The 72,089-nt window shown below is 31.2% G+C and overlaps 6 protein-coding genes across 11 annotated transcripts; 1 reads left to right on the plus strand and 5 right to left on the minus strand.

Annotated features, from left to right (window-relative positions):
* Positions 1-17,908: 17,908 nt before the first annotated feature.
* Positions 17,909-27,209, minus strand: LOC107953162 (transcription factor E2FB). 4 transcript variants are annotated; one of them, XR_001699104.2, is made up of 17 exons: positions 26,581-27,063; positions 22,272-22,461; positions 22,026-22,082; positions 21,773-21,858; positions 21,611-21,699; positions 21,468-21,522; positions 20,809-20,861; positions 20,673-20,723; positions 20,535-20,583; positions 20,341-20,406; positions 20,140-20,216; positions 19,760-19,985; positions 19,459-19,525; positions 19,249-19,375; positions 19,080-19,165; positions 18,514-18,659; positions 17,909-18,404 (listed from the first exon to the last, which is right to left on the minus strand). XR_001699104.2 is itself a non-coding variant. In XM_016888402.2 (15 exons), exons 1-15 carry the CDS (start codon positions 26,782-26,784, stop codon positions 19,156-19,158), a joined length of 1,407 nt encoding a protein of 468 aa, XP_016743891.1. In that variant the 5' UTR covers positions 26,785-27,209; the 3' UTR covers positions 18,803-19,155. The 4 variants fall into 4 exon arrangements, 2 of the variants coding, with proteins under 2 accessions (XP_016743891.1, XP_040973685.1); XR_001699103.2 differs by having other exon boundaries at positions 17,909-18,659; XM_016888402.2 differs by lacking the exons at positions 17,909-18,404; positions 18,514-18,659 and having other exon boundaries at positions 18,803-19,165; positions 26,581-27,209.
* Positions 27,210-28,187: 978 nt separating this feature from the next.
* LOC107953161 (uncharacterized) lies at positions 28,188-30,252 on the minus strand. 2 transcript variants are annotated; one of them, XM_016888399.2, is made up of 2 exons: positions 29,953-30,252; positions 28,188-28,615 (listed from the first exon to the last, which is right to left on the minus strand). In XM_016888399.2, exons 1-2 carry the CDS (start codon positions 30,083-30,085, stop codon positions 28,368-28,370), a joined length of 381 nt encoding a protein of 126 aa, XP_016743888.1. In that variant the 5' UTR covers positions 30,086-30,252; the 3' UTR covers positions 28,188-28,367. The 2 variants fall into 2 exon arrangements, with proteins under 2 accessions (XP_016743888.1, XP_016743889.2); XM_016888400.2 differs by having other exon boundaries at positions 28,188-28,623; positions 29,953-30,067.
* A 6,969-nt stretch (positions 30,253-37,221) lies between these two features.
* Positions 37,222-40,013, plus strand: LOC107953160 (nuclear speckle splicing regulatory protein 1). The gene is made up of 4 exons (XM_016888398.2): positions 37,222-37,497; positions 37,610-37,732; positions 37,909-38,127; positions 39,475-40,013. Exons 1-4 carry the CDS (start codon positions 37,336-37,338, stop codon positions 39,877-39,879), a joined length of 909 nt encoding a protein of 302 aa, XP_016743887.1. The 5' UTR covers positions 37,222-37,335; the 3' UTR covers positions 39,880-40,013.
* A 5,433-nt stretch (positions 40,014-45,446) lies between these two features.
* On the minus strand, positions 45,447-47,905 carry LOC121203672 (protein trichome birefringence-like 13). Its single transcript, XM_041074107.1, has 3 exons — positions 47,616-47,905; positions 45,960-46,384; positions 45,447-45,882 (listed from the first exon to the last, which is right to left on the minus strand). Exons 1-3 carry the CDS (start codon positions 47,903-47,905, stop codon positions 45,662-45,664), a joined length of 936 nt encoding a protein of 311 aa, XP_040930041.1. The 3' UTR covers positions 45,447-45,661.
* Positions 47,906-54,137: 6,232 nt separating this feature from the next.
* Positions 54,138-55,151, minus strand: LOC107956511 (NDR1/HIN1-like protein 1). Its single transcript, XM_016892144.2, has one exon. The coding sequence runs from the start codon at positions 55,063-55,065 to the stop codon at positions 54,433-54,435; it is 633 nt and encodes a 210-aa protein (XP_016747633.1). The 5' UTR covers positions 55,066-55,151; the 3' UTR covers positions 54,138-54,432.
* Positions 55,152-58,911: 3,760 nt separating this feature from the next.
* LOC107953159 (NDR1/HIN1-like protein 10) lies at positions 58,912-61,396 on the minus strand. Of its 2 annotated transcripts, none has more exons than XM_016888396.2 (2): positions 60,542-61,396; positions 58,912-59,147 (listed from the first exon to the last, which is right to left on the minus strand). In XM_016888396.2, exon 1 carries the CDS (start codon positions 61,253-61,255, stop codon positions 60,548-60,550), a length of 708 nt encoding a protein of 235 aa, XP_016743885.1. In that variant the 5' UTR covers positions 61,256-61,396; the 3' UTR covers positions 58,912-59,147; positions 60,542-60,547. The 2 variants fall into 2 exon arrangements, with proteins under 2 accessions (XP_016743885.1, XP_016743886.1); XM_016888397.2 differs by having other exon boundaries at positions 58,912-59,317.
* Between the last annotated feature and the right edge of the window lie 10,693 nt (positions 61,397-72,089).

The raw sequence follows: 72,089 nt of genomic DNA on the forward strand, positions 1-72,089 counted from the left end.
AAAACTGTTAATCCAATGACATTGCCATAAGTGTATTAAGCTCATAGAATATCCTTAATCTCTTTGGGATAAATTCGTTCCCCCAATATAATTCTACTTTATCTCATGGTAACTATTACATATTTCTTCATTAAAAGTCAATTACTATCAAATAATAATTAAATCATTTATCACAAAAACAAATTACTCATGACTTTGTTTACTTTTCATCTATCATGTAATGTCGTCAAGAGGTATCATTTACCATTTATTGGGTTATTAATTCCGCTATTGTGAAATGATGCTACATATTCCAGAAATCGTATACCCAACATACTAGTTTTTGGTTCCTTATCTATTTAAACTTAAACTTTCATTTACAACAAAATATATGAGTCACACTATGAACGTCACAAGTGAATAAATCCATAAATATATTTAGGATTTATTCTACTTGAGTCCTATCCACCATATATCAGTTAAGTTAGTCACATTTATGTCTCTATCTTCTGGAAGTCATCCACTCCAATATTCGAGACAAAATATCTCTCTAATTTGACTTGATAGACGGTATATTATTCTTTGAATCAATTTGCTCAATTTCAACTAGAGTAAGGACGTGTTTAGATTATTCTACTCATATAAGATGTCTATTGAGTTATGCTAAAAATGTTACTTTTATAACAATTTTGCTATAATTTTTTATAATTTTAATTAAATTTGCCTTTAAATCATAACAAATAAAATGTTTTAATAAAAATTGAAAAACATATTCTTCTTCTTTTCCATCTCATTGATCAAAGAGAAAACCTAATAATTTATTACTTTTCCCCAATTTCAATTTATTTATTTATTTAAAAAAAAGATATGAAATTGATTTGCTACAAAAATGAATAAATTATTATAAATTTCAACTTCTGTATAGTAAAAAAAGCAGCAAGATAATTTAATAAAATATGTTTTTTTTATGGTTTTACTATCATTCAAATAATAAAATAGTATATTCTAACTAAATAAATTAAAGAATATAATATAAGATACCAAATAATATGCTAAATAATCAGAATTTTTTATAATAATTTTAAACCCCCATGATGAGCATTCATACAAGTTGGTCCCGCATGTACCAATATAAATGAAAAATCAATAGATCAAACTTTTTTTTTTATGCCAAGAGTACAATATATTAATTTCACATGTTACATTTTTTTGGCAATAATTTCACATGTTTCTTAATCATGTTTTATAACTTGTCAGCCATGGCATACTGAAAAGGTGTTTTCACTAATAGGATAGGAAAAAGAATAGTAACTAACATCTTTCTTCATTTATTCAAATCTTAATCGGTTTTTATTGCAATGTAGTTAGAGACCAGCTGATGAACTTTATTATGTTTGAGATTTTATTTATTCATTTAGTTTGATTTTTGACAGTCAATAATTGGAAAAAGAAATGGAGTCATAACTTTTTTCAAGTAGGGTTAAGTTTTTAGGATGGTTAGTGATTTAACTTAGGGTGAGTTTGGATGGGCGGTGTGTTTAGTTGCGGTTAGTGTAAAAACAGCGGTGGCGGTGAGATTAGATACTGTAGCGATACTGTAGCATGAGACAAAAAGTAAGCTAAACGCACCTCACCGCAGTCAATCGCCCATCCAAACGAAGTTTAATTTTCCTTTTTTACAAATTTAATATAAAGAACGGTCACACTACTAATATTTGAACTCTAATTCACTGCTATATTATGAAGTTGAAGTTCTAATAATAATTGTTTGACATAATAATAATAAATACCCTAAACCTTGTTTGGGTATAGACCTGTCCATGGATTGGGTCACTTAAAAAGTGAGAGGATTTAGGAAAAAATATAGGCTTGAAAAATAGATTTGGGTAAAAAATATTTGGGTCAGGCCTTAGGTAAGGCTTTTTTTTTTTTTGCCTGAGCCTGAATCTGCCCAAATTTGTAAAAAGAAAAAAAAATATGTTTTTTTGTTGTTTTCTCATTCATTTTATTATTATGTTGCTACTATTTTATTGTTATTGTTTGGATATTGTATAACTCTTATTTTATTATTAATTTTGCTATTATTTTATAGACATTTACTTGTTAAGTTGCACCTATGTTAGAGTTATTTAAGTATAAATTTTTTAAAAAAATTATTTTCAATTTGTTGGGAAAAACATTTATTTTAATGTTTTTAGTATTTTTGATGTATTATATTTTTAAAAAATTATATAAAAAAGTTAATACGAGCAGGCCAAGCTATCAAATGGGCCTAAAATTTTGTCAATGCCAAACCTTAACCCGACCCATGGACAGATCTAGTTGGGTAGAGTGGAAAGAAAATTGGAAGGAAGAAAAATTGGAGGGGTAGAAAACTAGAAGGATGGAAAACATAAAATTGTCTCCCATAAGTGTGCTTGGTAGGAGAGATGGAAAAATGAGAAGAAAATCATTTTTTCTTTCTATCAATTGCTTGGTAGGGGTGAAAAATGGAATGAAAGAAAATAAAGCATTCACAAAATGTATAATTATGAACTAACATGCACATCTCTTTCATTTTCTCTCCTACCATCGTTTCAATTTGGAATGATTAATTTTTATACATTAGAATGGAAAATTATCATCTTTCCTTTCACTTTTCTTTCCAACCAAGTACACTCAAAATTTATTTTCTTTCTACTTTTCCTTTACTTCCTTTCATCCTTCCACTTTTCCACCCAACTAAATACACCCTAAATGTTTACATAAACTAATCTTATTCTTTTTTCTAGGAGTAGTTTCTTTTGCCCTCAACCTTCAAATTTTGAGTCATAACTTGATCTTTAATGGAAAAATGAACGGTGCTAATATGGTATAATCATACGTAAATTTTTAACATTTGAATAAAAAAAAACAAGAACAACTTTCAGCCCTAATAACAATTTATCCTAACAAATTTTCCAATATCATTAATACATACCTATTTCTCTTTTTAACACACACATATAATGCTAGTCCCACTATCATATGCAAAACAAATATAGATACAAGAAAATGCAGAAATTACGAAAAGATGAGAGAAGTGAATTTAGTTCTTTATTCTATCTGTGGAGAGGGTATAAGAAATATTGGTTTACTAACTACGACATTTTGTGGGAAGTAAATAAAAACAAATTTGCATATTCTTAGATGGGCTTCATATTCATACAAAGTCTCAGGTGTTTATTTTCTAGTTTTTCCAACTTCAATTAAGGTAAACAATAAATTTGTTACCGAGGCTAAAGGCTTTCGTTATTTATTTTTTAATTTCATGTCAGATTTTATGTTGTAAAATTTTTAATATCCAAGTTGTTTGTTCTGATGGAATGCTCGTCGTTTGATGTTTATAGAGAGGTTCTTTGTTGTAAGTGGGTGGTGAAAGCTTCCATGTTTGGTTAGCCTTTCCTTGAGGATTTGAGATGTTTCTAGATGACTTCTTCAAGTTTTATGAGGGTAACAAAATCTAGTCATGCTTGATGGGGAATCACTTTGGGGATTTTTTTAACTATAATCTCAATTTTTTTTATAGAAGTAGACAATTACATTACAATAAAGAAAGGAAAATAGTTTACAAACATAGAGATCGAACTCTAGACCTCATGCCAATAAACTTAAAACCCATACAAATTTATTGAACCAGTGACGTTATTAGCATAATTATTTTTAGCCCAGCCCTATACCAATATCCTAATTCATTATTCATTTACCATTAAGAAAAGGTCTACCCTCTCTGGTACGTCTTTGGTTTGCTATTTCAAGCATGTTCTTTTATTTTTAGGGTTTTGTAATTTCTTGGTTTGGCGGCTTTGGTATGGTGTTTTGCTTAGTCTTTTTAGTTGATCGTGGTTTTGACTGGTGAGAATGGAAAAGGATTTGGTTGATTTGTCTTTAGATGATGAAGAGGATGAGATTCTGTAGGTGCAAGGACAAATGGGTCCTACGGATGTGGATACTAAGTTTTGTTTGGTGGGGTGTTTTGTGACAACTAGTGTTATTTACCTTTTGGCAATGAGAAGTACTATGGAAAATCTGTGGCATCCGGTTATAGGGGATCAGATATCAGATCTGGGAGAAAAAAGGTTTTTGTTCAAGTTTTATCATAGAATGGACATGGAACGTGTTGTTAATGGGAATCCTTGGATTTTTAATAATCATCTCTTGATGATTCGCTATCTAGAGAGGGGGAAAATCCATTGAAAGTTCCTTTGATTTTTGCATATTTTTGGATTCAAATTCATGAGGTCCCATCAAGATTTCGTAATGAAGCTTTGGCAAGGCAACTTGGTGATTTTTTTAGAAATTTTGTGGAGTACAACAATGCTAGTTTGGGAAGAGGATTTCGAAATTACTTACGGGTTAAGGTTTGTTTTGATGTTCGTTATCCATTGAAGAGGAAAAAGAGGGTTATGTTTTCCCCAAGAAATTATGGTTACGTTACTTTTAAGTATGAAAGATTGATGCTATTTTCTTTCTTTTGCGGTCGTCTAGGGCATGGAGATTCTTTTTGCCAAGCAAGAATGTCTTTAGGGGTTAAGGTTGCTGAGATTTGGTGGGATTTGTTGTTACAAGCCCATTCTAAAATGCCAATGGAAATGAATAGTGTATGGCTTAAAGAGGAATGAGTGGAGAAGAAAAAGGAAGATTCTGTTGGGAGGTTTAATTCTGGAAGGTAGAATTAAGGTAAGGGGGTGAAGGAATGTCTACTACTAGTATCGATCCTATATTGAGTGTGAATTTGGAAGGCAACCTCGCTCTACAGTGGCTACCATAGGGAAATTTACAAAGTCTCGGGGTCAAACAACTGTAGATCATAACTTAGAAGAATCAGCTAGTAAAGGGGTGAGGGAAAAAAGAGGGCTAGAAGAGAAGGTGGTGTTTGAACAAATGAGACGAATATGGGATCTTTGATGGTCAGAGTAGGGAGGGTGATGGGATGAACTACCTTGTATCGGCAGTTACCAAGGGGCAAGCCAACTGATTGTAATGAAAACATTAAATTGGAACGTCCGTGGTTTGAAGAGTCAACGGACCGTTAGAAGACTTTGGCATATGCTGAAGATGTATAATCCCCAAGTTATCTTCTTTATGGAGACTAAACTGAGTATAACAAAGATGGAGAGGGTTAGGAGGAGATGGTTTCTTGTATGGTATTGATGTGTAGGTGATGGGTTTGAAAAGAGGGCTTTGTCTAGCATGGAGGGAGGATGTTTCAATCAGTCTTAACAGTTATTCTAGTAATCACATTGATTTTGAGGTAATAAAAGATGATGAGAGTTTAAGGTGGAGGTTAACCAGGTTTTATGGGTCCCCATATGTGAGGAATAGAGATGAGTCATGGAATCTATTGTATAATCTAGAGCATAATCAGGAGCTTCCCTAGTTGTTGTATGGGGATTTTAACGAGATTTTGTATGCGTTTGAAAAAGTTGGAATGGCCAGAGGGAGGAGGAGAGAATAGAAGCTTTTTGAGGAGCTTTAGAGGATTGTCAGTTGATGGATGTTGGTTATTCTAAGGTGTGGTTTACATGGGAAAGGGGAAATGACAAATATCAGAAAGCGACTAGATAGGGGTGTGGCCAATGCTTAATGGTTCAAGATGTTTCCTAATGCGATGATTCAACATCTTCCACATTCTTTCTCTAATCATCGTCCACTCCTTATTCGCACTAAATAGGAATAGAATAAATTGGTTAGGCGAAAGTTTCAGTTTGAGGCTTAGTGGGTTTTGAAAGACTTGTTTGAAGAAGAAATGAAATGTTTACGGGAGTCAACTTCTGGTGAGCTGTTAAGTAGGCTTGAACAACTAAAATTTGGGCTGATCAAATGGGCTAGCTTGATAAATTCTAAAATGAAATGCCTCAAAAAGGAACTGATAGAAAAACTTGAGGAGTTGGTACAATAGGGGTTAGATGATGAGAATTTTGCTCAAATTATTGATACGAAGATCCAATTAAATGTGGAAATTGATAAAGACGAAATGTATTGAGAACAAATAGCAATGGCAAATTGGTTAAAAGTGAGGGACAAAAACACAACTTTCTTTCACAATTATGCTTCTGGTCGTAGACAAAAGAATTTAATTCAATTTTTGGAGATGAGAAATGGAAAGGAAACTAAAGATGAAAAAGAAATTAAGGAAATTGCTTGAAGTTTTTTTCAAAATCTTTTTTCTTTGGGTGGGGTCAGAAATTCTACTCATATTCTTTCAGGGGTTGAACTGTTAATCTCAAATGAAATGAATCAAAGGTTTTTTCCTTGTTATTTGGAGGATGAGGTTGTCACCGCTTTAAAAGAGATGGGGCCAACCAAGGCTCTAGAGGAAGATGGGTTTTCGACTTTGTTTTTTCAAAAATGCTGGCATATTATGGGGAAAGACATTTCACACTATTGCTTAAGAATCCTTAATGAAGGTATGAATCTTGAACCGTTGAATGTTACTAATATTGTGTTGATCCCTAAATTTCCCAATCCAACAAATCTTAGAAAATTTAGGCCCATTAGCCTATGTAATGTTCTTTACAAGTTGATAACAAAGATTATTATGAATCAGATCAAAGATGTGTTAAAGTTGTGTATCGATAAGGCTCAAAGTGCTATGTTCCAATGAGGCTAATTTTAGATAATGTTCTTTTAGCTTATGAGATTTTGCATATTTTTTGTCAAAAGCAAGTAGGGAAAAAATGGTTTATGGCTTTGAAATTAAATATGAGTAAAGCTTATGATAGGGTTGAATGGCAATTTATGAATGAGATGATGATTTGTATAGGTTTTGATGGGAGATGGATTGATACTATTATGAGATGTATTTATATGGTTTCCTACTCGATCATTTTGAATGGAAAAACTGGTGATAGATTTAGACCTAGTCGAGGGCTTCGATAGGGAGATCCATTAAGCCCCTTTCTTTTCTTGATTTGTAGTGAGGGTCTATCAACGCTTATGAGGTTAGCCATGAAGGATGGGCTGATAAGAGAAGCAAAGGCAAGTAGGAGTGGGCCTCAAATTTTGCATTTGTTATTTCTAGATGACAGCATTTTATTCTGAGAAACTACTGCTAATAGGGCACATATATTAAAGGAAGTGCTGAGGGAGTACGAAAAATGTTCGAGGCAATGTGTAAATTTTGATAACTCTACTATTTTTTTTACAGTTTAGATACAAATGAGGGGATCAAAAAATTGTATCAAGTATTTTGGGGATGCGATCGTCTAATAACCCTGAAAGATATTTAGGGTTACCAAACATGGTGGGTAGATGCAAAAAGGCTTTTTTTCAATTCCTTAAAGATCAATTTAAAATGAAGATTGAAAACTGGAGTACTCGATTTCTATCCCAAAGTGGTAAGAAAGTGTTCATTAAATTGGTTTTGCAAGCTATTCCCACTTATGTGATGTGATGTTTTTTACTTCCTAAGTCGTTTTGTGTAGAGTTGGAGAATATCATGCCTAAATACTGGTGGCAAAAAGGTCTAGGGAAAAAGGGTATTCATTGGTGTGGTTGGGAGAATTTGTACAATTCAAAGGATTTTTTTGGGATGGGATTTCGTAGTCTTACTAGATTTAATATCGCATTATTGGAAAAACAGGGGTGACGTCTTATTAATTATCCCGATTTGCTATTAGCTAGTTTATTAAAGGCTAAATATTTTCCAAATTCAAACTTTTTGCATGTAAGGTTAGGTAATTTACCTTCGCTTACTTGGAAGAGCGTGTGGGCTACTAGAGTACTCTTGTAAAGTAGGTTGTGTTAGAGAGTTGGTTCAGGGGAAAGAATTTCCATTCGAAGTGATGTGTGGATTCCTGGATCTACCTATTACAGAATTAACGAATCAGTTGGCAATGAAGAGTTAGTGTGGGTTTCGGATTTAATTGACAATGTTGATAGAAAATGGAAAGCATATCTAATCAATAGTACCTTTTCAAAAGAAGTTGCAACGAGGATCCTCTGAATTCCTTTAGCACAAAAAGCTCACACTAAATTACTAGTACTGGGGGGTGAGTTGTTAGGGGAATTCTCTATTTAAAGCGCCTATAAACTATTACATGGAAATGATTTTTTCTCAAATACAAATTTGACACAAGATGACAACAATGATTTCTACAAAAAATTATGGAAATTACAGATCCCATCTAAAATTAAAATTATGCTGTGGAAAACTTTTTGGTATTTTTTTCCTACTTTGGTAATTTATTTTCTAGAAGGTTGGTGGAGAATGCTTTCTGTCTTAAATGCGAAAACGCAATGGAAAATCTTGGCCATATTTTTCGAGACTATCCTACATCAATAGAGGTATGGAGTCATTTAAATCTCAACTGGATATTATCAAACTTAGTTATGGAATATTAGGGGTGGATTACCTGGGTTTTTAGAGGAAGCATAGATAAATAGTGTAGGATGTTCTCCTATTCCTTTTGGGCTATATGGAAAAATATAAACCAATTAGTGTATGAAATGAAACAGTTCAATGGGAGGGAATTAGGTGAATGGGTAGTTCATTATCCGAAAACTAGAAGGGATTGAAGAAAGAAAGAGTATCAGATTGAGAGGAAATGAGGAATGGATCCCTCCAAATAATTCATTGATTAAAATCAACTTTGATGCTCTATTCAATCTAACACAGGCCAAATCGGGTTTGGGGGTTGTTGCCAAAAATGCATTGGGTTAGATTATTACCTCTAAATCGGTTCTCTATATGAGGGTTGTGTCCCAGTCATGCCTTTAGGCCTTGTTATTGGAGATGCAACTAAGGCTTCGAGCAATGGAAGTAGAGGGAGATGCAAGGACAATAATTAAAAAATGTCAGTCAGATATTCAAGACAAATCAAAAATAGGAGCCATCATGTGAAATATTTAACAAATAAAAAAAGGGATTTCAAATGATCTAGTTTAAGCATGTGCCTAGATCTGCGAACACTCTTGCGCATGTTCTAGCCACTGGACGTTTGAAGAAGGATAGGGAAGATTAACTGAAACAAGGAGTTCCAGGCTTCGTTGTTGAGGCCTTAGGAAGAAGAAGACCAAGAGAACCCGACTAAGAGGGATGTGGCGAAATGCTTTGGAAGGGACAATAGCAACTGATAGGGTTTGGTTTTTGGAAAGTTGCTAGGTTTTGGAAACTAGACCGACTGAGGCGTTAAGATTGAAACCTTCTCGGGAATGGGTGCTAGTTGGTGTATCTAACTGGATATTGCTTTGTTTTTTATTTTGGGTTTTGTTTTGAAATGGTAGGCCAAGCTACGTCTGTTTGCGTTTAGGCCAGGATTTGGATCTATTTTCGTTTTTGAACTGGTTATGTTTGTTTCTATTTTTATTTTTATCAATTCCAGACGGGTATTTTTATCAAAAAAAATTAAAAATACTTTTTTTAATATTTATATATCTTATTAATTAAATTTTAATTAATAAATAATAATCTGGATTGTTCAAACTCGAGAATAAATTTATACTTAAAATTTGAACAAGTATACATGTGATGAAACTCGTTAAAAGGTTATTAACTTATATCTAATAAATTTTAATTATCTTCAAGTTTATATTCAAGTTAGATATCTATAATTATTAGGCCGAATGTTTAAATTGGGTCCAATTTTTTAGGGTTTGTCACATAAGGATTTAACCTTTTTAAGTGATTATATAAGAGCCTACTTTTTGCAAAAGTGTTTAAATGAAGGTTAAACCTTTCAAAATAGTCATAAAAAGGTATAAAAATTTCGAAATTGCTTAATAAGAGTCAAACTTTTTTGAAAATGCTCTAAAATGTCGTATATCAGGTTTCGAATTATGTTTTTATGACTTTATTTTTTTAAAGAAATATAGGATTCAGTTGTTATGTGTTTTATTCTAAACACGTTAGCATTCACTTAATTTTTCCGACAAACTGATCTGAAATGCATGAAAACCTCTTATTTGAGCACTTTTGTAATGTTTGGCTATTATATATCAGGCTTTTACTTACATCAAAGTGTATGAGTCATGCATACATAGTTTGTCATCCACTCAGGATTTAGTTATGTCATACTATGAACATTACAAGTGAATAAATCCATAAACGGGTTCAAGATCTATTCTTCTTGGGTTTAATTCGATGTACTATCAGTCCAACCAGTGACATCTATGTCTCTATCTTCTGGGAGTCATCCACTTCGATGCCCAAGATAAAGCACCTCCACAATTGGACTTGATAAACGGCATATTAATATTTCAATCGGTTTGTTCATTTCTGGTTACACTAAGGACATGTTTAGATTCACCTACTAATATAAGTTGTCTTTCTGTATTATGATCTGACCACGTAATACCGATTAATATTAGTTTAAGTATTAGACAACCAATGAGCAATATTTGCTTCTATTTTGTTTTGCATGCAAAAATCATATTAGGACAATCATACATAGTATATTAATGTAATCAATGATTTTTTTATTAACCAATCTATTCAAAAAAACTAAAAGTATACAAACGAATATACTACACTCAAGGCACCAGATACAACATGTCGTAACACCAAGCACAAAGTCGCGACACCAAGCCTCCAAAGTCATAATATCCTTGAAGATGTTGAAGTGAAAAAATTGTGGCCACTACCAGTGATGTCGAGACACCAACTAGAAGATGTCGTGACATTGAGAACCCCCACAACCATTAGTGCAACATTAGCAAAAAATTGTTGTAGGAGTATTTTTTTGTCCAACATCAGTCTAAGCCAAAACACAACTTTTATAGGCATGTTTTTCTAAAAATTAGAATTGTATCTTAGTTGATAAAAGCACTTTTGGCTGAAAACTTTAAAGGAGCCAACTTTCTTTCGTCTTTTAAGCTTAGTAGTTAGTTTTCTTCTTTATCTTTTAGGGTTTAGTTCATTAAATTTTTTGAGTTTAGTTGGTTTAAATGGTAGTTTAGTTAGTTTTTATATTAACTTTGTTAGTATTTGCACTTTGATACTCAAACTTTCCTTTATATTTTCATTTCCATCCAAATCCCTTAATATATTTCAGATTAATTTGCTTTCCAAAGTATAAAAATCTAAAATTTACTTGTATTTTCACTTCCATTGTTGCTGTCAACATCTTCTCCAGGCAACCATCAAAAAAATTCCTAAGCTTTATTTCACCTTACTCTTGTGCTTATTTTAATGAATGATTAGATTATATGTTGGGTTGTTGCTTGCATGAAAATGATGTTTGGTAACTAAATCTATGGTGGTTGGTTAATAGAAATGTTGTTTGGTTAGTTTTTGGTACAGGGACTAAATTATAAAAAAAATAAACTAAATTGAATAGACTTTAAAACTTAGAATTGACACCTCTAAGTGAACATTTAGATAGGTGAGGCTAAAAGTATATCCTATCGAGCATCAATTTGGTTATCCCCGGTTAGTTTGGTGAGTTTGAGAGATTAATCGGACTAAATTGTCTAATTTGGTAAAATGGTAACCGAGAGGAAAAATTGAGCCAAATAGGAGTTTAAGCCTTTTAAATCCCTAATCCAAAGACTAATCAACAATATGGAAGTCAACCAACAACTTGCATTTCTTGAATTTTTAATTGTGTAATCTTGACTATTTTACAGTTTAGTACTTCTTAGTGTTAGATGGTTAATTAGTGCAATTACCCCTTGATTATGATTTTTCGTAATATGATACTTAACGAGTAGTTAGCTAGACTTCCTGTTTTCATGCTTATGGCACATTGATCACTTTGTCCCCAAATTCTCTTGGGTTTGATCTTTGAAATACCCAAGGTTTTCCATTGTAACACCACAAATATTACAACTTGACTTGTCACACTTGCAATATATCACTGGATTATTATTTGTATTTGTGTTGATTCATAGTCTCGGTGTATATATGTCAAGGTACGGTCAGGTATTTAATGGTAAGTTTTTCATCAATTACAACTGAAGAAGCAATTTGTAGAGTAATATTCCTTTTTGTATTCACATTTACAAGAACCCAATCATCTCATAAACCCTCATCCTATTGATTTTTTTAGCCTTCTCTATACTCGTTACCTCGAAACATTGTGGGAGAAATCTCTTAACTTTGTGCTCCAACTCGGCATCCGAGTACTCTTCACCAAAAGCAAAAGCTTGGTTAAAGATATCACATAACTTAGCATACAAATGAAACAAAGTTTATTCTTCTAACATTCTCAGATTCTCGAACTTGGTTGTTAACATCTAAAACTTGCATTATTTCACAATAATAGTCCCCCCATATGTTGTTTCAAGAATCGCCCAAGCTTTATGAGCTGTAGTAACTTTGAGGTTCTCTTTAATTCATGGGGATCCACACCGTTGAATATGAAATTTAGGGCCTTAGAATTATAACTAGTTATTTTAGTCTCTTTTATAGTCCACATTGTCTCAAATTTTGGAAGCATTAATAACAACAATTGACGGTTCTCATATTGTAAGAACACTCTACATGTTTTCTCGTCTATCAACTTGATAAACACCTTCATACATGCTTTCTAATAGCCATTATTTGACCCATTGAGTATAGGTGCATAGGTGGCTTGGAAATTGAACTACTTTCCATGTCTCAACAAATCAATAGAAGGATCTTCACCAAATTTCTTTGGTGTCTAGCTATGATACCAAATGTAAGGGTCGAGTTGCTAGTTCAATTTTTATTTGAGTTGCAACTAAAAAACAACTAAATATTGGAAATATAAAATAGAGAACACGTCCATTTGGTTACACAGCTTAGATCCAATCTTAGTTTGTGGGGCCTTACCTAGAAAGTAATCTACTATAATCTGAACAGGAAAAGAAATGGTTTAAGTGTAACCTCACTCTCATTCCTCAGTCTTACAATTATAAAGATTTAACTTCCCACTAAGACTTTCACTAATGAAAGCTTAGCTCAAATTGTAATTGCCTGTTGCAACAATTGAGCTAGTTGCAATTTCCCTATTTTTTTTTATTATCATATTTTGATTTCATTTCAATGTCTACGTTTTAGAGTCTTTGTAAGGGAATTTCAATCAAGTAAGGACAAATCTAAGTGAACTAATTGTTGAACAAAACACGTTAGTGAAAATATAAATATAAATAAACAAATATATATAATAAAATAAATTGAATAATTTATATTTAAATTATTGGATATGAAAAATCGATAAATAACATAACAAAAAGCAGAAATCAAAAAGAAGAAACGAGTTTTACTAGATGTTGAGGTATGTTTTACATAGTTTCCTTAAGACAGATTCGGTCGCTCCTACGGTACTTGGAGAAATGTTGGTCGAATGTCTCCCAGGATACAACAACACGATAACAAAAGCAATAACACCTTTGCAGTGATCAACGAACAAACGATACCTTTTTCTATCACTGAACGTTGGAAAATATGGAGAGAAAAAGAGAAGAATTTTGGAGAGAAAATAATCTCGTTATGAGAGAGTGAGATTGAGCAAATAATTCCTGACGCAAAATTTATTCCCCCCGTTAATAAATTTAATTATTTAATCAACCTCAACGGGGTTTGGACTCACACCTTTTTGTGCACAAAGCAAGATTCCAAGCTTAGTTATTCAAATATCTTTTAAGTGGGTTCACATATATATACACATCTCACACTTGTTATTTAACTAATGTGGGATCTAAACTTTTCTTTTCCTCAACAAATATTTCCAAGTAGCTTACTTTAAGTATCAATTTCTCATTCATCACTCAACTATTTTGAGCATATGATATATAGTTATAAAGGTTTCATGGAGTAGAATATGAAACCATAATTTTATGATTCAACTCTTTACCTTTACCTATTGAGAATATGCCTCAAATTCATATAAATTACAATTTTTCCAACACAATGTAATGACTTTTCGTACTTGAGACAGGAGATCAAAAAGCTTAATTGAATAGGATCTCTATTTTATTCCATTCTTTAAATAAGATGGCATATTGGACCAAAATTGTGGAAGTTTAATTCTTTATCACACTAGCACTAAGAACGTCTATATATGAAGGCTTTGCTTACGGTTTTTGTATGACTTTCAGAGTGAATATAATTTATTTACTTTTGTGAAAATTAATATATATATATACTATTTAATATTTTGGGTCACGTGAATGAAAGTTAGAAAATTTTTATTTTTTAGGTGAAGTTTGGGTATTAAGATTTTCTAGAAATCAAGTTCAAGACGAATCAATAGGATGTATAAAAAGGGAATTAAGGTGGGCAAAAAACATCCTTCCTTATTCTATTGCCATCTTTATTACTTTATCAAAAACACTAAAAATATTCTTTAAAAAACTAGTTAATTCTATTATCAATAATTTTATAATAATATAAATTTAAACAAGTCAATTTTAAAACTAAAACTTTAAATAAAATATATTTTTTAAAAGGAATAAACTTCTAACTTTATCCTCAAGTCGTATTATCCATGAGTTATATTGAGCTGTGATCCAATTTTAAAAAATTCTATTTATAATTCAAATTTAACTTAATTTAGTCTCTTTTTAAGTATTCATACATTATAAACTATTAAAAATATAATTAAATAGTTTAAATTTAAATTTCTTTATCGAAATCTATAACCCGTAGACAAGGGTCTCACATTTAGTTTCATTTAGAAATTTTAGTAAAAAAAAAAGAAAAAGAAACAATAGTAATAGTGACGAATGTACCGTCACTGAATGGTGATGAAATGGCACCGAAAAGGATGTCTATGTCCTATCAACTGAAACTGCTACAGGGAAGCCAAACTAATTGGTCACTTCTCTACTTAACATGTACCAACAAATTGGACTTGGAAGCTATATTTCAACCAATCCTCAACCCAAACGTCTTGATTATCTCAAATAGCTGTATTTCATGTTCCTCAACATTAAAGCTGTCAATTTTTATTAGACCAAACAAGACATTGAAACTTTTATGATGAAGTTAAACCAATAATAATGTCGTTCACATGAAAGCTCCCAACGAACTATTGTCTGCTTTTCACCTTACTCTTTAATCTGCAGACACTATCAATGCTGCGTTTAACTCGCACTCTCGTATAAATAAATAAAAAAGAGACCAAAGCTAAGTACTGAGCAATGTGAGAAGTGATGAAGATGAAATTTCCTTCCATCTGCAACAAATCGAGAACCAAAGGGATGTCATGGAAACTGTCGCTTTTCTGTAACTTGAAAGCCATTCCATTCATAAACAAGCCTAAAAGGTTGAAGCATTCCACTTCTGTTTTATCAGACAGCACTGCCAAGTTTATTTCTGCCTTGGATTGCTCTTGGTCTCAGTCAAGACATTGTTTCACAGTGCCCAAAGATTCTGAAGAACTGTTGGATATGGCTATCGAGGCACTGCGGTCCAACAGGCTGTTCTTCGAACCGGGTGACACTGGTTCCATTCTAGAGGCAGCCAGGTTCCCATTCAAGGGTTGTGTGGCATTGGCCATGGAAACAGTGGATCCATACATGGATTTTCGAGTTTCAATGGAAGAGATAGTGGAGGCATGTGAACTCAAGGAACAGAAACATCTAGAGGAGTTATTGGCATGGTACTTGAAGATGAATAGAAAGAAGAACCATGGGTTTATAGTGGGAGCTTTCATCGACATGTTTGCTACTATAAATTCATGTTCCTCTTCTTGTTTTATCTCTGTTTCTTCAGCAGCTTCCAGGACAATTATCTGAAAGCATCCGATCCCTTGAGCTAAGATAGCAATATTATGTATTACCCTGTTTCCTTTTTTTCTTTCTATTTTTACCAATAGTTTGTTGGCATATATTACGAAGTTGATGAACTGGTATAATGAATTATGAGTTCAACTTATCTGTATTATTATCAATATAAGAAAAACTTAAATTTAAGTCCTCTAAAATATATTTATCCTAAGAGTTGTGAGTAATTATAGGTATTATATTGAAAAAATATATTTGAAATTTTTGCAAAAACTTAATCCATAAATTAATACTTAAATTATATTATTTTTTTCATCTTAGTACTTAAATTACCTTTTTTACTAAGTTGATTTTTATTATCACAAGTGGTATTTTTTCATTATCAAATTTACACCAAAATATTATATCTATTAAAAAATTTAGCCAATAATAAACTACCATATATATTTTATGGTAAAAAAAAAATTTCAAGATATGTCCTAATAATATATGTCTAAATTTCAACAAAAATTTGCTTGAAATGCAATGTATTAGTAACTATGGTTAAAAAGAAAGAAGCATAATTAATCACGTGGCCCGACATTACTTAAATAGATAGTGGTTGTAGGTCTTTATAATTTTTTTTAATGGAATATAGATATGTACTTATCCTATTTAGATACAGTATATGTATGTATTTTGTTTATTCTTCTCATATTAATTTACTAGTATTTGTTGTTGGACTCATGCCTCTTACTCTAAAATATTAAACAACTAGACTTGAATCAAAATAATTTTAGAGAATTTACACAAATTGTTTTAGCTTTACCAATAAGTAAAGGCTTATAATTGTATATTTTAAGAACAAATAAAATTTGTAAAATAAATTCTTTATTAACATATAAATTAATTCCAACTAATATAAAGTTTATTCTTTTTAATGTTAATGTAAATTTGAAATTACCGAGATTTGTAAACTGATATAAAGTTTATTATTTGTAGATGTCTATTATTTTTATTACAATATAAATATTTATTAATTTTATTAAAATTTAAAAAGAACTCCTGAATTCAAAAAAAAATTGATAGTTGCACAATTTTTTTATCATATTCACACTTGTGTTATCATTTTATATACCTGTTACTCCAATCCACATTAATTGTGTTATACATGAGAAATGTTTAATTGTATAGGATAATTTTTTTAACAGAAAACATAGATGATGTAACAAAATATACAAAATGACAGTATAAAATCCAAACTCATAAAGAACTTGTACGGATGCCAAAGTGATAATATAAATATAGTACAAAAAGTAAAAAAGTGAAGTCAAAATGAACTTAAATATTTAATGATTCAAATAAGAGTCACATTTATTTATATAATTAACTCTTTTTCTTTTTTTACTACACTTATATTATATTTGTGAAACCCTCAACTTGCTTGTAAAATTTTAAAAATTCTATTGACGATGTACTAAATAATTTTTCTTTTTTATAATAGATGTATATTGAACACTATTTGGATAGCAAATGATTATAACTAAATTAAAATTTTAAATGAATTTAAATGACACTGTTTGATGCACTTTTTAGTGAAATTTTTATATTTCATAAGTAAAATCAGGGTTTAACAAATGTCTTATATGAAATATAGTAAAATATTAAAAAAAATAAATATTTAAAAGAAAGATATAATTTTTTAAGTTAAATATTAACTTTAAATTTAATTTAAAAGAAGAAATATTAAAATTATGGATTGAATATATATATTTATACAGAATTGTAATTCTAATAATTGCATGTGTTCATCTACTTAGTTTTTCAAATTTAAGAGATTTATGATAAGGGTTATCATCTATTAACCCTTATATATGATTGTTTTTCCACTAGCCATACATAAAAGAAATAATAAGCCTTAATAAGGAAATTTGATATTACCTCATAAAAGTATCGTTAATGAATTCCATTTTAAACAGCATTTGCCTTAGAAATAAAGAACGGAGGTAGAGACAAGTAACTTCGTATCATATTGAGGCTTTTTTATAAAATTAATCCAAAAAATTCAATTAATTACGTAAATTACTTCTTCTTCTTTTTTTTCCTTTTTTTTTTTTTTGTCTCCTTACTACTTTAAATAAAAAAATTAAAAGTCCTAAAAGTAACACAACTTTTTTGTTTGGATGGAGAGATAATTTATGGTCAGGTAAACAACAATGGCTACAGCAATTCTACTTCTTTCTTCAATACACAAAAGCTTTCCTACTTTGCTTCCACTCAAACTTCCATCAAACCTAGGTTTAAAACCTTCACAATCAAAGCTATCAATTAAAATACACAAGAAACTGAAACACCTTCGATGTTACAAAGTTTGGTCTTGAAGCTGGGCTATGTAACGTACTTAATTCTCTTTCCTTAATTAGTTTATGATTCATCTTCTTTAAGCCTTTACATTGGTAGCATGGCCTGGTTAATGGTTACAAAACAATATTTGGAAGTTTATGGACTAAGGAATTAAAAGGAAACATATGGTATTTTGTAATGCATGCAGTTCGTGAGTTTCTCTACTACTTTTGACCCTTTGGAAATGATGAGAAGCTAACTCTGCGCCTATGATTTCATTTACGTTTTTGTGAAACATCCCAAGATATTCAGGTCCAAGGAAGAAGAAATAGAAGTCCAAGGAGCTGCTTGCCAAATATGGAGGAGCCTACCTGGCAACCTCTATTACTCTTTCTTTGATCTCCTCCCTTTGTTATGCACTAATTAGTGCAGGCATTGATGTTCAAGCTTTGCTTCAAAAGGTAAAAACCAAAAGAGACCAATAAAGAAAACCCAATATACACATGGGTCACAGATTTCCCTTGAGTTCATAACTTTTGATGAAGGGTTTTGGGGACTAACCATTCGACGGACTTTCAATTTCCAGGTGGGAATCTCAACCGATGTGAGCGGAGAGAAAGTGGGGACCTTTGCATTGGCATATGCTGCACACAAAGCTGCATCTCATATAAGGTTTCCTCCGACTGTGGCTCTCACTCCCGTTGTTGCTAGTTAGACAGGGAAGAAGGTTAAAAAAGACAAGCAAAATCTGCGGCTACTTGTATATTCAATGCCCTGTTTAATATCTAGTTTGCAAGTACATTTTTTGTGTTTCCTATAGAGATTACAGTTTTTCTTGTAGCTCCAAAACTTCTGAAAACTGCCATGCCGTACACTGAACATGGCATGCAAGTCACAAGCATCTTTATTTCATCAAAAAGAATTTCTCAATACAGTAAAAAACAAGGTACATCAGATCATTTGTTTGCCATCACATGATGTCTATATGACCCTATGCCAGTCAATCTAATAACACGTTCTAGTTGATGCAATGAAAGCAAATGAGATGGTAATATACAGCGATTAACTCGGATGAAAATATGACCTTATATGCTACAAGATCACTTTGGATCATTGGTATTACTTACTGTACATTGATTGAGCTACCAACTTCCTTTTCTTTAGTTCCTCAGAACTTCCGAGGAAACATCTGGTAGCCAACCTTTAAGGCAGCCTGCAAAGAATGAAAAATGTTCTAAACAAAAAAGAACAGGCCAAGTAATCTTCAGTTTCACACATGCAAATATGCCTTTTTACCTTCCTGTGGAATTAGAAGGCACTTCAGTTGCATTTGATGGAGGAGGCGTTTGGGGACCTGGTGCGCTAACAGTAGCCATGCCAAAGTCCTCATGAAGTGTATCAAACTCATTCCAGTCAACCCCAGCTACAGTCAAAAGAGTCATGGAATGCAAAATATTAAGCAAGATAAAATAAACGTTAATTTGAGCACATCTCAATAGAGGATACGTTCAGTCCGCCACATATCAGTGATGCTAACACCAGGATCCGATAAAAGCCAATAATCAGCATCACTCTGCAAAAGAAATCAGAAAATAAGTAGTAATTATTGATTTACTAAAGAGGCATAAGAATTAGAACATCATGCGAGTATTTTGAAATGGTTATTCCTAAAAGAAATGCAGGAATATGATACCCGAAAGCAAAAACCTCTTGAACATTTAATATCCACAGACAATATGTTTGTCATATGAAAGCTTTTTACTTTCTCAGAGCAGCACTATTGATATGGTAAAAGAGTTGAACTTACATCAACCTCTGAGGGAACTATCTTCATGATCCCACTCACAAAGTCCTGTGAAGCACTAAGATCTGAGCACATTCTATTAGCATCATGGCCCTGCATTTCAATCTCCTTCCCACTGCTCTCTTCTGTTACCATCGCTGTTGCTGAGTTCTCATTCAAGCCTGAAGTTGATGGAAAATTTGGAGGCGGATCTCCACCTTGTATCTCTTCAAATTTCTCCTCAAATTGACTAAAATATCAGAGAGACAGGAATCACCAGGAAGTTGACCACTTTGAATAACAGATAGATATGTGTCCTTAGCACAAGGTTTTGCCATGCCATAATAAAAAATTAAAATTACATGCAAGGATACCAACTTTTAACCAGCAAGAATCAGCGGTACCTGACAAGGTAGACATCTATAGGGCCCATTGAACTTCTGAGGACAATCCTATATCTCCTTTGTGAGTAGTCAACAGCCTGCTATAAAAAGACAAAGTTACAAATACGATGGAACATAAAAACATAAAATAAAATAAAATAAGTTGATTTTTCAAGCCTTTTGAGAGTTCTTGGTCAGAAAAGAAAAAGCCTTTGACAATACCTCATCGGGATCTGGGACTTCCAAAGTGGTTCCATGTGGAGCTTTTATAGCTATCAGTGTTTCATTCTAAACAAGGCAATAGAACATATAGTTAACAGCTGAAAGTAGAATGCGTCCCCTAGCATTACAATGCCAGGTGACCCGACAAACTAGCAGCTCAAACATATAGTATAATACTTTATCGATTAGCAAACCTGGAAACAGGGTAAGCTCTTGATATCGTCCTCAGTCACAAAAAGCCACCTGAGATGGGAAAAAGGTGAAATGTGTTAAGCTGCTCAACTAAAGTTGTGAAAAGTAATAATATCTTGAGTGGGTAAATAAAGATTTACTTTTGATTGTTTTCATCTTCACTGAGATCCCTCAATCTTTCTTGCATTTCTCTGTACAATATAGGAACCTCAGCAACAATCCAGAGAACAAAACCAATTAACAGAGATACAACAGCAGAGACCATAGCAGCTTAACCTTATTTTTTCATCTAATCTGCGCTCCTCAATAGAAAGATTCTCAACCTCTGCCTGAAATAAGGGTTGCCATGAAGAAGTTCCCATTATAAACTTAGATGATGATAAAAAGAAAAGTGTTTGATAGTGATAATAATTCATGAAGACAACCAACAAAAGCTTTATCATTTGCACTAGAACAGGCTAGTGCTAACTGTCAAGCTAAATTTAGAGGCCAAGAAAAACAAACAGAAAGGTAGAAAACTGCTAATGAGAAATGGCGATAAAGAACTCATGGCTTTTGACAGAAGTCAGTGTTTGAAATAAAAGCTGGAAACAACATTCCAAGAAGCCTAATCCAGCAGGTTGAGGCATTAATGGACCTACAGTTACATAGTGAATTGATTTCAAACGATTGATATTATCTTTTCAACCAAAAAGCACTTTGATAATTTGAGACAAATAGAAGACATGTGTCATTAGATAAAAGGAGCAACGAAGCAACCAAAGAGCAGTAAAAGAGAACTAGTTCATGCGCATGACTCCAGAGAAGAAAGACGCTAAGATTGAACTAATTTAAGTAAAAGCAAAGAAAATATAACAAACCTTACAGCTGAAACCTAAATCATCTAAGAATCTGCATGTCAAGTAAGAATTTGTCTACATTTTCATGAATAATACCTGTAAAGTAGCAACATTATCGTCGACCTCCCCTGGCCTTGAGACATCAAGCCCCCTGTAATAATTAAAAGATCGAGTGTTTTCTTAACTAGGAAAGAGATCCGTGCCAACAAAGTTCAGAGAAAATGAGATATAGGTCATACTTCCACTGAATTCTGTTCTTGAGTTTCTTTTCAATGAGACCAATTCCTTCAAGAACATTGGTTATGTCATATATCCTCCTCTTTTGCACCTGTAGGAACAGAAAACCATCAAGAAATGGAACTGTAAGACCTGATTATTTGAACAAATAATGAAACAGTTACCTCCAGAGTATCAGCAGCCTTATTTAGATCAAGAATACCATCTTCAGCTTGTTTAATCAAATTGATGAACTTCTTTGTCAAAAGCCCTGAATTAAATTTAAAGAACATTGAGTCAGTCTTACTGTTCACTCACTCAATTTCTTAGACAGTGTGAAACATTGGCAACAATAATTTAGCCAATTAACTTCTTTTAGCATCATTTGGAATGAAACACCAAACAGAATACATAAGAGACAAAAAGATGGAAAACTACCTAAGGAGCTATCATAGCGACATGGACCTGCAGGGGTGAGATTATTGCCAGGGGAACCTGCAAAATTTGAAAAGTTCTCATTATCTATATAAACTTTTATTCCTTTAGATCAAGTAGAACTAGCCAAAAAATACAAGGGTTTAGCAAGTAAAGCTTGTGGATCTACAACAACTGGTTATTGAAAAGGTACAAAGAAGAATCACAGACATTATCTTAGCTGTATACCTTGCAAGTAATACTACTCACCGAGATTTGAAGCAGGAGTTTGAGGACCAGATTTACTGTTTTTCGTTAGCCTTGATGTTTTCTGAGCCTTTCCTCCTTTTCCTGATACAGGTGTCTGGAGGGGACTGCTACCCAATTCAGTACATCCTGGAGGCAGTGCCCACTCACTAGACTCAACTTCTCGATCTGCTAGGTCACTCTTCCTCTTTAACTGATATACGATTTTTTTTTCAAATAGCAATTAGAATCATGGGGCAATTATAATTTTAGGCACAAAATGAACCAAGAGGAAAGAAGCAGTAGGCTCCATTCAAGAAAAAGTATCATATTGGATTATAAAGTTGGGTGGAAAATATAGACAATATGTATTTACAAGAAGCTGAACCATGCACCTACAAAGATATCCAGGGCATTTGCACTCGCTGACCTTTTTTTTTTTTCTTCCATGATTGATGTTATCAAATTAGAAAATTAAAAGGATTTCTCCATAAAAGAGAGGAAAAGTGAACAAGAGAAAAAGAATGTCTTTGAACCATGTAGAGTAGGCCTTTTTTTTATCCAATTGATAAGTTAAGATCAATGGGTCACAAAATCATAGCATTTTCATGTGAAACAGCAACCACCTAAATTCTACCTAATGCCATGATGACTAATTTGTTCATAACAAAAACAGCAGCAACAACTGAACCTATAGCAATCATCCAAACTGCAAGGGCATCACCAACTAGAAACAAAAATCAGTGCCTCTCAAGGAGCACCAAGGATGAAAATTAATTGCACAACCTTTGTTGTCTTTTCAATTTATCAACTAAAGGAAAAATAATTTATTTGACATTTTTTTCCATCGAATCTTGTTGATCTATACTTTCTTAAAGACAATCTCCATCAAACATCCTCAAAAAGACACTCATTTAATTAGCTTAAAACATCCTATCTTTTTTCTATCCAAGTTTCCTTCAAAATTTAACTGGAATTTCCAACCCTGGTCAAGTCTAAAGAATGGTTTTGACTGTCAACAAAATCTCAAAGACATTGGTGAAGCTCACGCTTTCATCAAAAATTTCTCAAGACCTTTTTATTTCTTGTAGCTTTCTACATAAAGTTTTACCATTCAGACAACAAATGGGTGATCTTGATTCTTAAAACTAAAGAAGCCTCAAAGTCTCTAACATTTAGCTTAGCCAATTGAGGACTATGTCTCTCCAGATTATTCTTTATGTGAAAAAAAATTTCCAAGCAACATATGATGGTTTCACTTCATGAAATTAATCCAAGTCTGCACACTTATAACTCTTTTCGGCATCTTCGCAGCCACTATTGAAAATTACAAAAAGAAATCAACAGACACTTGAGAGGCACTAAATTAAATATCGGTGAACATATAATTAAATATATGATGCATGTAGTAACAATAATTCCACCATGTCTGAACTTACCATTACTCTCAGTGTTTTGATTAAATATTAGACAAATTATTCAAGTAAAACACTCCTTGCAAATACAGTGAAACAGTTTACAAGAGAACAAGCAAAAGTTCATCCCTTTATAAGGATACGACATAATAATTCTTGAAAGCAAGCAAGATTGAAATGTTCATCCCTTCATAAAGTTATTAAGTAATAACTCTTGAAAGTAAGCATAATCAAAGCGCTCATCCCTTTTATAAGGTTATGATAAGTAATAATTCTAGAAAGTAAGCAAGATCAAAGTGTTAGAGGTAAGTGACTCATATAACTCGCTTCAACCATGATCTTTTGTCTGTAAACAAAGAGTACTCTCACTGAATCAATCTTGTAGCATGATCCATCTTTGCAGATCCCATCAAAAAAAAAACAGCTTCAATAGGTCTGCCAAACTTCAACTAAACAGAGAAGCACCATCCCTGAATTTGGATAGGTTTTTCTTACCATCAGCATGCTATGAGACAGTACAATATGACCAAACAAAATCCGCAGCAGAATGCATTTAAGGAAATAATGACTAAGCAGGTCTTACTTTTAATGGATAGATGTTTACAAACTGCTTTCTGATGTCAAGAAGCAAAACAAGTAAAAGACCTAAAGGAATGCATCAAAAGCTATCACACCACTAAGAAATACTAAAGCCTATTTTTTTTCTTATAAAGCTTTCCTACAAAACCAATGCAGGAAAATTCACTTAACAAGACTTAGCACCCCAAAATTGGTATCATTGATAACTATTTATCTTGCTACCTCAAGTGGAAATCACAAATGTTACTGAATCACCTCCAGAAAACATCCAAAAAACCCCACCCATCTATTAAATGGCCACATTCTTATTACCTGTAAATAACTTGAAATGAGTTTCAGCATTGTGATTATCATTGCGTGCTCCAGAAGAATTGAAGTTTATTTGTGTTCTAATTATATACCAGCTATTCATCATTCATAACCAATTAACCGTTCAGAACAAGCAATTAGCAAGGACTTGATTGCAATGAAAATGACAGACATCTTTGTCCAGCTTACTTCTCTACTTGGATAATTTTCATCCTGCCTATTATGGATCCTGTCCAAAGACATTCATAAATTGGAACTTTTTTCTTTCCTGAAAACCACAGCCAAAAAAGCCTCTATACTCCTATAACTTTCCTGCAAGGATGTAACCATCAAACAAGGAGGTTTTATTCCTAAAATCAACCTCAAACAAAGTACATGATTTGAGTGGCGAAAGTGGCACGCAAAAGATAAGCTTTTTCTGTTCACAATATTTACAATGTTTCTACTCCATACGTTTAGATAGAAGAGCTTATTTTCCGGAACCATCAAAATCATTCATCATGATAAGAGTACTCTGCTATTATTGATTTATCCCAATCCTGCCTTAAGTTCAGTTGTGGAAAGTTATTCTCCTTCTTGATACTTCCAATCAATATTGACATTTCAATATTGACATTTCAGCCATGCACCCTCGTTACTTTTCTCATAAGTGTCAAGAACTTTAATGTCAGCATCTCCCCCGAACATTTGAAACACTAATTGTAAAAACTACTGCTCAAAACATGTTAGTAAACTTAAAAGAAGATAAAGCACAACTATCAAAGTCAAACTTGAAAAGCTTAATATTGAATCAAAATTTCTATTATTTAAACAAATCACCCTGATTAGTATTGCAGATGCATTAATAAAAAAAGACAAATGAAATAATCAAAAGTTAAAGTGGGCTGCCACTTGCCAAAGGGGCAAGCCTTCTCCAGCTTCTACTTAAACTGGGTTGCATAACATACTGCACAAATTAGACATTTAGAACAGTTAGCTTGACACATGTTGCGATTAATTCTACTATGGCAAACATCATGACCATAAGCAGAAGCCTGAAGATAATCAATCATAATTCTAATAACAAAACCCTCTGAATAAGCCAGGGCTTTGACTTGAACATCCGCTTTAAATAGGGATGGCAAAACTCAAACCGTCTAAAGGATTCAAAACGGATTTTCTGTTTTCTTTTGAAAAGTAAATGTAGGGCAGGGCAGGGCAGAGTGGAGTTGATTTTTTTTGGACAATGAGTATAGAGTGGTTATGATAATTGCTTGCCCCATCCCGCTCCACTAGATGAAAATTTACTCTTGTATGTATAAAACTATTAAAAGGACAATAATGTAAAAATGTGTCATACAAAAACACATGTTTTATGTTTAAATGTTTACTTGACTTTAGAAAGATTGAAAATATTAGAAATAATGGGAAGGAATGAATGCATCCAATATACATGGAAATGGTAATGATTTTCAAGGTTACAATGAAACAGGGCAGGTGGTGGGCAAAGCATGCCAGCTATGGTGTAGTAGTGGATTTGGCTATGTATGCTCACGCCCTGCCCCATTGCCTTCCCTAGCTTTAGATTAGAAGCTGGTGTCTAGCTTGTTTTGCTCTTCTTCTTTTTAATATGGCCTGGTTTACTCTTTTGATTTGTTTTTCAGGTTCACTTTTTTAAGCCATGTTCTTATTATAGGATTCTTTAGTAAATTTCCTGATTTTTGTCTTCCTTTTCTGGATTAATAAAACCCTATTAATTCAAATCAAACCAAATACCAAATTAGGGCAATAATTAACCCAATACTAAACAAATTTCACCAAAAACCGCCAAAATTCTCAACTATAAAATCCACACAAAACCACTATCAAACTCTAAACCAAAATAAAGTCCAAAAGCAATCTTTTCTGCAGCAACAACGAACCAAAATTCATAAAATTCAACCACCAAGTCAAAATCAAATCAGATCTGAACTAAATCTCATGATCAACAACAACAACAACAAAAATCTGCAATTAACAGGCCTGAATAGAAGGAGGGAAAAAGAACTTACGGGAGACTTAACGACGATGGCTTCAGCTTCATGATCGGCGACGCGGCGAGGCTCAGTTGAAGCAAAGCGGTGATAGTCGCCTCCAGAAGCCATAAACGGCGGCTTCGTAGAGAAAGGTAGCTGACGTTTTAGAGGCTGCCAATTTTGCTGCTGCTGTTGCTGCATGGGTTGTTTTAACTGCTCCGGAGTTTGAGAATCCGACATCACATAAAACTTACAATTAAATTTAAAATTTAAAAGAAAAAAAAAAGATTTGGATTTTCTTGGGTTTCTTTGAAGGAATTACTAAATTAAAAAGGAAAATGGTTTGGATTTTCTTGGGGTTTGTTTGAAGGAAAGATAAGGAGGGAAGGTAAAGATAATGGAAGGGTTTTTTTTTTAGATCTACTGTTTGGGAAGAAGGAAAATGAAAAAAAGCGGGAGAGAGAAAGTAAGCCGAATACGAGAAATATTTATATATACTGAAAAATTGGAGGGAGGGAATTCTCGATCGGATATGTAGACTTAAAAGAAAGCCCTTATAATTAATTTTATTTAATAATTTAAATTATAAAGAAAATAATAAATTGATATATAAAAAATCAATATATATATGTTTGTGTGTGTTAAGTTGTTTTTCTAGAACTCCCGCCAATTTAAGAAATGACAAAATTTCCATTTATAATTATTGTTTTTTTTCCATTTTTATCTAATTTCTTTACACTGAAATTTTCTAACAGTAACATTATCAGAGGAAAAAAAGAGTAAGAAAAAAGGGTCAAGCTTTTGGAGCCGTCCGATTAGGTGGAAAAATGCGTAGGTATAATAACTCCCTTCAATAAAAAAAAAAGAGGTTCGAATCGGCGATTCGCGCCTTTTGTTAAGAGCAATAAAGTGGCGATTGTTTGGCGCGCATAAACTCTCACCAACCAAACAGGGACAGGAAACCCTATCTGTCATTTCCCACGATTACGCGCCACTTCATTAGGGCATTGTTTGGTTTCCATTTTTTACATTGGGCTGGAATTTGGCCTTTTTTAATTCTTTTATTTACAAACATTTAAATCAAAATTAATTTTTTAATTTCTAAAATAAACTTTATAATGTAACATGCTTCCTTAAAATATATTTTTAAATAAAAAAGCATGTGATGATTTTTTAATCAAGTTAAGGTTAAGCTGTAAAAATCTTGTGTTTTAACTCAAGTTATTTGATTAAATTTATGTCATGAGTCAAATATACAATGAACACGAATTTAAATAATGATGAAAATGTTATTATATTATTTTAAAAATGTCTTTATCATTTTATTTATTTTATATAAAATTGGGAAAAAAACATATAAATACTTAATAGATTTTAACCTAAACTTTTATATTTTTTAAAATTAATATTTTGTCATTCAACCAAAACCTTATTCCTTATTTATAAATATAATCCATATTAACTCACATAAAGTCTAAATACTTATACTAAAACTTAATGAAAAATTTTCACTATTAATTAAAGAAATATGTTTAAACTCAAACAAATTGAACTAAGTATTAAGTTACTCAATAACCTGAGTTTTTAAATCATAACAAAAGAAAGAGAAATTGGATTTTCTCCTCAAGAATCAAAGCAAGAAATAAAACAAAACCATAAAATCATCACTACATGAATGATGAAAGAACTTCCATTCAAGATCTTGTCCATCTTGGAAAGCATAAGCTGCTTCGATTTACAAAACAGTAACATAGTTCTTTCAACGTACCTCCCAATTCCAAGCTCAATTCATAAGCTTTTTTATGGCAAAAAAGTATTCCTTCTTATTTGAACAAATGGGCCAAATCTGGATCGTCCAAGTCTACATCTAACCAGCCATTCAATTGCATGTATACAATGTAGTGCTCTGGGGGTTTCACTGCACGAGGGTTTCTCGGACTAAAACTGTGAATCCTCTCTATATCTCGAGCAAGCCATCGAACATAAGCTTGGTCCAATGGTGGCACAATTTTCAAGAGAACCTCTTCTCGTCGTTCTTGCTTCGCAGGCTTGTTTCCCATGATAAAATAACCTGGCCAGCTTACAATAGAAATCAGCCCGGAAGAACTTCATAGTAAATTGGTAATCTACTAAAAGAGATATATAACCTAGTTGTGTCGTATTTCTTTATCAGTTTCAAGAGATGAGTGAATGCATGTCTTCATATCTACACCTTTGCAATGATACTAGAATAACAAGAGGTTTCTTTATCGCTTAATGAATGACTGAAACTTGGGTAAAAACCAAGACAAAGTATATCAAAGAATTAATAACACCAAAGCTAATGCACTAATTTGGTGGGTTTTACATCTTATGAAATCAGAATTTAGTGCTCACATCACAGAAGAAGCCATTGATTCTTACAAAAGCATATTGGTCGCATTGGCCTTGATAGGAGGCCAATTTGTGTAGATACAGTGAAGGTGTCGACTGACATCCATAGAATGTGAACGCTAATCAGCTAACTGCAAGGATTTGGACATAGCTTTTCTACTAGAGCATTCATGCAAAGCAACCGTGTTGCCACTATGCCTTGTGTTACATTAAAACAGCACAAGTAAAAGTCTTTTTTCCACACTATTGGCAGAGTTTTTATACTTCCCAAATACCCTACAAGGATAGGGGTGACATTGTTAACCTATTCGTAGAGTTTAGTTCATAATTCTAAACTAGCAACGCTACAATTAACTTTTTTGAGGATCCTTTAATGTATTCCCCCATTCTAATACACCCATAACTAGATCTAAAAGAACTCAACCACAGCTCTCCTTCACAAGAAACGTAGAACATAACAAGGAAAGGCATGTAAGTGAGACCAAGAACAAAGCTGGTAACTTAAGGAACGTATAACTCTGAAGCCTCTTCAGTAGCAAAACTACAAGCTTCCCAAAATAACTCTGAAACTCAGAAGATAGAACTTAGCATCGAAATTCTACTTCAATTTAGAACAGATTAAACAAAATCTAAAGACAGGAGAGAATCATGGATTCTTTAGAAAACTGATGAATAATCCAAGCAACATAACTAATACAATCATTTGTTGTTTAAACCAGGTGAATTGCTAAGAACAAATCTAACATTTTCAAGCAAACAAAAAGATTCATCTCCATCATTCATATTCCGAAAAATATTGAAACCGAACTTGGAGATACAACGGTCATCGCTTAGCTTTAAAATCTAGTGAAATCACTCTAAATTTAAAAAAATAAAATAAAATCTTAAATCGCCAGCGACAATAACATAAAAATAATAATCAACGAGCAAGAACTTTGGAGTTTTCTAGATAAACCCATCAATAAATAAATTAGGGCAAACGAAAATGAAATCCTAAATATTGAAGATTTGAGGAGAGAAGATGAGATGAGTTACCAAAAGAGTTTCGATAATCTCCGTTGCTGGCAGGGGAGAAACGAGATGAGGAAGGCCGGGAGCCACAATATTGATGTGCATAAAATAAAGGATAAAATACACATATAGTCACCCAACTATCAACAATTCTCATTTTACGCACTCAAAATAAGCTTTTTTGAAATTTAAGGAGTCATGTTACATAGTTAACTCATTTTGGTCACTTCCATTAAAAAACTCTAATGAAAATCTGACATGGTATTTTTTACACGTAAACTCATCAATAGCTTTCAGTTTATGGGTGGGTCGGTGGCCATGGCTGGGGTGGTCGGAATCCAAACCCAGGTTTATGGGTTTTTTTATTATTTAATTATTATGTTTTCTTTTATTTTGGTTAATAATTATTATTGGGTAAATTATATTTTTGTCCTTTTAAGTGTAACATTTATGACGTAGTAAATTATGTAATGTGATATTTAATGATTAATCTATGTGTCAAAAAAATATTACGTCGATTTTTCGAGAATGATCAAAATAAATAAACTAAGTAATAGATGTTTAAATTACAATTTTTTTAAATGATTAAAATAATAAATTTTATAGTTAAGTCACAATTTATATAATTTGCCCTAAAATAAATGAAGAAATCCTTTGCAAACGACATTGGTTTGCCAATGATGCAAGTTTTATGATTTTCTTTTAACCGTTAGTTTGATTTATTTATGCATAACGATACATTTAGTTATTGAAGTTTATATTTTTGTTAATTTAGTTCTTATTTTCTTTAATTAAATTTACTATTTTTAAAAATAGTTAAATTGTTATTTTTTTAATGAGGATATTGACTAAAAATATTAAATTTTTAAACACAGTAGCACGTATAGCAATCCATGGGTACTTTATGTTTTTTTAACTTTGTATAATTTTTTTGAGTATTTTTATTTTTGAATATTTTTATACTTTTTAAATTATTTCTTTATGCGTCATATAAAAAATAATGTCATATCAATATAAAGTACATGTAGACTGCTAGACGGTTTGCCACGCTCCAAAAAAATGCTCAAATTAACAAAAGATATAAACATTAATGGCTAAATTTATCATTAAGACATTTATTTATCAATAATAGTATCGTTTCAATTGGTACAAGTACAATGAAAAATGCCTTTGTACTAAGAGTCAGATAGCAATTTTGCTCCTCTACTTATAAAATAAGTAAATTAGTCCATATATGTTAAATCAAAAAGCAAATTGGTCTTTTATACTAAAAAATTCATCCATTCGTACGGTTGAAAACTGGCATGGCTGACAGAATAATCAGATAATTACACATGGCGTGCTACATGTATCTCATGTTAATGTACATGTACTAGTTTTTAACAATAGAAATAGATTAAATTTTTAACAGATGGACCAATTTGCTCTTTAATCTAGCGTATAGGAACTAGCTTGCTAGTGTTTTTAGTATAAGGGGAAAAATGTAATTCGTCAACCAAATTATTTATTTATATTACATTATAGAGTAAATATTTGAAAGTTAAAATATGCTCTAAATCTACATACACTTTGTACCTTTGGAATATAGTCCCTACTTTTACTTCCATAAATTTAGTTCCTCCACTTTTAAAATTTAAAAATTTAGATCTAGCCACCATGAAAATTCTTCTATTAGATTTACTAGTTTGTCTTTTTGAAATTAAATAAAAAATTCAATTGATAGTCATCTAACAATAAAATCACGTTGAATCTACCGATGTGGATTTTTTCTTAAAAACATTCATTTGAACTTATTGTGATAAAATGTTTAGATAATTGGGGTAAGGGTTGCTTGGGATTGAACCCAGGTACTCATGACTACAACCAAATATCGTGAAGGATAAACCCAATTAAACAACGCACAAAGTGATAAAAATAATAATCAAAAAGATTGAACATGCAAATTTTACGTGAAAAAACTTATCAAGAAAGGATAAAAAACCACTGGAAAAAAGAGAATTCATTATAATAAATGAGAGTACAAAAGATTGAGAGAATTAAAAGAAAAATCTGAAGCCCCACAAGGAAAACTCTTCGAAACAAAAAACAAGATTCTCTCAATCTAAATAATTTTTGTTATGTAAAACCTAGAGTAACTAAGGCCTATTTATAGGCTGAAATTCGTAGCATAAATGGCTACAACAACTCTAGATTAATCAGAGTTTAAGTGGGAGATTAAAAACAAAGTTTAATTGGGAGAAGAAAAGTCAAAATAAGAGGCATTCTTCCACAAAATCTCCACATTAACTCGTATTTGGACCAACTCTATTGCCGAGCCCTATTACAAGTTTAACTGATTCTTCATTTGATACTTACCAAGTCCAAGCAATGCTCAGACTTTGAAACTGGATGGCTCTATGTCAACATGTCAGTTGGATTGTGTTCTGTGCCAATTTTAAAAATCTAAACATCCCCTTGAATGATCACCTCTTGAACAAAATGATAACGAATGTTTGTTTACTTCATTCTCTCGTGATACATTTGATCTTTGCTACAATGTATGGCACTTTGACTATTACAATATACGACAGTTGCCTATTTTTCACTTACCAGTTCACTGAATAGGCCCCTTAACCAAATTGCTTCTTTTACTACTTTTTTAATTGTCATGTATTATGCTTCAGTAGTCGTCAAAGCCATTGAAGCTTAAAGTGTCACTTCCAACTAATGACACAATTCTCAAAAGCAAATAGGTAACTTGTGAGAGACCTTTTTCGATTTAAGTCCCGTACATAATCAAAATCAATATATCCGACTAAACCCTTTTGAGTTCTTCCAAACTCTAAGCATATGTTAGAAGTACCCCGTAAATATCTGAAAATCCACTTAACTATATGCCAATGTAACTTACTAAGATTGACCATGTATAGGCTAGCAACACTAATTATATGTGAAATATCGGGACAAGTGCATACCATTGCATACATCAAACTTCTGACTGCGATTAAATAAGATACTTTTGACATGTACCTTTCACTTTTTTCATTATATGATGAATTTGAAATTGAAAGTTTAAAATGTGCAGCTAGATGAGTACTTATCGGTTTTGCATCTTACACCTCAAATCGCTCAAAGATCTTCTTGATGTACCATTGTTATGATAAAAAAATTTCTCGAAATGTTTATATCTCAAAATTTCCATCCCTGAAGTTTTTTTTATGCACATAAATCATTCATCTCGAACTTAGAGTTAAGCATGGTTTTAAGACGATCAATTTCAAATGGATTCTTAGCCGAAATTAACATATCATCAACATAAATCAACAAATATATAAAAAGAGTCATCATTAAAACATTGTAGATAAACACAACTGTCATACTTATTTCGAGAAAAACCAATACTCAACATGAAAGAGTCAAACTTTTTATATCACTGCCGAGGAGACTGCTTCAAACTGTATAAAGAATTTTGTAATAGACAAACATGATCTTTTTTACCTTCAACTTTGAAGCCTTCCAATTGTTTCATGTAAATGTCCTCCTCAAAGTCACTGTGACAGAAAGTAGTATTTACATCTAATTGCTCTAACTCAAGATTATTTGATGCAACAAGGGCCAAAAGCTCCTGAATGGACGTATGTTTCAAAATGGGAGAGAAAACATCATGAAAAACAACTTCCTCCACTTGATTGTAGCTCTTTGGAACCAGTCTTGCGCTGTACCTAGTGTCGTTAGAACTCGAACCTTCCTTCTTTTTAAACACTCATTTGAAACCAACGATCCTTTTGCCTATAGGTGGTTTAACTAGCCTCTAAGTCTCATTCTTTTAAAATTATTCCATCTCTTCTTCCATTGCAACGAGCCATTTGCTACAGCCAGAGGCTTAAACTACATCATAATAATGTGAAAGATCGGTTGAATCAATATTCTCGGTAACACTTAGAGCATAAGCCACTGGGATTCCTTTACAATATTTCTATGGTTGAATTTCTCACATTTTCTTGTCACGAGCCAACTTATAATCAGTTAACTGAGATGGTAAGGGTACTGAGGGTCGAATGGATCCCCAAATAGATCTAAAATAGCTTCAATCTTGCAAGAATCAGAATTTTTTTTTGTGTTGTGACAATGTCGTGTGACTCTTCATCAAGATAATTGGACGTATATCTTGAGACAGTGGCCTTGGCTCGAGAGAATGGCACATCGAAGCTAAAATCATTTTTTTCTTGTTTCAGGTCTCTTGTCTCGAGACACCCAAACATCAAATCTAAAAAAGAAAACATGGGAGGCTTGTCTCGAGACTTGATCTCAAACATGAGAGACCTTGTCTCGAGACATGTTATCATTAAAGTAAATATTTTCTAAAATAAAACGAGGTGTTCCTCGAGACATAGAGTTCTTTGTTTCAAAACATAGCACTAAAACTTGACAAATAAGTTTGGATTCGAGTCCTAACTGTAACATCCCCAATACCCTCTGAGTCGAGAACAATGATAAATCGATAGTAGATATGTTAGAAACTAAGAAGGTAATAACATAGAAATTGTTACTATTACTAGTGGGGAACGATATATAATGAAGGTAATTGAAGAGGCTCGTATGTTTTGAGAAATAAATCTGGGGCATTAACTAACTTGTAAGAGAGTGAAAAGTATTGAGGCAAAAGTGAGAAAATAAGAGATGGAATTATTAGATTGAATTGAGAGAAAAAAGATGAGGAACCAAAGGTGAAATTTTAACAAAAGAGAGTATGACTCATAAGTCATAAATGGTATTACAAAAAAAGTTGAAGGATTAAATGGTCAATGTTAAAATTAGATAATTATGGCATGAGTAATATTAAGGACTAAATTGTGTAAAATTCTAATTGGTTAGAATATTTTAGAATTATCTATTTTATATTGTTTTTACTTTATTTAATGGTTAAGATGATAAAAGGATGAAAAGAAAAAAAATGGTTATCATCACCCTTTGTGTCATCCCCTCTAGAAATACAAAAATAAAGTTTTCAATTTTTTACATTTTAGTCAGTTTCCACCATTTCCAAGTCTTTTAAGCTTAATTCCTCCAATTTCATTCATGATTTTTTGGTGAAATTAACAGGGGAACCTACTAATTATCTTAGTTTCATGAGAAATGTAACCATAATTGTCTTAGAAGAGAGAGAATAATAATTAGGTTTTGATCATAAGGGGTTAAGGTAAGCATGATAAGTTCTTCAAGGATTTCATGTTAGTTTTGTTTAAAAAGCATAACTTTTTATTTTTTATAAATTTTGATGAGTAAATATTGTAAGTTTTAATATGGAAATGAAAAAAAAAAAGAGGGAGAGAGAGAGAAAAGAAGTGAACAACAAGTTGGTGACAAAGGAAAAGAGATAGCCAAGGAGTAAAAGAAGAAGAACGAAGTGTTTCCAAGCTTTGGTTGTAAGTACAACTAGAATTTTACTTAACCTAAATAATTTTGATCAATAAGTTTAATTAGATGTATTAATATTTACATGTTTTTAATTACTAACTATTGTGTTATGTGCAAATAAGAAATTTATTAAGATTGATGGAAGTAGTTATTTAATTCCATTTACTAAATGAGGAAATGACTAAATTATAAAATGTGTAAAATTGATATGTGAAATGTAACAATACATTGATAATGGATATGAAATGCTATGAGATAGTGTTATATTTTATACGTCAAAGAAATATTATTATAATGTTTATTGAATTTTTACGATGAGGATTAAATTGAAAATAATTTAAAAGTATGTAAATTTTGTTTTGAAATGTAAAAGTAAAGACGATTTTGTTATATTTTCCCATATAGGTAATATGTGAACTAGTAGGATATAGATGGCATGCCATTAGGAAACATTTAGCGCACTTCCTGTTCTAAATAAGCACTATAGTGCCATTTTGTTCTGATATTGCACTTCTGTGCTACTATGTTTTGTTATTGCACTTCGGTGCATCTCTGTATTAATTTCGTATATCCTACATGTTATATTAAGTCTACATTGAGCATTTGTTAAATATTAAGGGCAAAAAAAAAACCCTATGGTTAACATAACCAGTTCATGTATTAGTGAAGGGAATGATGATGAATTGAAATATATTGAATGAGTTATAATATAAAATTCTAATCCTATTAAATTCTAAACTTAATTAGAATAATATTTTTGTATTTGGTTTACATTTATTTAATAGAGAATGTAACTTTAATTCATGTTGTACTTATTAAGTTTTCACTAACTTATCACGTTATTTTCAGCACGTAGGTAAAGTCGTTAAGTGAAGATTTTTCAAGGATTAGTCACTTCACATATCAAGGGGTTGGACAAGAGTATGAAATCTCTAGTTTAATTTAAGTAAATGACATGTACATAGGTTAAACAATAGATTAAGTAAGCGGGTGTCTAAATGTTTTAATACTTGTGTTAATTGTGTTTTAGATGGAGAGTATAAGATATTATATAATTTATGAGTTTGGTTCATGTTTGGATTTATTATGAACAAATTTGATATGGTTTAGAAGTGTTTAAAAGCATAAATTTCAAGTCCCCAATCCCATATCTCAAGACATGTGAAATATGTCTCGAGACACAAGAACTTCGAAACTAAAATTCTATAGTAACTGAGCCATGTCTCAAGACATAAATGACTTTTTTCTTAAGACAAAAGCCGATTTGTTTCAAGGCAAAGCAACTTTAAAACCAAATTTCTATAGTGTAAACATAATGTCTAGAGATAATCTGGTTATGGTCTTGAGACATACGGGCTTACAACTAAATTTTTTTAATTGAATTAAATGAGACTTGAAACAAATTTTATATGCAATTAAACTTTATTTTTAGTCTAATTGTATTTTTAAAAATGTAATAAGACCTTGAATTCATTAATAAAAGTCCAAATTATAAGCATTTGAATGTGTAAAAAAGTGTTCAATGTTAAATGTAATATTCATTGCTCAAGTTTTACCGGATACGGAGTGTTACACTAATTCGAAATTTGGCATTGCGTAACTCCATAAAATGATGAATTTAAATCTTAAACATGATGAATGAATGTGTGAATATGATAGATGATTGAATTGAATTGAATGATAAATATAAACTTAATTGTTGGATGAATAAAAAAATATACTTTTTAACCCAATATAGATGTATTATAACATAACTTTTTAATGAATGTCTTTCACATGACCCCATAAATATGAGGACTCGAACTTATGTATTCTTTAATTGTCAACCATATTTATACCAATAACCAATTATTTTTAAATAAAATTTTTAAGGGATGAACCGATTTTTTTTACCAAGACTTTTTAAAACCTTATTTTATTACGAGAAGACCGAAATGCCCTTACGATTGGCTAACGCTTGGATCAAAAATTGCATTAGGAATTGGATCAAAGATTGGTTCTGAGAAAAAAATGAAGAAGTACGGTTTACAGCTTAGGGTTCCACCGTCCCAGCAGAAAAAGCCGGCGACAAGACCGCCGCTCCCTCCTCCTCGAGGCTTCCAGGAAGACGACGATGATGACGTGGAGAAAGAGATTTCCCGGCAAGCTAGCAAGAACAAAGCTCTCAAGGAGGTAAGATTCACCTTGATTTCCTTATTTTCCTTTCTTTGGATTTTTTTTTTCTAAAAGAAACATAACTGAAATTTTCTTCCTTTTTTTATTTTTAAAAAATTCTCTTTCGAAGGTAGAGGAGCAACATAAGAAAGCTTTAGAAGAAGATCCTTGTGTGTTTGATTACGATGGAGTTTACGATGCGATGAAAGAGGAGGTTGTTCGCCCCCGTGCTCAAGATCGCGAAGAGCGAAAGGTATATTTTTCTAACAAATTTAAGGATTTTTTTTTGATTTGTATGATTTTTTGATTGCTATTAACTTAATTATTCGCTTCCCCTTAACTGTATATACAATGTAGAAGACATAAATTTATTAACTAATTGCTTAAGACTAACATAGAATTGATCATCAATTTGACTGTTTTGAGCAGCCAAAATATATTCATAATTTAATGAAGAAAGCGGAGCAACGAAAATGGGAGCAGGAAATAGTATACGAGAGGAAGCTTGTGAAAGAGAGAAGTAAAGAGGATCACCTTTATGCAGACAAGGATAAGTTTGTGACCAGTGCCTACAAGAGAAAGCTTGCTGAGCAGGCAAAATGGATGGAGGAGGAGCGCTTACGACAACTTCGAGAGGAGAAAGAGGATGTAAGTGTAGCCTTTTCCGCAAACTTCGTTTGATGTTTACTTGCTGCTTCTTTGTTTATGGGTTTGATTTTTATTTTGATTTTATGTTACACAACTTATGATTGAATGAATTGTTACTGATTCCTATAGTGTCTAGCATGCTATTGGTGCTCTAAATATGTTGATTTGTGAGTCCTGCATAAACAAATTGTTTTGGGTTTTTGGCTGCTTGAAGTATGCAAATTTATCTGAACGAGTCTCTTCATTGCTTTATATCTGTGACATGTGAATCGGTCCCATGGTATTTTCCCATCTTTGCTTGCATGCATATGAGCTATGTATTATTGATTACTAACCCACCACAAAAAGGAACCTTGGTTTGTTGCCAAGGTGGGTTAGTGCAGTTGGTTAAGTACTTACTAGTATATTGGTAAGTACCAGGGCTCAAATCTCATCAGCTGTCTCATTTGGTGGTGATCCATGCTGTTAGCTTTCTCTAAGGCCTATGGCATGCCTTGACCTTGGATTGGAATAGCCTTCCCGCACCTAAACTTTATTGTTATACTCAAAAAGATTCAATAGAACTTTTTTGGATCTTCACCTCTGAGAAGTCAATACTGGTTCAAGTTTTGATGCACTGTTTGAAAGTGAATTATATAACTTAAAGGATTTGACAGAGGAAGTTTAGGTTCTGTATCATGTATTGTCATTATGCCACCCTTTGATGAAAATCGAGCATCCTATTCATTCATATTGCTTTCTCTCCTAGGAGTAGGACAATTGCATTTAGGTTTTTCTTTTGGGTGTATGTGTTTAGGAACATCATATACCATTTTGAGTCATCATCCAGTATGAAAAATTTATGAGAAGGTAGTCATTGTTTATTTATTTTGCATCATTGTTTTCATTTTTATGTTTGCATATTTTATTGTAACAGTGAACTGAAAGGGAAAAACATTAACAGATCGTTAAAGAGTAAATAGCAAAACTTTCTTAGGCATGTTCGGCTCTTTTCGTTTTTCAATTTAGAACAAGCATAAATGTGGTTAGCATTCATGGTGGCAAGATTATCTTTTCAACTTGAAGTGCATAGTGAAAAATGCTGTTCATTTGCATCTACTGGTTAGAAATTTATTATGGCAATATAAATGTTCTCATGTTATTAGAGTTAGCTAAATGCAATAAAATGAAGGTGTACACGAATTATGTTATTTGTGTGTTTGGCCATAAATAGAGTATTTGTTATTCTTTATTATTTATTTCCCTGATATTCTTTTTTCTTGGGTCTAGATGTGATTTCATTAGTTTGACACTTAGATTACTGATGCTTTAACTTATCTGGTTGATTGCCATTTCCTCGGTTTAAAGGTTACCAAGAAGAGTGACTTGAGTGATTTTTACTTCAACCTCGGTAAAAATGTTGCATTTGGGGCAAACGAAGCAAAGCCAAGAGAGCCTGAATTGAGGGAACCTGAGAAAGAGAGAGAGAAAGAAGTATTAAACAGAGTAAATCTATTGCCTGACTCAATTGCTCCGGAGTCATCTGCTGTGATCGATCGGACTCGAGATGAATCAAGTTCTCAAGAAATATTTGATTCCCGAGATTCAAAGCCAATAACTGAAGATGCAGTTCCAGACACCGCAGTGCAAGAGACCACTTCAGAGAAACAACCACCAGATCAACCAAAAAGTGACCATCATAAAAGAGGTGCGGATGCTGTTGCAGCAGCTAGAGAACGATTTCTGGCACGAAAGAGGGCGAAAGAGCAATGATTGGCGACCTGCCGACCTCTCTCTGATAATGGATTTACATTGGTGAGAGATTTAAAAATCTTGAAAGACCTTTTTGTTATACATTATGCATTGCAAACAAGTTTGAGAAAAAGTTTTAATCCTGTTCACTGAAATTCAATTGCATCTCACTTGAAATTTGATGAGCAAATATTACATAATCTGCAAATTTTCTAGGAAAATAGAAGGGAAAGAACAAAATAGATGCATATATAGGTCATAATTTTATTATCTTATTGCGCTGCATTTTCCCCACCATTGCCTCTGTTTTGCGTTTACACCCCAGAACTATCCATCTCAGAGATCCATGCCAGACCCGTCGACCACCTTGTCTACCATTCCTTAACAATGGTACATCATCTCATAACCCCCAGTCACTATGCCATTCTCCTAAAACCATCCTTTCTGTCATGGATGCTGGCAGCGATATGGTTGGTTTGCCATGTCTGCAAAAACTGCTCTTTTTCTTCCTCCACCAAGAACATCCTATCTTACATCCCTAAGCTATCTTTATCTTCGAAATTGGCTGTCAAAAGCCTAAATGATCCTGGTTTCACCACCCCCAACACGACCCAATGTGTTGATTGTAAAAAAAATTCCATTCCCCATAATTGTACTCAATTCTACCCTCGTAGTCTTATGGTTGTGTTCAGTTGGAGTGTGCGTTGTATTGGTAAAAAAAAAAAAAATTGAAATTGAAGATTGTATATCTAATGCCGACATAATTAAATATTCCCTCTTCTCATTGGGCAGTGGCCTTTTCCTTACGCTAGATTAGTTCTCGTACGAGTTATGACCCGTTGGGCAATTGCCATTTGGGGTAAAAAAAATGCTTTTTAACCTCGAAAGCAATGGGTTGAGAATGCAGTGAAAATGTGTGATTTTTGGTTGAAAGTACGATAGAAAAAGTATTTCTCCACTCAAAGTTTGGATTTAGGTGTTTTTTTTTTTACTTAAATTAGTAAAAGTTTAAACTATAAACTTTTGTTTGTTTCAGGTTACATTATAGTCATTTTTATTTGAAATGTTGCAATTCGTTTTGTTACAAAGTGATCATTTTGCCGTTAAGTTCTGTTACTTCCGTAACGACAATCTTACGTGATAGTTCAAATGAGTTTTAAATGCCAACTTGGATGTTCAATTGGGACGATAATAAGTTTTTAATTTAATAAATTTAATTAATTAAAAATTTTAAATTAATTACACATTAAATTGGAAAAGAAAAACCGTTTATATTTTTCTTCTTTTAGTTTTATTATCTATTTTGATTAAAAAACTATTATAATCCAAGTTGGTATTTAAAATTCATTTGGACTGTCACGTAAAATTGTCGCTAGGGAGGTAACGAAGCTTAATGGTAGAATGACTATTTTGTAACAAAACGATAATGTAAGTGACTAAACGTAACATTTCAAACATAAGTGACTAAAATGTAATCTGAAGCAAACAGAAGTAATTATTTTTATAATTTACCCTTAGTAGAAAGATATTTAAAAACTTAAACTATTAAAATACTTTTCTTTATATTAACTATTTAAATGTATGTAAATATTTCATCTATCATAATATTATATTCATGAATTATCTATAATCCATCCTTAACTTTTAAATAAGAGGATTAATATGTTTTAGCACATTCGAACTCATGTCCTTTTCCATTGACAACAAGGTCGATGCTAACACTATGTATCATTAAAATTCGAAAACATCATTTATAATTATATTTAAAATTATAAAATATTTCATATATCATTAAAATTTTAAAGTATCATTTATTATTATATTTAAAATTCTAAAATATTTTATGTATCATTAGATTTATAAATAATTTTTTAATTACTTTAACAATATTTAAAATGTATAATTATATTAACATTATCAAATTAAATTTGAATTTAAATTTTCAACATCATATCTAAAATAAATATTTTAATTCCCCGTTATAATTTTTGAAGAAACACTTGAAATTAACAAACTATTTCTAAAAACATTTTTTTTTTCAAATCAAACCTTTTAAAAATATTTCTCAACCACAATAATAAAACCAACACTTACTTCAAATCAAGGTTTTTAAAAGTAACACAAAAAAACTACTATATTGGTTACTTTGAGGAAGATAAACTACGCAATAATAATAATAATATCACATTATAAATAAAATTTGATGTTAGGATTGAATTGTTATAACAAAACAATTAAACAACATATGTAATGAAATAGTAAACATATAAACTCAGTATGATAATACGTAATTAAAAACGATCTCTCTCTCACATACACAAACACACAATTGATTTAAAGAAATTAAATCATTTTTATAAAATATGCAAATATGAACTCCATACAAACATATATACATACTTTTTTTAATTTAAATTTTATTTATATATACTATTTTTATGATTAGCCTCAGTCCTTTATAGTGTTATTGGTATTTTAAAAAATTATCGAATTAGCTTGTTTTTTATGATGGGGTGTGCCGTAGGAGTATTAAAACGGTTAATCGATCAGTTAATCGAACTAAATTAATATTAACTGAATTTTTTAATACTTTAACTGTTAATCGAATTGAATTTTTTTTAAAAAAAATTTAATCAAAATATTTCAGTTAATTCGATCGGTTAACCGAAACTTATATATATATATTTTTGTTAAAACAAGTATAAAGCATATAAGAAAAATTGATAATATTTATTTGACCGAGTTAACCGAATTAGTAATAGCCTAATATATATAATATATAATATATAATATTATTTATTAAATTTAATTAATTACTCAATTTCAAATCGAATGAATTGTTAACCGATTTTTGATTAAATTAGATTAATTAACCAATCGATTAATCAAACTAAATAGATTATAACCAAAGTTTGAAGAGTCCCTCGTTATTTGCATTTTTGTAAAGCGTGAAAGACGAGACACTTTTTTGCCTTACGTGCACACCCCGTCATCAAATGTAAGTTTTTTCTTAAAATAAAATGGGTCGTTGGATTCTAAGGGTGAAAGTTTTCAACAGTTAATTTCTAGATCGTTTGAATCCAACGATTATAAATGGGTATAAAATTTGGACCATTCGATTTTAAATTATTTGGAAATTCAATTTCAATAGTCGCTTCTAGAGTTGCTCATGGGATGGGCCGGGTTGGGCTCAATTAAAAAATCAGGCCCATTTATTAGTGGGACTCAAGTCAAAAAATGAGCCTAAAATTTCTTCCAAATTCGACCTGGATAAAAATGCTAAAACTCAGGCTTGACCTGGCCCACCCATATTAATTTTTTATATAATTTTTAAATATATATAATACATCAAAAATACTAAAAACATCAAAATAAATATTTCCCAACAAATTCAAAATAAAATTTAAAAAATATGTAGATTTAAATAACACTAAGATAAATACAACTTAACAAGTAAATGCCTCTAAAATAATAACAAAATTAATAAATTCCTTTAAAATAATAACAAAATTAACAATAAAATAAGTTTTATACAATATCCAAACAATAATAATAAAATAGTACCAACATAATAGTAAAATGATAACAAAATAGGAAGAAAACAAGAAGAAAATAATATTCAAAAATTAAAAAAAAGAGTAAATTTCTTTTGTCATTTAGTGAATTCGGGTCGAGCCAAGTCTGGGGCCAAAAATACCTTACCCAAGGCCCAGCTCGTTTTTTAAACAAGTCTTATTTTTTGTCTAAATCTATTTTTCAAATGTATATTTTTACTCAAATCCTCTCATATTTCAAGTAATTCTTCTAGCCGAATTGGATCACCCGAGCCATTATTAGTTCTAGCGGCTTCTCCGTCAAAGATATAGATGCCCTCCTTTTATCAATCGAGTTCATCCACCCTTGTGTAGTCAGCTTTGTGCAAAGCATGTTTAGCTCAAACTCCCATACAAACTTATCTCTACAAATTGCCTCCCAACCAATGCTGATAATCTTTTTCCTTTTTGCAAGGCTAATAGGGAATATTCTGGGCATCTCTTCTTTTAATGCAGTTTTGCTCCAGCTGTCTGGTTTCCCATTCCTCTTGCCCTCCAAATTTCTTCCTTATGTTCATGGTTTCTTCAATGGCTTGAATCAAATAACATTGCCTTCCTTGATTCCAGGAGATTTTACACTTATATGGCTTGTACCCTCTGGATTATCTGGAAATCAAGGAACGAACTCATATTCAGGATGGTTGATCCCTCACAACAGAAGCAATTACAAGGATTCAAAATCTTCATGATTCTATAGCTAACGCTTTCTCTCTTGACATTTTGCAAAATCATCATCCAAGGATTCAAGCTTCTCAGATAGCTACAAACTCCCTCCCCACTTGGACTCTTTCTCTTTGCAAGCAAAATAATATGGCTGGTGGAGCTGCCATTGCTCAGGGTTGTAGTGGCTCGCAAATTCAGTTTTGTTAACAAAATTCAAGTCAGGCTTCTCACTCTCCGTTCTATCCTACTTACTCTCAAAAATCGATCATAATCTTTTTTCGTGCCAAAATAGGATAGAAACTCCAACCAACACTCGATGATATCAATAATCTCCTCCACTTTGTTCATATACAAGACAAGCCAATGAACACTAAACGATGGACGACATGTGCTTCCGCCTTCCAAGGCATATATTAATTTTCTGTTGTCTTAATCACTTTTGCTTTGTAGAAAGCAAAAGAAGAAATTCACTCTTTCAAACCTTTTCTCTCTCACATTCATAGATTCTCTTCATTTTTCACTTTCTAAATTCCCAAGTTCTCACATTCTCGTATTCATATGTTGTTGTTTATATATTTAATAGTTAAATTATTTATTATTTAATTTATTAATGATAAATATATATTTTTAGTTTAATTTTAAAAACTTTTATTAATATGTTAGGATATTAGATTAAAAATATTATTTGTTTGTTTTGAATTAATTTAACTATTAGATTAGAAATATTTTATCATATATTACTTTATTACTTTAATTATATAATATATATATCCGTTTCATGGTATATAAAATAAAAAATTAACATTCTATAATTTTGAAAACCATAAACACTTAATTAATTCAATTATATTCTTTTCGTATGATATAAATTACATAATATATACTATTTTCATTTTGTATAAAATAAATTTTAATTATTTATTCTTATTTATTTATTTTTATCGTGAATTAATTCAATTATTAGATTAGAATGTGTTGACGTTGGGTCAATAGCTTCACCTCTCATTGGTGATTTCAGGCATTTGGTGCATATATAGAAAGCTGGAGCTCAGGGCCAAAAGCTGATATGTATGATTTTATTAACAATAGTGGAATTATAGTTCAAATAAAAGAGAAAATGGTATCCTTACATAAGCATTGTATGGATTGTGAAAATGAAAATTGTGCGTCAATTTTTTGTTTGGGACGAATGATTAATCATTATTATTTGTAAATATAATCATTTTCATCATAAAAGATATAAGGATGATAATGAGATAAATTAGATTAAATTAGGTGAACAAATTTAATTTAAAGGATCAATAATATCCTATAAAGATAACACATATTACATACCAAAATTACATACTGTCTCCTTGAAGAATTTATTGAGATCTCCACAAATGGTAACTATTAGTATGTTGAAGTTGAAATTGCTAGGGGCTTACAGAAAGTTTGCCCAGCAATAACATAAAATCATTACACAACTATCCTGTTGGGCTTTTTGCTTCAAATCGCTAACCACTAGCTTTTAAGTGGTTCATTCTTAAACTACCTCTGGATTTGAATTATAAATAAGGCTCCGTTTGTTTGTGAAGAAAACATTTTCTTCTTTTACCGTGTTTGTTTGACCGATGCCTGAAATCACCAATGGTGAGATTATAGTGAAGGAAAGTAAAGCCACGATCAACTCCGGCAGGACGCCATTTCTTCACATCATTGGACACACGTTTCAAAGTACAAAACAAAGATACAAACATGTTTCTGTTCAAGGAATCACCAATAAACCCTGCACTGTTGAATATTGATTAAGGCCTAATTTGCTCTAAATTAACTAACTTTGAGACAGAGAGATGGGGGAAGTACCATTGTTGGTACCTCTGTAACTGTGAAGAAACTGGAGGGGATCGAACGGTGGGAGATCACAGTTACGAGGCTTCCATCGCCACTTAATGATGTCTCTACCGTTGGATTTGTTGTTCAAAATGCAATTCCATCCTTTGAATATCCCCTTGCAGCTACTGTCGTATCGATCAAATCCCGCATTTGGATAGTAAACCCATGACCCATCGGAGTAATCGCACGAGGAATCGCCGGTTGCAGATGGGTTTGATCGGGTGGTGGGATTGGCGTCGATGGGTTTAAAATGGAGGAATTGGGGATGAGTTGTGGAAGAGGAAATGGAGGCTTTTCTAGAAATAGAGAGAAGAAGAAATAAAGAAAGAGATGAAGCAAATGAGAGACAACAAAGGGAAAAGAGATGAAAGCTTCTTTGTTGCTGCCATGAAGGTCTTTGTTAACCATTAAACACTGCTTAAATGAGCTAAGCGGCTAACCCCCAAGGGAAAAACACATGCGAGATCTAGCTTGATGGTAAAAAACAGAGTAATGGGTGCCACAGGGTGAATTTGAGCAATTTCATTTGACTGCTTTGACTCAAAAGCCAAACACTAGTTTCAATTCAAGGTTATATCTTTTTCACTTTCCTTTCAAATTTCTTAGCTTGTTTGGTTACTGAGAAAAAAAAACCACTTCTCTTTCTTTTATCATTTCAATTCAACAAGTCCTTATATTTTACTTTTTTGAATTTGGGTTTAATGGGTGCAGAAGCCAGAGTGTTTCGGTTCCAGTGAGAAGCATCAATGTCTTCAAATGTTGTACCTCAAGAAAAAGGCTGGTGCTTATAGCTTTTTCTCCCTATTTATTATTATGGTTGAATTCTGCTATTTGTCCCTGCACTTTGTATCCATAACTTTTATACTTCAAATTATAAACTTTAGTCCCTATACTTAAAATCTAATTTATCAATTTGAACTTAAACTCAACTTGATTTGACTATAAAAAATTAATGACATGAACCCCTTTTTAACTTTAATCTTATTTAACCTTAAACTAATCAAACTAAAAATAACTTAAATAAATAATTCGAGAAGACCCAAAATAATTTTAGTCCCAAGTCCTTTTCCCACATCAAAGAGAACTGGGAAAGTTACGCTCATAATCATCTTAAAATAGGGTTTATTTTATTTTCATCACTTATTTAATTATTTTAATTAAAATAATTATATAAATTAATGATTCCCACAAACAAAGTACATTGACCCATTGAGTATCTGAGAGGTAATAATTTTTACTTTTGATCAATTCCAAAACACATTTCCTCTTCTCTTTCTCATCACTTTATTGCTGCACCATCATCCATCGTTTTTGGGTTCTTCTCTTTCTCTGCTAAAAACATTTAGCAGAAAGTGAAATACAAAACCCAAGATTAGCTTTGTTTCTTTACTGTCTAGTTACTGTTTTATCTCTTCGTTTCTTTAAAAAAAGGTTAAAACAAATGCTACTGAAACAGGATAAATAACATGCAAAGATGAGCAAAACAGGGAGCTTTTGTAGTGTGGAATTGGAGAGAGTATTTCATTTATATGTATATTTGATTTCTATACATAAGGTAATCTAAAATTTGTTTGTTTTTTCAGGGTAAGGATGTTAAGAAGCGAGACTCTTGCTTTGATCATAAACCTGAAGAGGCATTCAAGTCCACCTTCAAGGTCTTGAATCAACAGCTCCAAGTCTTTCAGCTGGTTTTGCATCTCAACATTTATGATCTCATATTTCCTTATTTCGAAGGATTTCAAAGCAATATCAACCTTTTCAAATTCATTCACGTTTCTTCCAGCAGCTTCGCATGCTATTCTTCTGCGATGCAATAGTTTTGAAACTGATAACCAACTTCTAGGCTTTGGTCCGGAGATGAGAGATACCAAATCCTTAACCATAGAACAAGTCACTACTTCGATCTCCTTCAGCATGCTAACAGTGGCATGTGAAAGAGAAAGAGAAGAACCCAGAAACGATTTGCATTGGTTCGTGGGCTGCTAAATGTTTACTTTCTTTTTGGGTTATTTTAAGAATGTCAAAGAAGTCATACTTTCAAGGTTTTAAGCAGAGAAAGAGAAGAAACCAAAAATGACTGATGACGGTGCAGCAATGAAGTGATGAGAAAGAGAAGGGAAAATTATTTTTATACTATTTATATAGAGTTCTATAAAATTTAATTAAAAGCAAAAGAAAAATGTGAAGTATCAGTTAATTAGTTAACATCTCATGTTAATATTTTATTACTAGTGAATGAAATTTTGATCGTAGGGATTAATTTGTATAATTATTTTAATTAAAGTGATTAAATTAAAAAAATTAAGGAGATTAAAATACGACAAATGTTATTATTTTAATTAAAGCGCTTTACGGCAAAAGTGAAACAAATTTTGATGCATTGATTAGGTAAAATGCGTATAATTAAATGCGCTTTACTGAACAAGACATGAAAATTGTTTTTAAAATTTAAAAAAGTGATCAACAAGTAAACATATTTATGAATCGGATTACTAGCACTAAAAGTGGGAGAATTTAGATAAAAATATAGATTAAAAAATAAATTTAGGTAAAAATATAAGGTTCATTTAAAAAATGGATCGGGTTTTAGGTAAATTTTTTTTTCTGGGTTTGACCTGGTCCAGTCTAAATTTGTAAAAAAAATATTATTTTTCCACTGTTTTGTTGTTGTTTTTCTACTATTTTCTCACTATTTTATTGTCATTTTATTATTATATTGCTACTATTTGTTGTTATTGTTTGGATATTATATAACTATTATTTTTATTAATTTTGCTACTATTGTAGAGGCATTTACTTGTTAAATTGTATATATGTTAGTCTTATTTAAGTATAAAAACTTTTTTAAAATTTATTTTCAATTTGTTGTGAAATATTTATTTTAATATTTTTTGTGTTTTTGATGAATTATATTTTTAAATTTTTTAATACATGCGAGCCAGGCCAGGCCCGAGTATTAGCATTTTTATCTAAACCGATCTTGGGTAAAAATTTAAGCTCATTTTTTGGTCCAAGGCCCGACCCGATCCATGGACAACGCTATCAACAACTAAATTTTATTTGAAATAGATGCCACATAAGGCAAAAGCGTGACTCATCGGTGGTGCTTTTAGAAAACGCTTTTGTTTTTTGTGGTACGTTCCGTCACCAAAAACAATCTATTTTGACAAATAAAAAAAAGTGAAGTATTTTATTAAGATATTTGAAAGGAAAACCACATAATATAAGGATGTGCCTAATATAACCTAGTAGGATCAATAATCACGAAAAGGGAGGATTGAATTGGTGTTTAAAAAATTTAAACAAAAATGGCAAACAATAAAGACATAAAAATTTATAGTGTTTCGACCTCAATTACCTACTTCCACTGTGCTTACCACAACTAGGGATTTTCCAAATTCACTAGATTTTATCCTTTTAAAAACAATGTTTAACTTTACAATCTCTCTCTTTTTACCAAGCAAGATAAGACCACTACCCCTGAAGGTATTCTACCCAAAACCTTAAGTAAGTCTTCTCAAAAACGAGAAATAAAGTTTGGAAAGAATTATCACCTCTAGAAGGTTGATATGTAACAATAAAAACACTTTTACATAATACTACAACACTTAAAGAATGAATCACAACTAAACCCACAAGTGTGTACAAAAGAAAATAAGAAATGATTGGAATTAAGCTCTTGATATTTATGCACTTGTTTCTTGTCTTCATGTGAGTGTTCTTGAATGATATTCATATAGTCTCATTGAATTATGGACGTTTGGAGCCATTGAAAGGACTTTCTAGACTTTGGGAGCATTTATTTCGCACTGCAGTAGTGCGTCTCAAGACACAGACCTCTTGCCTTGAGATAGGAAAAACAAAAAATATGATTGTTAGAGCTAGAAGCTTTAAGACACAAATGACTTGTCTCGAGACACATGGAAAATTGTCTTGAGACAAGGCTCCCTTGAAGCAAACCTTAACTTCAATGTCTGGTTGTCTCGAGCAAAAGGCCTTTTGTCTCTAGATAGGGTTCCTCTATAGCTTACCTTGGCTTTGGTGTTGGTTGGTCTCAAGACAAAGTGACTTTTGTCTCGAGACAAGGCTCCTTTAAAGTATTTTTAGCTTCGATGTTGGTTTGTCTTGAGACAAGATTGGGAACCTTAAAAAATGTGGCTTAGAAACATTTTAAAAGACTTGGGGGTTCTTAAAAACTTTTGTAGAAAGTTTAAATCATTTAAAAACTTTGTTTTTGAGTTTGTAATAGTTGAAAATATATTTAAATAAGATTGAAATAATTTATACAAATTTGATTAAAGGATCTTATAATTAAATTTGTTATATCAAAACAATTGAAAATCAAAGCTAACATAACCTTATCATAAAATTGAATGGCACATCTTATGTGTCTTTAAATTAAGAAATCTTATTTGCTAATTAAGTAATATGTAAATTTGGGAATTAACTTTTATAGTATAATATAAATATATAGAATTATAAGAATCAAGTAACTCACATTTGTTTGTAAATCAATAGTATTACAGTGTAGGTGTGAGAGCTTGGGTTCAATTTGGTAAAAGTATCATGGAGATCCCTATACTAAGAGTTGGATTACATTTTGCCCCTCTACTCATAAAATGGGTAAATTAGTCCCTTTACGTTAAATCAAAGAGCAAACTGATCTTTCTATTAAATATTTTACGTATTTCTATTATTAAAAACTAGTTCATATATGCCAGCATGACGTATACGTGGCATGCCACAAATCAGTGTCTGATTACTCTGTCAGCCACGTCAGTTTTTTACAATACAAATGGATGAAACTTTTAAAAGAAATGACTAATGTGTTATTTGAACTAATGTACATGGACTAATTTTCCCATTTTATGAGTAGAGAAGTGGTCACTCCACGAGTAGAGAATTAACACAAAATGTAATAATTTAAAAGTGGCTTGACTGTAAGTGTGACAGATCACTCGTGATATTTTTAAATATTATAGTGGAGCACTTCGAGCATTCTAAGGATTGAACTCAAGAGAAATCTAGCGATAAGGCGAATGACATTGATTAAGCATGCAATTAAGAAGTCTAGCTAGCTAATTACTAAGTACTACATTACGACAACTAATCATTCAATGTTAATTGCACTAAATTACACTTAGGATGACTAAATTGAATTATAGTCAAAAGTGCACAACTATCAATTCAATGAGATAAAGTGGTCGATTGATATTCGTGTTGTGAATTAATTCTTAGATTAGGGATCTAAATTGCTCAAACACTTAATTGGTCCAATTTTACCTCTCGGTCGTCATTTTACCCAATTAGACGATTTAGTTTGTTTTATCTCTCGACCTCACTAAACTAAATCGGGACAATTAAATTGGTTAGCGATAGGATCTCCTCTCGATCTCACCTATCTAAATGTTCACCTAGAGGTGTCAATTCTAGGTTTTGAAGTCTATTCAATTTAGTCTAATTTTTATGATTTAGTCCCTAACCCAAAAATTAACCCTGACCTAAAAATTAACCATGCAACATTTCAATCAACCAGTCACCATAAAACTTAGTGCCTATTCATCATAAACATACAATTATTAACCAAATTCATGCTCAGATGATTCATCAAATAACCATAAAAAGACAAGGTTTAAAGGTTCTTAGTGACTCTTGAAAGAGTCCTTGTTAAAGATGATGACAAGAAAAAGGATGATGAAACCACAGCCAAAGATGATATTTTTTCACTTTTGAAAGCTAACAAGACGAAAGTCTATTGAATGTTTTAAAGAGAACCCAAAATAACAAGAGAGGGTTTTGTATCTACTTGCAAGAAAAACTAAGCTACAGTAAAAATAAAGAAGAAACTAACAACCATTAACTACTAACCTGAGAGAGGAAAACCTAGAAAACTAAAAATGTTGAAAAGAATAAAAAAGGTGATAAAGAGCCTCCTCTTTTTTTGTTTGGCATCAAGTTGCCTTTAATACTACAAATTCTTTAACTCTAATGTTTGACAAAAATGCCCTTGGAGAGAATGAAGCGACTTGAGTTGATGTTGGATACAAAATTGCCTTTATAGTTTTTTACACCCCGTTAGACTTTAGTGGCACAACTTGGCTTTGGGGTTTTTGATATCACGACACAACCTAGCTAGTGTCTCGACATCATTGACAGTGGCACTAGGGTCCTTCACTTCAACCATCCGCTTGGAATCGCGACCTTGAAGGCTTGTAGTCGAGACATTAAGCTCAATGTCTCGACATTCCTAATGTCGCGACTTCCGTGGCAGATTGCTCTAAGTTGGTTTTTCATTGAAATTTGATTCCTTGAAGTGATATAGGGTCAATGTCGCAACACATACAACAGTTGATGTTCTCCTCAAGCTTTGGCCTTAGTCATCTTCCTACACAAACTCAAATCAACCATTAAACTCCCAATGGCATAGTTTTGTCAATTTGAGATTTAAAAGGAGTAAATTGTAAGAAAAACTATCATTAACATTAAAAACTAAAAATCAATAAGAAGTACTAAGAAGGCTCGTAAATTGCTAGAGAATAAACTCGTCAAGTATTCGAGAGAGCCTAATTTTACATATCAAGTTATGGCGTATCAAAAGGGAAAAATGAAATCTGACTACTTGTACAGGAGCCTCCATGGTACTTTAATTGTTCAATCCCATGCAACTCCATTCCCCACCCCCAGTTATAAAAAAGAGTTATTGTCCAGAAATAAAGATATGATATAGGTAACTATAATTATTTATGTATTACTCATTGATAGCATTTTTGGTGATTTTTGAAAAATGAATCAAAATAAAATATTATATACACAATAAATTAAAATTAAAATTCACATATAACATTACGTAATAAAACAAAGTTGATATGTAATTTTAATATTTAGGTTTATTGCATGTTAATTTTTTTCCCTAACATACCACCATTTTATTAGCTAATGATAAATATATATTAAGTGTCGGTATACTAATAATGTATTTTTCATTTCACAAGCAATTAATCTTAAAAAATTATCATGAGTTCCTCCTCTCTTTTTTTAATATTGTACCATACTCTTATAGGACACTTGTCAACCTATCTTACTTGTAGAGTCTAAAAATTCATAAGAGTGTACCAAATATTTTTTCAAATATTAAATATATTAAATGAAGTTAGTTGTGAGAAAGAACCAAAATAGTGTAGATGTCAAACCCCAATAAATATATAATTCCAAAGATATGTTGGAAGGTGAGAAGTGAACGTGATCACCCTTTCTTTTCTAGAATCAGCATTTCTCAACTCATAGATATTGCCACTAAAATGAAATCCGATGCCATGAGCTATATTAATAGCACCTAACATGTATTGACAAAAGTCTTCAGCAAGAAAAACAGTAGTGAAACATTTCTATGTTTCTTAATTGACTTACATTTAGGTCAAATTCTGATATTAGACCTTGTACTTTATGTAAATTATGAATTTAGTACTTATATTTTAATTTGATACTTTTAGTTATTGTAATTTTCATATATTGAAATTTTAGTCTTGATCTAACGGTAACAGTTAAATTTGTTTAGTTAAATTATGTTATTAGTCATGTATTATTCGTAAAGTTATAAATTTAGTCCATTGGATTATTTTTAGTGACTATATTTTTTGAATTTCAAAATTCCAGTCTTAATGCAAATAACAGTCATTAAATCTATTTGATTTTTTGTAAGAAATATGTAAAGATAACAAACAAATATAGCATTACACATGCGATAATATGTTTGACACATCAAATATTAAAAATAACATAATTTAATTAGTTATGATTTGGTTAGAACTGAAATTTTCAAATTTTAAAAATACAGGGACTAAAAATAACCATATTAAAGTACAAGTATTAAATCCACAACTTATATAAAGTATAGGGTCGAATAGCAGAATTTAACCTTATTTTTGTATCTTAATGAAAGTCGTTGTAATTGTCAGTTTTGTACAGTCCCGTTATCTTGATTTACCTAATGTTTACTGTTTAATTTAAGGCTAGAGAACGTGACTCGAATGACTCAATGTCCTGCTACCATGGAACAGGATCCAAAATTTGTGCTATTACACATTAAACTAACCCCATTTTCAATGAAAGAAAAAAACAAAACAAAAACAGTCGTAATGATTCACTGGATTGAAGAAAGTTGCTGAAGCTTTTGCATTGCAGTTTCCAACGACATGCATACAACTCTAGAATTTCACAATAATGTATCATGACTTGACTCGGTTTGCTGAAGCTTGTTGTGGGTGCATAATTCGAAACTAGGTCTTTCAAGATTTCAACCTGCATTCTCAAATATAAAGAGAAGGTGGCAAAAACTTGAGTGATTCGTAAGTGTTCAGAAAAGAACAATTTGGGATTATATCCATAATGTGGCCTAGTAGGTTGGGTCAAGTCCTGACAAAAAAAAGGAATAAAGAAGGATCTGTTAAAGAGAAATATCAACTCTGCAAGTTTGGAGAAGTTGATACTTCATAGCAGAACCAACTTGGAAGCCCTTGATTCGATCACTAAACGAAATATAAGCAGGACAGTGGACGTTAATTTGATAGCGACGCGAAATCCAGGACCCAACTTTCCATTTTAAATGGCCGAAAACCTTGATGTCGAGCATCACCAACCCACCATTCATGTCAGCGCTCAACCCAGCCTGAAGAAATGGAGCCACCGGCACATCGTTACCGTACAAGAATGGGGACCAAATGGTGAAGTCTCGATGGCCCTGGTAGGTTGTGGGTAGGAGTGTGGGTAAAGTTATCTGCTGGTTACGATAGGATGCGAAGATATCGAGTTTGCGGTAGAAAATGCCGATCCTGCTATTTGGGTTCCTTGCAGCTAAAGTGATTTGGAGGTTGGAAGTGAGCAAGTGTGGGGCAGTACTAAGGTTGAAAGCAAAGATGGTGACGTCTTGGAGGAGGAATCTGGGCTTGGAAGGGTGGAGAATTGCCCATACCAGGAGGACTACTATGGCGCAAACTATCAATAACCCGACAATGGCTATCGCTATGCGCTTCACTAGTTGGTGTCCGTCCTGGTGGTGGGGGCAGTATTCTTCTGTCATGATTTCTGGTGGCGGTGGAGATGGCAAAGATTGAAAGCTTTTGGAGTGGGAGATTTAGCAACACGGATAACAACTAAGATGCCTCATATAAAGAGTTCTCAGTTGTGTATTAACTAGTAACGTTAATTAGGTGAAAATGAATCAAGCATTCAATTTAAAATTCTTTATTTGTTGGTATGCGAAATATTAATTTGAAGCATAATTTATAATTCTATATATAATGGGTGCACAAAATAATATCACATCTTTTAAAAATTTTAAAATTAATTTTACTTTTAATTTTATTTTAAAAAATTTAAAATAATATTTAATTTGAATAGATTAAGATTATATGTGAAATTTTGATTTGATTCTATTTTTACATATCACTAACAACATTATGTTAATATATTGCACACACAAACAATTATATTAAGCTAATATAAAAACAAATGTGTATATATATATTTTTTAAATGTGTATCACAAATTCATGTATACATATGAACTGTAATTTAAATTATATAAAATCAAAATTTATATATAAATTTAATATTTATCTCAATATATTAACATAAAAAATAATTTAATATTTAATTAATATAAAATAATACCCTGGTGTCATTTATAATTGCTCAATGTATATGATTGGGATTTGGGAGTTGTACTTTGGAGTAAAAGGAAGGATAGAATTGATGTGAATTGGCATATGAAATTGTTTAATCACCCTTCAAATGTTAAATTTTTTGAACAATATTTTGTATTTTTATTAAAAAAGGCAAAAAAAATCTTGAATTCAAATATTATAAATAAAAAATGTTATATTTTAAAATTTTAACCCATTTAAAGTATTAATAGTTGATTAAATGAGAAAAAAAAAACAAGATTTAATTTTGATGGTTAATTATTTAAAATTGAAGGAGATTAATAAAATAAATACAGACCTAATTAACCAGATGCCATCATTAATTATTATTTGGTTGATTATATAAAATTTGAGGGGATCAGTAAAATAAATATAGAAAGATTCCATCATTAATAATGAGTCAGTCAAACCTATTTTGGGATCCAATGCAAAAGTTGACGTGTACAGGTATATAGAGGCAATTAATATATAGATATATATATATAGCAATATTACTAGTGTTTTTTTCTTTTCTCAAAATCAATAAAATGATTGTTAAAGTTAATGCTAATTTCCCCTTCCACAATAATATATAGTTCACTATTGCACCAAATAGTTATGATTTGTTTTTGTTATACAAGGTTAATTTCTACTCCTAATATTTCTTTAATTTTTAAATTGAAAGAAAAATGTATTTGTTTATGGATTGGAGATCAAAACCCGTTATCATTGTGCACAAAATGTCATATAGAATTTGACCCACGTGAATTACTTTAATTTATGGAACTCATGAAAAAGCCATTTACTTGAAGCCTTGGTAATCAAGCAAAACACTTCAATACAACTAGAGTTATCAGGATAATTAATGTAAATTCTAAATGATAAATATGTATAAATTTTAAATCCCTTACTACTATCATCCTGTAGATAGGTGCAAATATTGACCCTCGATGTAACTCAATCTCTACAGTATGTTTTGGAGGAGCTCGACTATAAATAGATGTATTCTCTCTCATTTGCATTCACTCAATTGCAATCTTTCACTCAAAAAATCGCCTAAGGCTACGCGATTTGCTAACTAAACATCTAGCCCCATGACACTTGAGTGTGCTTGAATCCATGTTCTCCATATTGTTGTAATAACAACAGTACTTATTGAGTCAAGATTCAATCGTTTGCACCCAACACTTGTTGGTTAAATATATTATTTTTAATGACACATATTGTGTTATGCATGATATTATCAAATCAAATCATGATAAATTAATTTAATAATTTTTAAAAATAATAATATAATATTAATTACATTGCATTAATATGAAATTTTAAATTTAAATTCAAAATATAAATAAATATAACAAACAAAAAACATATTATCAATTAGAAAATAAATATATAATCGCTTTTTAAAAAAATTCTATTGAATGATTTAAAATATAAATATTATAATATTTTATAATACAATTTAATTAATTAAATTGATGTAATAATATTTAAAACATATAATAGATAATGTAAGTGTAAGTTAATGTTTGAAAATAATAATTTCAATATAAATTTAATTAGCTACTATAAAGATAATGGTACTTATAAAAATATATAATATTTTACTTAATTAATAAGTTATGTGAATTTTTACAATTGTAATTAATCATTAAACATGCAACTTGATCAATTAACTTATTAAATATTATATTATCAAATTTAAAGCATAATTAAGCTTTGATATTATAAAGATTATGACATGTAATGGTAAAAATACATCTCTAGTCCCTTTCAATTTTGATATTAAGTAAATTGGTCCATTTAAAAAATCAGAGCAATTTAATCCTTATTAATTTTGAAAGTGAGCAAATAAGGATAATTAGTCACGACGTTAGTGCATTCCATCAATAGTACATAATTTTAATTGATATAATAACAAATTTAACATTCGATATTTACATATTCTATCAATTTAAATAATTACTTGTACATTAGATTCTAATCTATGATATAGTATTACATAATATAATAATATAAAATATATATGTATAACTATTAATTATATTATATTAATGTATGTATAATATATATTGATTTATATTATATATTAAAATTTTTAGCTAAATTCACTTAAATTAGTATGGTATAAATTGTAGATCATATTCATGATCACAATGTTTATATAATACAATATTTTATAAAGTTGATATAATGTAATATAATATAATATAATATAATAATGCAAATTATAACAATAAATTTATATTAAAAGTAAAATTAGTTATTATGTAAAAAATAAAAAAATATTTATAACTTATAAAACATTAAAATTATTTAAATTCATTAAGCCAACCCGGCTTGAACTAATTTGAATATGATTTGAGCTCAAAAAAATTCAAATCAAAAAGAATAATTTAAAAAAAAATCCAAGACCGAAAATACTTTATTCAAGAAAATTCTAGTCTGAAGTGATTTAAACCCAAAAATGCATAAGTCCAAAATAATCTAAATCTGACAACACGATTTGAGCCCACTTATTTACCACCTTTACTACCAATATCAAAGATTGTCTTAACTTACATTTATAATTGTCATTGTGCAGATAATTTATATAGTCCCTATACTTTTTAAAAATTAAAAATTTAATTATTGTATTTATATTTCTAGAAATTTAATTCTTCTATTTTTTAAATTTTATGATTCAAGTTCAACTGTGAATATTGTTAATTTTTTTGGTTAAATTTATTGTGATATTTTAAAATAATAATAAAAAAGAACTCATTTGGTAGTCATTTAATTAAAAAAATTAACCTATTACCTATATTAACAGATACCTTTAAATTTTAAAAGTAAAAAATAGAAAAACTAAATTCTTGAAAATACAAACCCATGAACAAAATTCATAATTTTTAAAAAATAACATTTAATTTAAAAATTATTATTGTAGTTGTGGTGAAAGAAAAAGATTTAACTATATATATCATATGATCTACATACGGCATGTATGATGAGTCAAATTGAAAATAAAATTTAATGAAAATTAATATGATCTCTAATTTATCTTTCATCAGACATGATATATATTGAATTAATATGCTTGAAAAAATACATATATTTTGATAAATAAATTAAAAAGGTAACTTGCATGCTGTAGGAATTAATTTAATAAATCTCTATATTTTTGAGCACTAGATTTATTAATAAATCGCAAATTAGTAATTTATTCACTCTAGACTCAAATAAATATAACTTCTTGGCTGAAACTATAATTATAATTATATATAAATAGAACACCTAAAAGAGAACCATAAAATTTACATTTATATTTAACACAGGATGAAAGATAAATAAAGATTGTTGGGGGCAGATTAACATCCCTCAAAACTACTCAAACAATTCCTCCCATTTGTAGCCTTTTCATTCTTTCCCTGCCTCTTTTCTTCTCTATTCTTTCCCTTTTAACCATGAATGTCATTCATCTTAGTCATCTGCTCCTGAAAAATCCAAAATACAAACCAAAATCAAAAGCTGGAAGAATTTTGGTGCATGACAAAGAATGGCATATGCCATTGCAGATAAAGATGACAGCACATTCATCATCGCTCCCTCGCATCTCAAGTTTCATGAACCAAATTACGAGTGAAATTTGATTTACATTCCATGTCTGTCACCAAGAAAAACTAGAGTCAACATATGTAACACAAGTGACCAAAGAGTGAAAAAACGAATATCACCTACTCAAAGATGAGGACAAGAATATGATCATGAAAGCAAAAAGCTAAAAGATTCGACTCTCCCAAAAGAAGGTAAGGAGTACTATCAAGCAGTGAAAACAGAGTAAGACAGCACAACTAAAATCGAAAAATGGAAAGCACAGATATATAATCTGTTTCTAACATTAATTATAAGGGAAGATTTATTTCTCTGTAAAAGATTAGTAACTAGGTACCAAAATTCAGTTTCCAGTCCATTAACAAAACAGAGAAAGAGGAGCTTTGAATCTACCATTCGCAAACTTGAACATTAGAAAATAAAATTACTAGTTAGTAAATATGGAACCCAGTTCCACGAATAGGCCAAAAACAAGGATTAAACAAATCAACATAAATCTGTGACAGCTAATTAACATAGTGCACTGCTCTCCACTGTATACAAAAGGACTTACATTGAAATCCTCTCCCTTCCCATTAATCCTAAAATTTCCCCCCAAAAAGTAGTTCCATAGCCAAACCTCAGCATAAAACTGTTTAAAAAGATCCATCAGGTTTACGGGTATGGTCAAGTTGGCCATCCTTCCACCACCAACATTATCCCTTATACGAAGTACAAACTTCTGCCAACTGCCAAAGCAAATATTTACTTTCATGTTCGGAACAAAGTCAGCAGAGAGCCATCCAGTCTTTTATGGCAATATTATACCAGCAGTATCATTATAATTAGTTAGTACAATAACCAGTTCGATTGTATTTTGGATCAAATTTTGCCATTCTCAAAGCATAACCATAGCTGAAGGTTCAAACATCAAATCACTGTGCTTTAGCAGCATAAAACTTAAATCAATTCCGAATACATTGAAAAACCTTACATGGCAACATTATGTCACGGCTGCAATCATTTTCATTGAAGTTGAAATAAAGATGAATTTTAGCTTCATAACAAAGAAACTTCAGAGTCAAAACTGAATTCAAAGGAGAATAAAAAAGGAATAGGAAGTGAATAAAATAATTTACCAGGAACCATTAAACTACACATCCAACAACCTATTATTCAATAGATTAATACATAAAGACTAAAAATACGTTCTCATTGAAACTATTTTATCATTTTAAATCCTGGAAATTCCCTAAGTTAGCACATGATAAGGAAAGAAATTAAACTGAATACTCACAGTAAATCAATCAACACTGCATTTTTTGAAACCGCCGGTCATCTTTCCGGAGGAACCAGTAAGCGCCACGTCGTCACACCAAACCCTAAGTATCCTACGCCGTCCTCTCCACCCCCCGTATCGAAACGCAACGTCGGCGACCACCTTTATATTGAACTTGATCTCACCACGGCTCCTCTCCCCATTCATCGCGTCGACAACCTTTCCTTCCACGAAAGAATTCACCACCGAATAACTGGCCTCCACCGAGTTCACCACGCGCGTGCCCTGCACGAACGGTCCGATCCTCGTCTCAGTCAAGAAGTCGTCCTTGTGGAAAACCGACGAAACGATGTCTCCGTAGTAGATGGAGAGCTTCTTGTTGGGGTTGGAGACCTGGAACTGGGCATTCCACGTGCCGTTCACGTGCTGGTTGGAAGCGTTGAAGTTGGAAAGGAAGATGGATTGGATGGAGAAATCGGGGAGGTGAGGGCGGAGGACGAGCCAGAAGATGAGAAGGATGGTGCCGAAGATGATTAAGAGTACGGCGAAGGCGACGAAGAGGCGGCGGAAGAAGGTGGGGCGAGGGTTTTGAGGTGGGGGCGCTGGGTAGTAAGGGTATGGGCTGGGGTTAACGTAAGGGTAGGCGGTAGTGGAGGTGGCGGGGGGTGGCGGACCGCAGCCATTAACGTTATGAACCGGGTAACCAGTTACCGGTCTGGAAGAGTCCTGCATTTTCTTGTTTTTTTTCTTTCCAAAAGGAATTTGCTTTTGCTTTTGCTTTTCTTTTCTTTGCTTTGCTTGCAAACAGTGGAATCGGAATCGAAGAGATATTGGGGCGGCAAATAATAATCCTTGCTGTCACCAGTTAACAGAAATTTGTAAATTTAATGTTCAAGAATTAAATTTATAGTATAATACATATTTTTATGTACCAAAAATACATATCTATCTAGAATATATATAATATAATTTATAATCTATATAAAAATATGAGTTTAAAAAAAATTAAATAACAAAATTTAAACTTTTTTCTTTCATTATATTATTAAATTTATATTTACAAATGATTATCATATTTAATTTTAAATTATTAGTTTTGAAAAGTTAAAATAAAATAAAAGTTGCGACAACTATACATTTCAAAATAATTTATTTATTTAGTAGATAAAAGTTCGAGTTTGAAAAAACATTTGAATTAACAAAAATATCCATCATTTTTCTTTATATTATTAATTTTATATTTAAAAATCTTTATAATATTTAATTTAAAATTATTTATTTAAATAAAATAAAATTATTAGTTTGAAAAGTTTGAATAGAATTTTAAGTTTAATAATCATTTGTTGAATATGTTAAAATTGTTTTATTTATTATTTAAAATTTTTTATTATAATATTTGAATGGATAAATTAATATATTTTAATTATCTTCAATAATTCAAACAATAAACATTATTTTACGTTAACTTCTGTAATTAAAAATAAAATATTTAAAAATTCCAATTAAATATTAAATGTGTAAAAACACATAATATGTGATATTAAAAATTATTATATATAAATGCATAAATTTGGAAAATCTTTTGAACTGATAAAAATATTTTTACTTTTTAACATATTACTAAATTCACATTTAAAAATAAAAAAGTTGAAATAAAATATAAATTGTGATGATTATACATTTAAAATAATAATTTATTAAAAATTGAAGTTGTGAGAAATACACATTTAAAAGTAATTATAATTTAATTTATAATTATTAGTTAAAAATTGATGTACTACTTTTAAAATAGAAGTTGTGTTAATTTTATTTTTAAAAAATTGTCCTAACTTTATTTGTGTAAAATAAAGTTATTACTGAATAAATTTCTAAGCATCTTAATTATCGCTTAATTACTATTAGGCTTAATTATGTTAATTAATTATTATTTTAAATAATGTTACTTTGCATTAATTACATAAATAAACCGATATTATATGTTAAGGGAAAATTAGGAAAATATTCTAATTTTAAAAAAATATTAAGAGTTTTAGGTTATTTTTATCAAATTTAGGAAAATAGGTCGTTTTTGGGAGACTCGAGTACCACGAGGCAAAAGCGCACCATGCAATTGATTTATTTAAAATAAATAAATAAATAAATATATATATTAACTGTTGGATCGACAATGGTTAGTAAATCATTTGTTTTTTTACTCAACGACTATAAATTTTCAATGGTAAAATTTTTTCTTATATCCCTCCACACTTTCAAAATTTTTCATTCAATTCTATTCATCTATTCTCTCAAATTCTTCTTTTCTCAAATTTTATTCAATTTTCATCGTTTTAAATATTTTAAAAATGATAATGCCTCTAATTTGTTTGGATCGCAAACACATTTCCGATGTCCAATTATAAATGGTAAAAAAATATTATTATATTTTTACCTTAATTAATATCATTATTTAATTTGTTAATATTATTAGTTTTTTATTTTTTTTATGTTTAATCAAGATGAAGATCGAACTATTGAAACATATATACACAATTTAAGTGCAAGAGCACCGTGTGTTATTGATACACATGTCTCGTATGCTCGGCGGGACTAAATTGGAGCCCACACTTATTAGTGCTTTGCTAGAAAGATGGAAACCTGAGACATACACATTCTATCTTTCGTACGGTGAGTGTACAATTACTTTTGAGGATGTGACATTACAATTTGGTCTACTAGTTGATAGGTCAGTCATTTCGAAGTAGCGCGCATTGGTGATTGGAGCGCAAATTGCCACCAACTATTAGGCAAGGTGTTGAACAAGTTTATTAGTAACCAGATAGATATGAAATGGATAGAAGATAATTTCTTACATCTCGACAACTATTCTAGTGCGGTTAAAAGACAATAGTGCCCTCAACCATTCATATTGAGGTTGATTGGGGTTTTCTAATGCTAGATAAATCTCAAAATCTGGGACATTTAAAGTGGCTTCTACAACAAATCGACCTAAAAGAAGCCGGACGACTCAGTTGGGGAACAGCTATCCTAACTACATTGTATCGAGAGATGTGTCGGGGAATTGAAGCACAGAAAATCAAAATCAATGGTTGTATACTCTTTCGGTAATGAGCATAGTATCGCTTACCATGTTTACGTCCCCGAGTAATCTTTTCTTATCAATTCACACTCGTAATAAGGTAAGATTCATTTAATAATATAGTTACCATTTTTTTTTCATTATTGTATTTTTGGAATAACATGTTATTTGAACAGGTGGAACAATTACTTGAGTCATGTGGGTATACCGAATGAACTTGAAGATATCCAGTTATTGTTAAATCAAAATTCAAAAGTTGATGTTAGTTTTTGAATTTTTCAATTACATAATAATTATGTAAGGATTTGAAATTTAATGTTAGGTATATAATAAAATTTATAATTCATCCTGCAGTTTGAATAGATGCGATACTCTAATATGAGAATTCAAGAATGCATCCTAGTCAATTTTTGAAAAATTGCAATAACTAGCATGTTAAAGTGTCATTGATAGTTTTTGCAACGATTGAGGTGCATGAATTTTGTAACAGCCCAATTTCAGTGAAATCGGAATAGTAGTTTCGGGACCACGAATCCAAGTCCAAAAAATGAAATTATTTAAATTTCATAAAATGATAGGTATTATGATAGGAATATTGCATGAAAAATTTTATTGAAAATTTTTTATCAATTATGTGTCTAATTGCAAAAAGGACTAAATTGAATAAAGTGTCAAAGTTGAATTCTAGTAGTTATAAGGATTAAATAGCTATAGAATTAAAAGTGAGAAGTCCTTATATGGCAATTAGACCATTGTTGAAAAATATGTAGATATTTTTAACGAGTCATCCATGGAAAAATTGAAAAAGGTTAAGGACTAAATTGGAAATTGAATTAAATAAAGTATGATAAATGATTAAATAGAATTAAACCGATTTTATATCTTCTTCTTCTTCATAAAAATACATGGAAACCCTAGGAGAGAGAAAAGAAATTTCTCAAGCTTGAATTGGTAAGTTCTATGTCCCGTTTTTAGTGATTTTTATATTTTTGAGATCGGGAAAGCTTAATTTCTTTATTTGGGTGATTAAATTGAAAGAAAACTAAAGTTTAGAAAATTAATCATGAATGAATATGATGTAAATTGAAAGTTTTTTTTATAGAAAATGAAAGGTTATTGATAGATAAATCACTTATACAAGGTGATTTTTAGTGAAAACATGTGTAAGGATTAAATTGTAAAGTAGTGAAATTCTTGGAAAAATTATAAAATTTATGAAATATATGTGCTATAAAAGTTATATTGGAATTTTGAATAAGTTTGGAATAATGAGTAAATTGCATGAATTTCAATTTCCGAGTTTAGGGATGAAATTATAATTAATTAAAAGTTTAGGGGTAAAATGGTACTTTTGCCTAAATTGTGAAATGGGCTTGATTAAATGTAAAAATCATAGAATTGATGATTAAATTTATTTATATAGATCCAGAAGTATCGAACAAAGAAAAAGATCGAAGGAAAGAAAATGTTTTAGATTAGTAGATACGATCAATTGTCAAGGTAAGTTCGTATAACTAAATTAAGCATGTAAATGTGTTGAATTGATTGTTGAAATATGTGCATCATGATTTGTAATTGGTATGTACATGTAATAAACCAATGTTGATTTATGATTTACATGTAAATGATAAAATATTACATGAATCCGTTTGAATATTGATTTCCGATTGGACAGGTGATTACCGATATAAATGAGATCTTGCATGAGTTGCAGAAAGGTTGTCCCGAAAGGGTAATCTTTTGATCTCATTATGAAAAGGAAATGTACCCCTTGTGTGTACCATGTGAAAAGGGATAACTTCGTTTATCTAATGTGAAAAGGGATAACTTTGGCTATCGAATGTGAAAAAGAAAGGTATACCTTATGTATACCACATGAAAAGGCTATGTGCACTTTGTGTGTACACTTGGAAAGGTTAGGTATACTTTGTGTATACCATATGGAAAGGAAGGGTATACACAACTTTGTGTATACCACTTGAAAAGGAAAGATACACTATATGAGTACACTTGAAAAGGTTATGTGCACTTTGTGTGTACAAATTGGAAAGAGTATGTACACTTCGTGTGTACCACTTGAAAAGGGAATGTACACCTTGAGTGTACAACTAGAAAAGGAAAGGTCCATCGAAAATTCAAAAATTCAACGGAAATGCATTAACAAGTGAAATAAGAAGAAATGACATGATGAGCTCATCTATGCATAATAATGTTTTTATACTAACCAATTTGGTTGAAAGATTGTGTATAGACCATATTTGCTAGTTTGCTAAATTGATGGATAAATTGCCTTATGTGTGATTTATTTCTTATATATATAAATGGTAAGTGTAGTTTGGTTATATGAACTTACTAAGCATATAATGCTTACTAGGTTTATTTTTCCCTGTTCTATAGTGCTCGAAACTCGTGAAGGTTGGATTAGGTCGAAGCATCGTCACACTATCAACTCCTTAATATTGGTATAAACAATAAACTCATTTTTATATAATGGCATGTATAACCTAGCCATTGGAATGGTTAGTAATATGTATTTTGAGATAATGCGGTATGTTCATGTTCAACAAGATATAAATTACTTGTCATAAAACATGATTTACAAACCAATGAAAAGGTAAGCTTCAAGGTATGGTTAAAAGTTGGAAATGTTAGATTGAATGATGGAAATTGGTTGAAATGAATGGTATATACTTGTAAGTTTTTGTGCAGGAAATTAGTTAAGTTTGGGTGAGAAATAGGGCTAGGAAATGGCCTTATTTCGTCCACATAGGTAAGACACACGGCGTATGTCTAGGCCGTGTGTGACACACGGACAGCCCACAGGCGTGTGAAATGACCGTGTGTTCCCTACATCCTTAAATATGAAGTCAGTATAGTACACGGGCAAATAACATGGCCGTGTGATTGGTTGTGTGAAGAACACAAGTTTTAAGCATGGTCGTGTGTCAAAACTGTGTAAAAATGGCTTAAAAATGGTGAAAAATTGGTGTACCACACGGCCTAGCCACATGGGCGTGTGCCCAGGCCGTGTGCCCCTTTAATACTTAAGAATTTGCAAGTCAAAATTCCACACGGGCTGGCCACACGGGCGTGTGCCCCTATCTTCAAGGTAAAATTTCCAAAGTCGTCAGTTTAGTCCCAAATCATTTCCAAAACATGTATTGGGCCCTGTAAGCCCATTTAGGGACTTTATGGTGAAATATGACAAGTTTTGATTTGGAATGCAAAATTTTGTCTCAGTTTTATACAAATGCTAATGTATAAGTCTGATAATGCCTCGTAACCCTATTTTGATGACGAATACGGGTTAGAGGTGTTACATTTAATGGTATCAGAGCTACGGTTTAGCCGATTCTTGGACTAATGTAGCAAGTGTGAATTTAGCTATACATGCCATTATATAATTGATGATAGTGTAATATCTCCTGACTATTTTAAATGTGTTTTTTATATAGTAAATGTCTTTTAACCGAGCAAGAGTAGAATCTGAGGAAGCTGAAAGTTCTTCTCAAGCTTCCGTACAACGAGCTATAAATGGTAGTAGTAGTAGAAGGTCCGAATCAGAGGGCCGAAGTGAATATGCTAAAGAGGTTTTCTTTGAAATGTTGGATAAATGGTTTCCTGAATATTTGAGAAGAAATTCTGCTGCTTTTCAATCATAACCTCCCCCACCAAATACTCAGACTGTTCTTGAGAGACCATCGGATACTGAAACTGTTAGAATTCGTAAGGCTCCAGTGGATAAACTCAAAAAATATGGGGCTGAGGAATTTAGAGCTACAATTGATGATGATCCGAAAAAAGCTGAATTCTGGCTAGAAAATACTACTCGAGTGTTGGATGAATTATCATGTACTCCAGCTGAATGCTTGAAATGTGTTGTATCTTTGCTAAAGGGCACGGCTTATCACTGGTGGAAAACAGTAAGTTTAGTAGTTTCAAAAGAAAATATTACTTGGGAATTATTTTAGTCTGAATTCAGAAAGAAATATATTAGTCAAAGATTCCTAGATCAGAGGAACATGACCGTTGCAGAATATGAAAGGGAGTTTGTACAGTTAAGCCAATATGCTAGTGAATGGGTCCAAATACAGGCAGAAATGTGTAAACGTTTCGAGGAAGGATTAAATGAAAACATAAAGTTACTGATTGGTATCTAGAAATAAGAGAGTTTGCAACACTTGCTGGTCGTACAAAGAAAGCTAAAAAGCTAAGTAAAGAAAAGAAGAAGGCAAACAGAGAAGCCTGATCCTCTGGAAAAAGACCTATTAGTAGGTTTCAATCATTTTCTTCAAAGAAATCAAAGAGGTATTAAGAATGATCTACTACTTCAGCTAGGTATTCCGGTAAAGAGCGTGGTTTTCAACGCTTTAATCCTAAGTCTTCATCACTGTCAGTGACTAGTGTTGGAAGTGTAGGAAACATGAAGTCAAAATGTAAACATTGTAACAAATTTCATCATGGGGAATGCCGAATGAAAATCGGTGCATGTTACAAATGTGGTTCATTTGATCACTTTTTGAAAGATTGTTCGGAAATAGTTGAAAGAGATGCTGAACAGACTTCAAAACCAAGTAGCACTGCTACAAGGGGCAAACCACCTAGACATCCCGAAAATGTCAGTGGTAGCCGTAGCGCTACAAAAGATTCAAATGCCAAATCTGAAGCACGAGCTCCAGCAAGAACATATGCCCGAGAATATGTTTCAGCGCCAGATGTCATTACTGGTACTTTTTCTTTATTAGATATCGATATTACTGCATTAATTGATCCTGGTTCCACACATTCGTATATATGCATAAATTTAATAAATGTTAAAAATTTACCTGTTGAATTCACTAAATTTGTGGTGGAAGTTTCAAATCATTTGGGTCAATGTGTAAAAGTGGATAAAGTTTGTAAAAACTGTCCACTTATGGTAAAGGGTAAATGTTTCGTGGTTGATTTAATGCTACTGCCTTTTGATGAATTCGATGTGATATTGGGAATGGATTGGTTAACCCAACATGATGCAGTGGTTAATTGTAAGCAGAAGTATATTGTGTTGAAGTGTCAAGACGGTGAGTTACTTCATATTGAATCTGACAAGCTAGATGGATTATTTAATATGATTTCAGCAATAGCAGCATAAAAATATATGAGGAAGGGATATAATGCTTATCTTGCTTATGTGTTGGATACTAAGGTAACCGAAACAAAGATTCAATCTGTGCCAGTTGTATGTGAGTTTCCAGATGTGTTTCCGGAAGAATTGCCTAGCTTACCACCTATCAGAGAAGTGGAATTCTCTATAGATTTAATTTCGGGAAATGTAATGACCCAAAATTCACGGGCACAGGAAAAGTGAGTTATAAGGCCTCTGTCTTAGTGAAACAAGTTCGAAAATATTTATTAAAAATGTTTATGAGTTTAGTAGTGTGCCTAATTAGGTTTTAATTAGGTGAATTTAGCTTAATTTAAAGTAATTAGTAAAAAGAACTAAATTGAATAAGGGGTAAAAGTTTAATTCTAAAGTAATAGAAAATAAAGAGGATTAAAATGGTAATTAAACCATTTACAAAAGTTGAGGCGGCATATATGTATTAAAATCTAAGATTTTATTTAGGTTATATTTAAATATTATATATAACTATTATAATTATTAATTAACATTATGGTTTTATATTAGATTATTATTATTAGTATTATTATTAGATAAATTAAATAGTATATAATTGTATGGTAATAAAAAAATGCACATGTGTAAAAATTATATTGGTACATTTGTAATTTAAATACTCAAATTACTTATAATTTAAGCATAAAGATATTTTATAATAATTAATTGTATTAATTATGTTATGAGATTTTTTATATAATTAATAAATTAAAGTTATGACAAATGTATGAGGATGATAGGGTACAAATGTAATAATATGTATGTGTACAAATGTAATATATGTAATTGATATTAAAATAGATATTTATTAATTATTATTATTATGTTAAAAATATTTATTAAATTAAATAAATAAATTATGATATTTTTGTTTGATAAACAAATTAAATAATGACAATTTTAATAAAATTATTGGTACAAATGTAGAAATATAAGTGTGACCAAATGTAATACTAATATTTATTTTTAAATAGATATTTATTGAATTAATTAAATAAAAAGTAAAGGAAATATAAAAGAGAAATAAAGAAACAAAAGAGAATAGAAGTAGAATTGAAAACGGGAAGTAGGGGAGAAAAAGAGAAAGAAAAAGGGAAAGAAAAATAAAAGAGAAAACTGAGGATTTGAAGCTTGAAGCTTTGATTGGTAAGTTAATTAAGTCCTTTCTAGTTAATCTTGATGTTTTAGAAGTTCTAAACAAGGTTTTATTGAAATTAAGTTGATATTTCAAGAGTTTATAGGTGTTCAAGTAGGGTTTATGTTGAACAAATTATGGAATTAGGGATTAAATTGAATGAATTCTAAGTTAGAATTGAATAAAGGATTAAATTGTAAAAGAATTTATAAGTTTTATGTTGTAGGGACTAAATTAAAGAAATTTCAAAATTAGGAAAATATGCTGGAAATTTTATAGTTAAATATGAGTTTAGACAAAATTTGAATAGAAAAAGAGAGTGAATTGGATTAAGAAAGTAAGCAAGTTTAGCTAGGATTAAATTGGGAATAAGGTAGGAATTGTTTAGAAATTTAATTATTTATTATAATTAATGTTGTAAATAATAATGTAAATTATTATTATTTTCATAGCTAACAAAGAACCTGAAGCATTGACACGAAAAGGAAAGGAGAAAGTTATCGAGGAGTAATTGCGAAATCCGGGTTTGTATTACTATAATTCAAGTTATTTATTTTTAAGTATTAATTTTAAATTTATTTATTTTATAGTAAGTAAATATTGAGGTAAGTAATTTTATTGAATTGAATTTAGAAAATTGAATTGAATGAGAAATATGTGTTAGTATTATTATAATTCAAATTTAATTATTATTAATTGATGAATTTTAAGTTAATATGCATGGTAAGTATTAGTATTAAATTGTATGAAATTAAATTGAATTGTGGTTATATGTGAATAGTTGAAATGCATATTGAATTGAGAAAGTGTATTGAATTATGAATATGTGAATTGAAAATGATCGAAAAGTGAAAAATGATTAAATTAAAAATGTGAGAAATTGCGATTGAATTGAATTGAGATTTATATGTAATTCGGAAACCCTATTAACTAGTCCGGCTGAGTCGGATATAGTTGGCATGCCATAGGATTAGAAGTGCTCAGGGATGCTTCGACCTTGAGTCGATGAGACACTGGGTGTCACTATTTTACTTCGGATAGATTCGATGAGGTATTGGGTACCACTTTACTTCGGCTAGGCCAATGAGACACTGGATGTCAACTATTGCTTTGAACTATCTGATGAGGCACTGGGTGCCATATTGGTGTGGTTGGTAGGATCCGTGTATCCGCCAAAGTCCAAGTTATGTTAATAGGGTGAAAAATTGAAATGTGAATTTGAGGCATTGAAAGGAGAAAAAGAGATTAAAGTATAAATTGAAATTGGAATTGTGATAGAAAGAGAAAAGTATGAGCTAAATGTTCATAAGTGGTTTAAATTCAAGTTTGTGAAAAATACATTGATTGATGAATAAGTAATTTGAATTGTTTTTATGAAATAATGAAAAAAAGAGTATGAATTAGTATATAAGAAATTAATTGTTATGTATTTTAATATTTATGTTTTTATTATTGTGGATATAATTTAAATTATGGTAATACCACTGAGTATATCCATACTTAGCGTACGGTTGTTTTCGTGCGCAGGTTAGTAGAAGTCAAGTGTCCCGGTTCAGCATCCAGAACATTCCCAACTCCAACACAAAACTTGGTGATGTATTCTTCTTTTGACTAAAAGCGCATGTACTTAGGAGTTGTTTAGGTCACTTGAATATGTTTTATATTTTGGTTTATAAAGAATGACTTATAATGTTAGATAATTTAGTAAAAGGGTATGAAAAGTTTATGGCATTTTGATGTTTTGTTACTAAGTTGAAATGAAATGAGATGTTGTTATAACTATTTAATTAAATAATAAATTAAAGTTTTAGGTATAATTTAGGTGTATCTATATGTGAAATGAATTGGTTGAAATGCTGGAATTGGTTTAGTTGCGATTTAAAATTGCAGGGAAGGTTAGAAATTTATAAATGAGTTATATTGAATTTTTTTTAAAAAAAAGTAACTTAGTAACAGTTTATATGAATTTATGATTACTCTATAACAAGTTTGTGATTTATTTAAGAATTATTTGTAAATTATCCGATATGTTTGGTAATTGCTTGTAACCCTATTCCGGTGACGGTTTAAGGTTAAGAGGTGTTACAGGGAACAACACCAATATCGATAGCACCTTATCGAATGGCTCCTGCCGAGTTAAAAGAGTTGAAGGCGCAATTACAAGAATTAATTGACAGGGGTTTTACTCGACCTAGTT

This window comes from Gossypium hirsutum, chromosome A07, assembly GCF_007990345.1.
Source record: "Gossypium hirsutum isolate 1008001.06 chromosome A07, Gossypium_hirsutum_v2.1, whole genome shotgun sequence".
Lineage (NCBI taxonomy): Eukaryota > Viridiplantae > Streptophyta > Magnoliopsida > Malvales > Malvaceae > Gossypium > Gossypium hirsutum.

Bases quoted from the DNA above. Each gene is read 5' to 3' on its own strand.
- LOC121203672 (XM_041074107.1), bottom strand. From the start codon at position 47,905: ATGCTGAAGGAGATCGAAGTAGTGACTTGTTCTATGGTTAAGGATTTG. The intron at 46,385-47,615 runs GTTTATGATCAA...TGGTTAACAAAG, and splicing joins GGACTTGAATGCCTCTTCAG to ACCTTCATGGCAGCAACAAA. The intron at 45,883-45,959 runs GTACTTCCCCCA...TCAACAGTGCAG, and splicing joins TTACAGAGGTACCAACAATG to GGTTTATTGGTGATTCCTTG.
- LOC107956511 (XM_016892144.2), bottom strand. From the start codon at position 55,065: ATGACAGAAGAATACTGCCCCCACCACCAGGACGGACACCAACTAGTG.
- LOC107953161 (XM_016888399.2), bottom strand. From the start codon at position 30,085: ATGAGAATTGTTGATAGTTGGGTGACTATATGTGTATTTTATCCTTTA. The intron at 28,616-29,952 runs GTAACTCATCTC...TAAGCTGGCCAG, and splicing joins AGATTATCGAAACTCTTTTG to GTTATTTTATCATGGGAAAC.
- LOC107953159 (XM_016888396.2), bottom strand. From the start codon at position 61,255: ATGCAGGACTCTTCCAGACCGGTAACTGGTTACCCGGTTCATAACGTT.
- LOC107953162 (XM_016888402.2), bottom strand. From the start codon at position 26,784: ATGTCGGATTCTCAAACTCCGGAGCAGTTAAAACAACCCATGCAGCAA. The intron at 21,523-21,610 runs GTATGACCTATA...TAATTATTACAG, and splicing joins AAGAACAGAATTCAGTGGAA to GGGGCTTGATGTCTCAAGGC. The intron at 19,376-19,458 runs GTATCCTCTATT...TTTTGACTGTAG, and splicing joins TGATATGTGGCGGACTGAAC to CTGGGGTTGACTGGAATGAG.
- LOC107953160 (XM_016888398.2), top strand. From the start codon at position 37,336: ATGAAGAAGTACGGTTTACAGCTTAGGGTTCCACCGTCCCAGCAGAAA. The intron at 37,733-37,908 runs GTATATTTTTCT...TGTTTTGAGCAG, and splicing joins AAGATCGCGAAGAGCGAAAG to CCAAAATATATTCATAATTT. The intron at 38,128-39,474 runs GTAAGTGTAGCC...CTCGGTTTAAAG, and splicing joins TTCGAGAGGAGAAAGAGGAT to GTTACCAAGAAGAGTGACTT.